The sequence below is a fragment of the Ambystoma mexicanum genome, chromosome 1p (genome assembly GCF_040938575.1).
Source record: "Ambystoma mexicanum isolate Mex_15411 chromosome 1p, UKY_AmexF1_1, whole genome shotgun sequence".
In the NCBI taxonomy this organism is placed as follows: Eukaryota; Metazoa; Chordata; class Amphibia; order Caudata; family Ambystomatidae; genus Ambystoma; species Ambystoma mexicanum.
This window is the reverse complement of record NC_090921.1, coordinates 47,868,718-47,940,806: the sequence shown is the minus strand read 5'-3', so window position 1 is coordinate 47,940,806 and position 72,089 is coordinate 47,868,718.

Genomic DNA, 72,089 nt, shown 5'->3' with positions numbered 1-72,089 from the left:
TACCAGCTTACAATGGAGTGCTGGAGGGGTTACATAGTATTCCCTGTGTCTAAACACTCCTGTAGCAGTCAAATGCTGCCCTTTTCCATTGAAATGGCTGGTGGTAGTGGTTTTAGAACAAACTACCATGATCTTTCCCGACCGCGAACACCGGTAGCTAAAAATCGGGGCAGCCATGTATTTCAATATGGCACCCAATACCCCTCTGTAAAAACAAACTCTGGTCATGTTTTTTCACCATTTCTTTGGAGAAAGGTCCTTCTAGTGTTTAACTCTGCACGCCAGATACAAGCAAGATGGCTCGGGTGATCGGGATGCTCCAGAGGGATGTCACAGCTATTTAAGAAAAGAATGAGGACTTAGAGACGAGGTCCCGGAGACCTGCGCTACGAAAATGCCAGAGTGTCGTGTTACCCAGATTTCACCCCATCAGTCCAGAAGGGTCACCTCTCTTTTCTGGTGGCAAAGTGAGCCCTTTGTGACCGTGGCTCGCAATACCCGATGCTGTACCCGTCCAAACTATGTGTGCTGCATGGAGGTCAGGCACACTTCTTCACAGACCCAGAGGCTGTGCAGGACATCCTGGAGGCATTGCCCAAGGAGTGAGAGGACTACTGTGTCAGGGAGAATTGCCTTTGGGAGGATCAACACTGTGATTCAATATTATTGTGTGTTGGGAATGTTAGACCATGGCTGGGGGCCCCTACCAATGCTAATAGGAACAGAAAGGGCTGTACATGAACTTTTCATTGGTGGAATCTAGACATGCTGAACCATGTAATGTTTCAGTCCAACTGCTGAATAGAGGCGCTTTAGTAAGGGCAACCTGTGCAGGCCAGATACGGTGAGCGGTCACTTGGGCAGCGGTGTCCGGCACCCCCGGGCTGTGGCTCTTGGCGATTTGCTTGTTGGGGAAGGGGGGAGAGTGGGCTATTCCACTTCTAGTTGGTGGAGGCAGTGTGGGCAGGGGCGGGTCTTCTGGATGTTAAGGGGTTGAGTGGGCGTTAGAGGTTTGGGGGTGAGGGAGGAATGTAGGGTGTTAATTCAAAATGATTCTCATCTCTGATGTTCTGGTTATAGCTGTGGTGTGGCACCAAGGTATGTATGGGTCGGTCTGGCCTGGCTAGTACGAATATGGGCTTAAGGTGAATTGTAATGTAATAAGTTGGAATGTGCACAGACTGAACAACCCGGGGAAGTCCCATAAGCTACTCCAATACTGTGAGAGGCACAGGGCCAAGGTGGTCCTTATACAGGAAACTCACTAAGTCGTTAAGCTGAATGAATGGATTGCAAATACTACACCTCTTACTCCACATACTCAGCGGGACTCAAGCCAGACACTCATAAGTCACTTAGGTTTTGCTCCACGCAGACAGTGATAGATCCGAAGGTTTAAGACCATCTCGGGCTGCTGGGGATCCAAGCCTGTGGCTTTCGTCAATGTATATGGCCCAAATGTGGATGACCCCATTTCCTTCGAGTCACTGTTATGTCATTAGTACCTACACGCCAACATTGTGTGGGCGGAGACCTCAATATCAGCCTGGACTCGGTGAGGGATAGATCAACCGGCACCTCTCGCCTGCGGTCCCATGCTCTGGAAGCAGTGAAGAGATGCATGGCAGAGCTAGAGCTGGGGGGTGTATGGAGGTTACTCCAACCGGAGTGTAGAGAGTACTCATTTCATTGGACAGTGCGCAACACTTCGCGCATAGATTATGTACTAGCGGGCCCGATTCTGGTTCATAGAGCTGCTGAATGCAACCTTATCCCTAGAACATTCTCAGACCACTCGCCGATTCTCGGGTCATTAGACTCGGGCTCCGAATGTGCCTCCCATCCCTTCCTGAGATTCAAAGCCGAAGCCATATCGGACATAGTGTACAGAAGCTAAGTGCTTAGCCTGGTCAAGTCTTACTTCCCATAGAGAACCTGGTCATGGTTTCTACAGCAAGCTCGTTATGGGAAGCATTCAAGGTGGTCCTATGTGGGGGGTGCTTGTCCCTGGAACTGTGTATGTTGAGGAAGATACATAGACAATTGAACAAGAGTTGGGGCGAGGAGAGGGAATCGGTTATAAGGCTGACTTGCGCAATGCGTTAGATCGCTTTAATAACGTGGCCGAGCAAGAGATTAAATACCTGGCGTGCCCGACACTAGCTCGTCGTTATTGGGAAGAGGGTAGGCTGGGTGAACAGTTAGTGGCAATGCTTAGACCATGGACAGATGCTGTGAGAACAGTGGATGGCGAAGTGGATGTAAAACCGGACACCATATTGGACACCTTACATCAATTTTATGAGTGGCTACATATGTCTAGGGGGTCAATATAAGCAGAAGACTTTATAGAATATGTGTTTGGAACATCCCAGCCAGTATTGCAGCAACAAGTGATGGCAGCACTAGCTAAGCCTTTTAGGCATAATGACGTTTTGCTGGCAATCCGAGCACTGCCTTCCTCCAAGGCGCCGGGCACAGATGGAATAAAGGTGGAATTCTATAAGGAAATGGGTCCAGAAGTTGTCCAACACCTGCTTTCAGTATTGGAGGAAGGGATGAAGGGGGATTGCTCGCCCCGGCTATGTGTGAGGCAGTGATCACATTGATCCTGAAGCCCCGGAAGGACCCCCTGGACTGCTCCTCTTATGGCCCTTTATCTCCTTGATAAATCTAAACACTAAGATTTTTGCTAACGTACTGGCAGAACCTCTGCACTCGTATGTTTCAAACATTGTTCATGTGGACCGGTTAGGCTTCATCCTAGGGAGGTCAACTTCACTGAACTTCCGCTGACTCTTCATAATTCTCGGCCTGATAGACCCCATGGTACAGGCACTGGCGGCTCTACTAGACATAGAGAAAGCTTTTGACTCCGTCGAGTAGAGCTTCCTGTTCGAGGTTTTGAATCAAGTGGAAAACTGTCTTATGGTGGTATGCCTGCTGTATGCTGGAGTTAATGCTCAAATAGGGCTCGGAGACAAGAGGTCCAAGACCTTTGACTTGGAACGTGGAACCAGGCAAGGTTGCCTGCTCTCGCCGTTGCTCTTCGCAATCGCGATTGAACCACTGGCAGCGAGACTGTGCAAATTCCGTCTGGCACTGGGTTGGGCAATGGGCGGGGCTAGGGTATTGGTGTCGCAATATGTGTATGATGCGATCCTACACTTCAAAGACCCTGCGTCCAACTTACGACCGCTGGGGCTGGTAATAGCCAAGTTTCGGGCGGGCCTCAGGGTAAATGGGTCTAAGTCAATACTATTCCCATTAAATGAATTCACGGTCGAACCCCTCAACACAGAGGGGTTCAGATGGGAGCAAACAACGGTCCTGTATCTATTGGTGCAGGTCAGCTTGGACGCCCGGATGTTGCTGGAAGACAATCATATAAGGTATTTTACATGTTCTAAAATCCAAGGTGGAGCGATTGTGTAGGTTTCCCCTCTCTTTGCTAGGTCGATAGCAATAGCTAAAATGGTGGTGGTCCCCAAACTGCTTTACGCTTTTCAAAATATCTCAGTGTGGCCGGGAGTTGATTAATTTGCTTAGCTGAAAGCCCAGCTAATCAAACTGGCGTGGCACCACCGTACTCCTCGGGTAAGCTGGGACACCCTACTTCTCCCCTGTGATGGGGGAGGGGGGTGTTGATGCAACATATGTGGAGTTATACTTCCTTGCAGCAAAGCTATACTTTGCATCCTACTGGATGCCAAACGCCCCCATATTATCCTCATGTATGCATTGAAAGATGCTCAGTTCGGCCGTTCACTCGGGGCAAGGGGCCCTAGTGTCGAGGAGGTTGTCGGGCAAATGTAGATTTGACCCAGTGGTGCACAGTGCACGCATGGGACAGGGTCCTGAAGCGACTGTGAGTCAATATCCCCTTTGAGCCTTGCCTTCAGCTTTGGAATATTGAGTGCCTACCACCGACATGTGGCAAAGCCATAGTCCGGGAGTTGGGAGGGGTGAGGATTGAACGTATGGAGGATCTGTACCCGGGGGAACATTTGTAACTCAGGAGTTGTTCACAGCAAAGATGGGAGCAGGGTTCCAACGCAGATTGCAATACTACATAATCTGTGCCGCTCTTAGGGAGTGATCCCCATCATTTCCTAACATGCCTCCTACACTACCACTGCCGACGTTCCTCTTGGGCTCCCCTTCTGCGTGAAATGTGGTCTCTACAATTTATGGGATAATTCAGTTAGACTCCCCGCAGGAGGCCCTGAAGTGTAGACGAGGAAGGGAGCAGGATGCTGGGGCTCCCTGAAAATAGAAGCAGTGGGCAATGCTCTGCTAATGCACGCATAGTGGGGCTTTCGATACGCGCTTACAACATATTCAATTGAAAACCCTACAGCGAGTGTACATGGACCCGGCTCACCTCCATCAGTTCTATCGCGATAGAGCGGGTAACTGTCCGAATTGGCTAACCTTACCCACATGCTGTGGGTATGCCCTAAGCTATGAGATTTGTGGGAGGGGGTCTTGAAGGTAGTCTCTAGCATGCTGGGGTGCTCTGCACCTTGCGAAATAATGTGTTGTGTGTTCGTTTGGCTCCCCACGATCTCAAAACAGAGCTGGACGTTGCTCTCAACGTGCATGATAGTTGCTAGAAGATGTATCTTGATGAGATGGTTTGGCTTGTCCCCTCAGGGAATACAGGCCTGGCTTAAGGATCTGGTGTGGCTCAGTGACACTGATAAAGAATACAGCCTGCTGTGTGGTGACAGAACCGGCCCCTGGTGTCCTACTTACTACCTCACTGGCCTGAGTCGGAGTCTGGGGAGCAAGAGCCTGCACTGTGGGTAACTCCAGACAATGCCCTAGCATTTAGCCTGCGCTCCCGCGTGTTCCATCATGCAAATCATGGCCCAGTGCAGAGGTGCTGCTGCGCGTGCCACATGCGGTTTTGTGCCTAGGCGGGTAGTGCATGGCGTATGACATGGAATGTGATTTTGAAGCTCTGTGTAACCCTGAGAATGTTCTTTTTCTTCTTGCTCTTGTGAATGTCTTGAGTTGTAAAGCAATGAATAGAAAAGAGCCCCTATTACTGCTGTAGCTCATGAATAGGTGCGTGTAACATTCCAACATGCATGTCTGACTGCCCAAGACAGGGGGATTGAGGATATGGACGACTGCATGCATTTCCTATAAGTATCAGCAGGTGGCAGTATTGCTCCAATTTACTATGCTCTTTGCACTGGAACTCGAACCAAGCCACAGACTGGACTCTGGCTAGAATCATGCAGGTTTAATGCTGCACTGGCTTGTGTGGGAGGTCACAAGGAGGAGGCAGACCAGGCTCTGGTATTTCAACAGTGATTTATTATATAAAGAGAAGGCCTCACTATCCCAAACTCTATGGGTCTCCCTGTCTAACAAAACGAACTGAGATGCTCCTCGTCAATAGTAAAGTCCAAGAGCAATCAGTCTGTCCTCCCTCCCAAAGCTCATCTACTCTGCAATATAGATGAACATATGTAAATGTGCATATGTGGGTGGGTGATGGAGGGCGGGCGAGTGATAGCTGGTATGTGACGGACCCCCATTTGAAAAGAAAAAGAATGGTCAAAATCATGACAACAAATTGTGCATGAAAAAAATGCAGAATTTTAAATAGTATTTCATGAAAACACATAGAACTGGAAGAGAGACCGGCCTTTGGCTTGATATCAGAATGCATAAGATGCACGCCTGGCACCAGGCTCTCCCAGCTCTGCATTACATTTTATTATTTATATAATGAGGGATATGGTTATCATCAAGGACCACTATCACTGCTGCAGCTTATGAATAGGTACCTGTAACATTCAAACATGCTTGCCTGGCTGTCCAAGACTAATTGAGGATGTGGGTAACTACATGCATTTCTTCTGAGTTTCGCTGGGTGGCAGTATTGCTCTAATTTACTCTGCTTTTTACAATGGAACGCAAGCTAAGCCACAGACAGGTAGGTGCCTGGCATCAGGGCTAATGTTGGACTGGCTTCCCACCCACACTCACTCACACATTGGTTGAGCGCAATAGCTGAGATGAGCACTTGAACTTCCGTTAAAATGCATGATCACCCTTTGGACTGAAGGGGAAACTTTGTTGGAGCTAATGGGAAAAAATATGTGCGAGGATTTTCTTGCTGACCATTTAGGCAATGGCATTCGTGACCTGGTGATGAAGGGTGTGATGCAGCACACCACCTGCCAGGACGCAGGAGGAATTTGAGCTGGGCCGATAACTGGTTGAGTGCAATAACTGCCACACATGTGCACCTCAACTTCTTGTCAAACTTACTATCACACTTTGAGCAAAGGGGGCATGCGGCTTGATCATCCCTGTGCTGACTTGGGAGAGCCTCACAGCTCAGCTACATGAGCAGTTTAGTTTCCTGTCAGATGTATAAGGGCACTTTGAATGGCGGAGATACATTTCTTAGAATACACTGATTTGCAACATCTTGCAGTAGAGGCAGGGTCAAGATCACACAGCGCGGCACACACTCAGGGCTGTCCGTGTGTGAGTTCTCTACAGCCCGTGTTAGAATTGCTAAATGTTTCTCTGTTTCTTCTGCAGCTGCTGCACTGCCTTTATCTCAGCACAGGGTCCTGCAGAACAGTCAGTAGGAGGACCATGTCCTATGAGATGCAGAAATGATCAGTAGCTGCAGGGAGGTTTAAGTGAGACTTCAAGATAAACTTAAACCATGCAGTGTGCGCTTCACTACATAAATTGAGGACAACGGTAACTCACCCTGCAGGCCATGAGTCACAGCTCACATCCATAATTAAGCCACTTACATTGGGGCAGACTGAGGAGCGCTGGAGAACGAATCAGAACAAAGCATTATCTCTAAAGAAAGTTGGTAAGTTGGGAAAGTTTATCTGAAAATACATATTTTCCGTTTTTTTCTAAACCTAAAGTGATGAAGTTCTTGGAACCGATCCAGTGTGAGAGTGTTTCATAAGATGCGTCCCGCAGACCACAGTGTTTTCCCAATTTCCTCAGATTGAAGCACACCACCTAAAGGTTGCTCTAAAGGAGGGAGTGCAGGAACATCCTGGGTGCACGAGGGGGGACTCTGTTGGGGAGGCGCATGGTCCACTGTCCTGAGTGAGCCTTTCTGATGAGGTAGGTGGTGTGTTCCACATAATGGAGCCCACAAACATTTAGGAGAACCACAGACATGCAGTCATGTTTCCTGAGGTCTACAACTGTACAGGCAGCCGTGTTATGGATTGCCCGTAACCAACCAATACATTTCTTGATTAGACCCTGTACAAAGCCCACACACAGCGTGTAGCATGGTAATCGGTAACAGCACATAATTATAAAGCCACAGCAAGCTGGTATGACACCTGTACCAGCTCTATGAGCAGCGCTCAACTATGACAGGAAAGAGACAGCACTGACTTGGTGTTATGGAGAATTCTCTCTTTAGGCTGAATTTCCTAACCTAGTGAGTCCCCCAGCAGCTTTGCTGGATTTCTGGAGTTTGTTTTTTTCCTCCTGCCAAGAGTGAGACTCTTTTCGTCCCACTTTTGGACATGATTTATGGTATTCCTTTGACTGGTAATGTGCTGTATGGGCTATGGGGTCCTTTACTCCATAGGGTCTCATGTGTTTTTACTATGTGTGTTACACAGCACCCTCCGTGCAGTAACACAGGCGTGTTATAGTGACCCCCCACCATAGACTCCATACCCTGGGACTGACTACTGTCTCCCAGGGCATGTAAAGTCACCATTGGCTTTACTAGTTCCAAATTAATAACAGAAACCAGTACAAACCATCATATTGTAGACATACTGGTCGGGGCAATTCGATTGCCCCGGGGTCTGTTAGTCGAGGGGGCACGTCTCCGCCCCCCCTGATCGAGTTTTGGCTGGTGGCAGTGGAAACTACTTTTTATATTCGACCGCGAATATTTTCCTATGGGATTTTCCCATTGTTCGAGGCTACCAACTTTTATTATTTAATTCTCATAGCCTCGAACATACCGCCGGTTTATTTAATTAATATTAATTCTCCGGTTGGTATTTTTTGCCAAGACTCGATTCTAAAATGGCGTTTGTGTTCTCTTCTGTGACTCCAACCCAAGTCGAGCCCTTTGTTCCACTTTTTGGTGGGCTTCTCCACAGAAGCCTCCAAAAGCGGTGCCACTCTGTCCGGGTACCACAAGGGGGTGTGGGAGGGGTTTTAGGCACCCTGGACTGAGTTACCGTGGTAACTCAAGTCGCACACTTGTGTGATTGGCCTAAGTGGTGAGCCGGCCGGCTCACCACTTAGCATGTTTGAGTGACAGCTAGGCTGAGTGAATGGGGGTTTTCTGAAGTCGCCACAGGACCTGAGATCCGACGAGGGAGAAGCTGAGCCGACCTACCACGATGACACCACCGGTGGAGTCCTGCGGAAGCGACTCACCATTTCCCGACGACAGAGAAGATCTCCCAGCTGGAAAGGCTTCTTCCCCTGACTGGTGGGCACAACCAGTTTACCTTTCTTTCTTCGCACCCCAGCCCGATTTTTGGTCGAACTGCCCGTGCCAAGCACCCCGGCGACCGGATAGCCACTCACCACAAAACCACGAATCAACGGACCGCTCCTTGTGCCTGAGAAACTCCGCGGCTGGTTTCTTCCCTGGCAGTGCAACGGGCCCCTGTCTTCCTCCACGACGAGAACCTCTCTTCCCCCGGATGAAGCACCGACTTGCACCCGCTGCCAGGAACAACTGCCCCCGCTGGAGCGTTCTCACCACTTTAAGGTACCATTTCCGCCAGGCCTCCCTTTCTAAAGATTGCAACAAGGTAATAATAACTCCTTAACCTTCTGGACTGGGCTGGCCGCCTTGACCCTCTAACTGGTCCCTTTTCTTTGATCCAACTTCTTTTTGAACCATTACAAGACTTTTGTGCACTGCAACCGTGTGACCTTGGACACATTTTGTTTGGATCCTCTTAAAGCGGATCCGGCTTACTGATTCTGAATTCACAGTTTTACTTTGCCTTCCTCTCTTGCTATGTTCTTGTAAAAGTGTTGGGATCTGTTTCAATTTGTTCTCTGCTTTTCTCTCCCTTTTTAAAAACAAACTATTAGAGTACCATCTACGTTAAGTGCTCACCGCTGTCTGAAAATAAGTGGGGCTTTACTTAAGACTTGTCTAATATTCTTTTAAGGGAGTATATATCTTTTAGTGACCATGTTTTTGAATTGCTTACTATTAGTTCCTGTGTGTTTTTCTAGATGTGGTTTTAAATAAATAATGATATCTCTTTTACACCAAGCCCTGGTCAGTGTTTACTTGCTCTATTCTGTGCTCTTGACCTATTGTGAATACTCTGTATACTGCCTATCTCTTCTTGAGGGAAGTCTGACTGCTCAGCCACAGCTACCAAGTGAATCTTTGTGGTACAGACTGCTACCAAGTGGGTTTACTGCCAAACACCTGTAGTCCTAAATATTTTGCAGTGGTCCCAGAGGGAACTGCACAGGTTTCTGCCTAACACTTGGCAAAGCCAGCTTCATAACATGGTGCTGATTACTGGAATGCTTCTGATGCCAACCAGCGGCCAGGGATAGGGTATCCAGAGAGTGCAGGTATTATTGGAGAAGGGTCTTTCCATCTTGCTTTCTGTTTGGACTGCCTTTCCTTCCCCTGTCCCATCCATGTCCCTTAGGCAAGGTTCTCTCTGTTTGATGTCATAAGGCAAGGAGCACTTGTTACAAGCATAGGGATTGGACCTGTTACGGCAGACTTTCCTTGGAACAATCCCATTTTACTTTAAAAGAAGAGGGGAATCCTGTCATTCTTATAGTCCTTCCTGAACCCTAACCAGAACAAAAGGAATACACTTTTGGTCCTCCGTTGCGAGGGCAGTCTATTCCAGCACCCTCTGCCAGGGAGCTGAGGACAGAAGGAACATAAGGCAGTGGACATCTCTGCTGCATAACCATTCCTGGGGGAATATTGGGGGTGAACTGCTGTTGGGTGAAGCAAGGCCTCCCTCTGGCTGCACTGGAACCATGACCCTGTCATGAAGGTGAAGGAACACCTGTAAGTTAGGGCCAAGCTCCCAGCAGTGGGAGTGCAGCAGAAGGACTCACCCATGGATTGGTCATCCTGTTTCACCATTTTGAGACATGTTCAAGCTACTTCAGACATCCTTGATGCCCTTCAAGCCAACACAGGACCTGCAGTGCTGCTTCAGGCATTCCACAAACGTCAAGCTTATTACTTGCATCCTTATGCCGTCTGGACCCACAACTGGACCAACATGACTCACCCTGTCTCGACATAGGCTCCACCACAGGACCTGCAGTGCTGGCACGCCACAAACTTCAAGCTTATTACTTGCATCCTTATGCCGCCTCGACACACAACTGGATCAACACGACTCACCCCGTCATGACACAGACGCCACCACAGGAAAGTGCATTGAAGCCTTGCTCAATGCTGTCATCCATTGAATATAAAGAAATAAGGTACCTTAAAGAGGCCTGTCCCCTGATTGGCTTTTGAGACCATAGTGACTTAAGCTCCCCTTCTCTGCTTTATTCTTAGAAGATATTTTCTTGGACACTGACATTGTGTCAATTGAGTTCCTGAATACCCCTCCTCATCTACCCAGAGTGTGTAGTGGGACAATTGTTGGCTAGAAAGCAGGTGCCCCCTGCCTTGCCCAGAAAACAGAATCTTAAAATCTAAAAGAACACATTTGAAACTGCACTTTAAATCTTCCTGGAAATGCAGCTGGCACAAAGAATAGTTAGGTTTGCTAAAGGGACAGAGGAGGCATTAGCTTGCACAATTAGTGTGTTTTTTAAATAGAATAGGTGAGGTGGCAGGAGCGCGCATACCAAGAGAGGGTCTCACTACATATGTAGGGGCAGCATGGCTATAATATGTAGGATTATGTTGCAGCACACCCATAGGGAGAAATGTCATGTGCCAGGCATACACCTTGTACTCGGTAGACAGCAAATAAATACTGAGCTAATGTGTGTTGCAGAAGAAACATAAAAGTGACAAAATGCCATTTTAAATATTACACCAACAGAGAATTCAATCTTGTAACTTTAAGAGAGTCCTAGTTGAACATGCTTCAATAAATCAGGAAAAATGCTGTAGCCAACTGGATGATGACCAGCCAAAGGCATGTCAAGGCCAAACTGCTGCATGAAGTTTTGGCGAAGTAAGATATTATTGTGTTGGGTCAAGCTGTCAGATTAATCACGTTGCAAAGATACAGCAAACTGCTTCAAATTTATACCATCCCAGGAAATCAGAAGGAGCTGACAGATTAATGCATTTTGCGCCCGGCTACGCGTGAAGGGAAGATGCGAGGAACATCTAAAGAAAAACAATTAAAATGCAGCGATGAAATCTTAGCAGGGTGACTCATAGAATAATTATTTAGAAATCTGTCAAGAATAGGATGGTGATACAAAGGTTTTAAGCCTTGGCACTCATGGCATGGCAAGTAACATGGGCTACATGATTTCATAAAAAACAGCGATGCACTTGTCTCTCCCACTCTTGTAAGGAAGGAAGGGGCAGTTGAGCCCCCGCATACATTCTACGCAAAAAGGACCACTTGCTCTTGTGCTAGTGGGTGACAACCCCATTGCCCTTCTGCAGCCACGGGGAATAGGGCCCTGGCAGAAGCAGAGGTTTGGCTATTGCAAGACAGACTTGGACCCCCTTTTGTTAACCCTCGATTCCATCTTTGGACTAGGACGCATTCTGGCATTACAAAGTCTCCTTTCTCCTCAACAAGGCCGCGCACAGCGAACACCAACAGCCACCACCTTTTTCCTCGTTTGCCTTCGTCTCCCAAGTCCCTTTCTCACGGATGTTCTGAGGCAAACTGTTACAGTTAAACAATGTAGTCTTCTCACTCTTCCTCTGAGATCACTTTCCTGTGTGTGACTGGGCTGAACCATGACTTGTAGTTCATCCATCTCAACAAAACTGTTCTTGCACCCCTCTCCCCTTCGATGGAAAATTACTGCTTAGTCAACCCTGTGCCCCTCCAAAGCTATCCTTTTGATGTACCAGAAGTATGACACGTCCTGAGTGACCACCCTAAAGATCCCTCAATAAAACCTGACTCCTGTCTCAGGATATTCTGTCCTAACCTAACATATGTCATGCCACCCACTTCCAACTCTGATGTGCCAGACCCGACAGCCATCAATCCCAGCCCCCAGGTTACCGCAGGGGCAGGACCCTTACACCCTTCACCTCACAAATAACTCAAAGTGGGACAATGTAAACACACGTGTACACCTCACAAGTGACTCAAAGTGGGACAATGTAAACACACGTGTATAATTTATAGGCTTCTAAGATTTACTCAAAGGTAAATTGATGCTTATTATTTATTATATGTCTAGAAACAGTGTGTAGATTATCCTAGTAAGGACCAGCCGCCTCTCCGACCTGACCTAACATTCACCTCACATGGACCAGCCCAGCAGAACGACGTGATGTTCGACCTCCCTCCAAGTCATCATCCAATCCCGTGGAGCTGGCCCCTAGAGAAATATATGTGCACCTCCTTTGTAACCAATGAAACTGTAACTTGTGTAGCCTGTATAGAAATAATCACTGATGACGTGGTAACCCGTTAAACCATATTGTATTTGTATTGTTTGGCAGAGCACTCTCGAGGCAGCAGAGTTCTCTGGATGCTTAATCTTGTATAAAACTTTGACAACTCGTAATCCAATCTCTTGGTCTCATTCCCTACTAGGATGTGTTCTTTATTCTGAGTTCTTGTTGGTGAAATAGGGATTGAGCGCCTTCAGTTGGTGACCCCCAGGACGTGATTGGAGGGTGCACTGAGAGACATGTGTTGTGTGGCGAGATCCGGGATGCCCCCAGCAAAACCATCGCCTCCTGCGGCTGACCAGTGCGTGCACTAAGAGGCTCCCAGCCATTGCAAAAACCTGACTGTTCGCCAGGGCGGGTCAGGGCTTGTTGGGGTGCGGTCCCCATTGTGGATAGATCATAAATGGAGGCTCTTGGATCACCCCAGACACGTGAGTATTGGTTTCGAGAATCTCAAAGAAGTGGAATTTAAAAAGGTAATGGGTTTGAGGGTAGCGCTGAGAAACTAGTGAGGAGTCAAATTTAGGGCCTAGGGTTTGTGTGAGTGTAACTGGTAGGCTTTTTCTTCTCTTTTCTTTATTTGGCCATTAGGTTGTGAATATAGAAGTAACGGAATACGGGAAGAGTACGGGAACCTAGCTCCGAAAGGGGGTGGAAGTCGGCACTACATAGCATTGTCTCGACCAGCGAAGGAAATAAGTGGAGATAAAATAGAAAAAAACGTAGGAGTCTTGTGTAGTGAATGGACTCGGGAGATATTAGCAATTTTTTTTTCTTGTGAACATAGCTCTTTTAGAGGTCAACCCAAAGGGGCTCAAAGAAGGGGGGAAGGGAGAGTGAGTGGGAGATGAATATGATAGCGTGAACTAGGATAGGGTGGGAGTATAGTTAAGAAACAAAGCAATTCTATCTTTTATGTTAATTGTCGTTAAAGTCAATTGTGCTGGTATGTTCAAAAAGGTTTATGTGTTACTGTCATATGTTAAAATAGTGTAAAGTTTGTTTTTGTTAATGTGGAGCTGAAAGGGTGTAAGTAAAAAGGTTTTTGTTTTAAAATTGTCGTATTGTATGGTATTTGTTGAAATATTATAAGATAAATAGAAGTGTTTCTCAATTAGAGTTCTTGACACGCAACACATATTCGAGTGAACCCAAAAGTGAAGGGTGGAAACATGGGAGCAGATACATCATTAGCACATATTTGCCAGCACCTCCCCCTGCCCGGTGAGAAAATACAAAAATATCATGATCAATGGCTCACTGAAATAAAAGAGGAGGGATCACCCCAAATATGGCCGGAAGGAGGGTCATTTGATGAACGAATATTAGACCTTGTGACCACCCACTTGTTAGCAAAATACTGTGGGAAGCAACTTCAGAATAGACGCGCAGTATTAGATCTATGGAGGATGTTTGAAGACACATCCTCAAATAACTGCACTTATGAGGAAATGTCGCCTGAGACGGCACCAGCCCCACCAGGGGAGGGGGGAAAAGACAGAAGAAGGGAAAGCGGTGAAAACAGGGAACGAGGAGCTCACTAGGCTTTACCCACTGCTAACTAGGCCTGCTACGGGATACAGTGATCCCTCTTATCTGCCTGCACCAAGTGCTCCTTTCACTCCTGCAGTGGCATCCCCGCCTTCCTATGACCCAAGGGGGTTGTATGGGCCCACGAGCGCCCCTCCAGTAAATATCACACGTCTAACTGTGATTTAGAAAGGCAACTTGCCTCCAGTGATGGAGTTGACACGATTGAGAGCACTATGTGACAGAAGCCAAATGTTGCCTGGGGGAGGGGAAGTGCCATCACTCTCAGCAGGCGGGACAATACCATCTCCACTCCCGTCAGGGAACGCATCTAGTAAGCCGGAAGATGAGTGGAAATCTGGGGAATTTTTCTTCCACCTTAATAATACCCCTATGAGGATAGTACGAGGCGAACAAGAAGTTAGCCAAGGAGGAGAGGAACAAGGCAGTGGAGAATCAGACAGGGAAATAGAGGAGGTGTGGAGCGATCTAGATGAGTATGAGAAAGGAGCAGCAGCGGCAGGAATTCCCCTGCCACTACGTGAAGAGCCAGAGGACGGGGTAGTATGACAAAGATGGCAGGGGAGGTTAAGAAGCAGGTTGGGAAACAGTTCACTGAGTAAAGTGAAAGGTGTAAAAGTAGGTAAGGAAGGAAGTAAAGCAAAGCTGCAAATGCCTCTCATCCACAGGGAGCAGGGAGACCCCATTACATACCATGGGCACAGATGGACAAAGATAACCTGTTGAAAGGATTGCCCCCACTCTTGGGAGGGGTGGGCAAATGGATACATGCATTTGAAAGGCCAAGCATGGGATGCACTGCGGAGAACCTTCCCTGATACACCAGATTTACACTTGGCAATGCAATGTACTATGGGGGAGGAGATAGGGGCTGGGCAATACATTCTCCCGGTGCAGGAGCTGTTGAGATCGGAGACGGACACGGCTTGAGACCAATCAACGTCCCTTTTCTACTTTACTATCAAAAGAGGCTCCCAAAGGAGGTACAGAGGGCCTTGGATAAAATTACTGGCATAGAAGCCAAAGGGTGGCCTGAAATCCAGAACATTATGGTACACTACTGAAGGAGGATCAAAGAAAGAGAAAGAGAAAAAGAAATTGCCCACAGGGGGTTGGCAGACGAAGCCAAGCTTGTACAGAATAAATTGGTGAAGGTTGCTGCGATTAGCGCAGTCCTACCCACTGAGAGACAGGGAGATGGGGATGAGGGGTCAGGAGGCTCACTGGCAAGGATGGCAACAACCTGGTCTGCAAACGGACGGGAGCAATGGGCGGGGCGAGGAGCAATATGAGGGCCCCCAATGGCAGGGAAGGCCTACAAGAGGATGAGGTGGGTACAGTGGGCAGCGAGGGGGGTTCGGTGGTCAGGGAGGTAGAGGTTTTGGGGATCAAGGGGCTCGGGGAATAGGCCAAGGGTCATGCTGGAATTGTGGGAGATGGGACATTGTTCACAAGAATGCCGCGGACCCATGGGATACAACCAAGGGCCCCCACCCCCTGGAAATGAACAATGTTTTGGTCACCCTTATCCGGGCAGCCCCTACAGATTACCAATGGGTGGTCACAGGCAACAAGAGCAATATTATAATAATCACCAACACGTGACACAACAAATTCAACAGAGACAACAAGAACCACAGCAGGGTATGCAGCCCCTGGTAGCAGGCCAAAACACTATGGGAAACGCCAACCCAAATATCTTCGCTACATCCGCCAATGGCACGCCTGCGCTATTTCGCAGAACGGCAGTAATAGTAGAGAGCTTTTTTTCTGTTCTAGGAACAAACACATACCCAGAGTAGGACAGCCCACAGAAAGTACTTGCGTGTCCAGTACTAGCAACTACCCTGCATCCAGAAGAGGAACCACTGGTGGGGGCAGAGATAGGAAACAAGCAGTTAATTTTCATGGTGGACTCAGGAGAGGAAAAATCATGTCTTATGGAAGAACGGTTTCCTCTCCCTGGCCGAAATTTGGAAACGCAGGGATTCTCTGGGGCAATTTTGAAGGTTCCTTACACAAAATATTTGGATATATTAGTGGGAGGAAAAACAGTGCAAACACCCCTGTTATACCATGAAGACTTTCCAATAAATTTGCTGGGGAGGGACCTCCTTAGCAAGTTTAACATGGCCATCTCCTTTACAGAAAGAGGAGTAGTGTGCTCCACCCCAGGGGTGTGTCCAATAAGAGCAATATTAGTGATCAGTACCATGACAAATGAAGTAGCAGTGAGAGGGGGTTCCCATGGAGGTTGACATGTTGATCTTTGGGATACAGGTTCTAGCTAGAGTAGTGCCTGAAATAATGTGGAAAAAATGGAGGGTGCCATCTGATTTTTTGCCCGGCACTATCCTGTCAATTGACCTACAGAAGGTGCAGGTATCGGCCAAACATATTCTGGTGATTGGACTGGACACGCATGGGTGTGATTGGAGAAAAGTGTTGTGTATTGACCCAAACATAGCCTTGAGAAACATTACTGACGAAGAGCTATTCACTGACAGTGACACTAATGGGGAGATAATAATGGAAATATGCATGCCATCTGAAATAATGATTCAACACTGGGAGGTAAAAAAAAAAAACCTCATGGCCAGTGTCAGTGCACTGCCTTTGATTTTTGATGATGATATGAAAAAAGTACCACCAAAGTTATGGACAACAGGGCTCCATGATGTAGGAATCTTACAAGGGGTAACGCCCATAATAATTTTACTAAAATCAGGTGCAGTACTACCTAGAGTAAAACAGTGCCTGCTATCCCAAGAGGCAGAAGAAGGAATGAAGGAAACAATAAATGCGTTACTACAACAGGGTATAATCGTCCCATCAAATTCACCATGCAACACTGCGATTTATCCTATAAAAAAAAGCAAAGGGTCGGGGCTTGGAGGATGGTCCAGGACCTCCGCCCTCTTAATGAAGTCATACAAAAAGAGTTCCCCTTAGTGCCAAATCCTGCATGCATTTTATGCTGCATACCATTAGTATTTTCTGCTTATTTGTTTTGCATTGCATTTTTTTCTACATTGTCTTTTATTGTCTTCAATTTTTTGATACATTATGAGATTTTATAACTCTTATGGTATATTTTAATGAATTAATAAATCTTTTTTCTAATGTGCTATGGATGTGAATTGAATCCTTTCACCTCCTGTCGAGTGATGTGTTCACTTGGTTATGTTGAGAATAGGCTGTGTTAAACACTTTCTAGTCTAGCCTTCCACCTAAACAAGGTCCATATCCCGGCCTCTTAGTTGCTTTATATATGCGTGTTCCTTCCAGGAACTGTCGTGGATACATTCTGCTTGGAGTCCCCATTCGTGTGTTTTTACGTTTTTGTCACAGCTAATGGTCGTGGGACATTATATTCAGCACCAAATGTTCAATTGTAAGAGAGTGAATTATTTTTGAATTATTCCTACTATATGGTGCTATACACCAGTTCCAGCCTACAGCCCACTTCCCCTCTAGCACCATTCGAATATGGCGGCAGACAAAACACACAGCTATGATGATAAATATGTCACCAATTTACTGGCTAGATCTTCCTTGTTTTCCAATGAGGGTTAGAGTTCCCCCCTAACAAACATAAGCAACTGGGATGAGTTATTCCAAATGAAGAATCTATTGATACGCACAGAACTCCACGGTACTATTATGTTAGAATACCTTAGGAATGGAGTATTACCACAAGGACTCATTGTGAACAACAAGCCCAGACTGTTCTTAGACAACAAGGAGTTCATTGTTAGATGGAGTTACATTGCTAACAAATGTGGGCGTGATTGGCTGATTTTAATAATAGATACAGCGAAAGATACACACTTTGGAATTGGCTCAATCGGAATATGAAATCGAAAAACTAGTTCTGTTAGAAGCCTTTTCTAAAAGACTTGACCAAATCATCAAAGAGATGAATGATTTTAAAGAATCCACAGTGAGGGACAGGATTAGAAGGCTAAAAAAGGATATAGCTGATTACAAACATGAAAAGGCTTTCCGTTACACACAAGACGGTTATGTCCCGACTCAACAATCTGATGGAGCCCAAAGAACAATTAAGAAGAATGTCCGATTTGTGAATACATCTTATAGTTCACATAGCTCAGATGAAGATGGTTTTCAACAGGACCCGAATTACAGATTCCAAAGACAATGTCCAGGCTTAGGCAGGAGCAACGGTAACAATAGATGTAGCGCTCAGAACTTTCGTCCAACACAACGAGGACTCTGTCCCTCTGCTGGTTTTTTAGACCAGGACATGTCAAAATGGGACTACGAACCCACGGTGACCAGGAGCAACACAGCCTATTAATAAATCTCTCCTCTTATACACCCACTGAGGTTGAGATATTGGTGCTCGAAAAGGGATTTGGGTTTGTACCCACTTCTAGCTACGACCGGATTAACTCACGCCTTGAAGTAGAGAGTCTGTTCAGGAAAATACACCTGAAGCAGTACTTCAAGGATAATCCGTCTGATATGGACCAGGTTAACAGTGGCCTTCATAACTCTTCTACTTTTTGCCCCCCTGTTTCTGGCCATATTCCCGAGTCTCTGGTCTTTGAATGGAGAGTAATGTCTGAACTGGATCGCTTACACGCAACAGCACTGACACGTACTTTCCAGAATTGTTCTCATTTACAATGCCAAGCCATCAACGTACTCAAAAACAACGAATCAGTTGTAATTCGTAGTGCCGATAAAGGGGGTGCCATCGTCATGCTTGATTGTGTTGGCTATATTTCTGAATGTAATAGACAGCTGGTAGACACTAGCTTTTATAAGCCATTGAATAATGACCCTACAGCTCGATTAAAAACTTTGATTACTATGACGGTAGAGAAGGCAAGGGACAGGAAATGGATTACACATATAGAAACCACATTCCTGGTCTAAAGTGATCCAAGAGTCCCCGAATTCTATATTTTACCTAAGGTCCACCTAAGGACCCTGGTCAATCCACCTTTAAGACCAATTGTATCAGGTACTAATTCTCTACTAGAACCTTTAGCTAAATTTGCCGATTCTTTTCTGAAGGGTTATGTGAAAGAGATGCATTTGCTTATACAAGACTCAACCAGCATCATCAACCTCATTGAACATTATACCTTTAACAGCAGCAAAGACATATTGGTCACCTTAGACATCATTTCACTATATACTAAGATTCCACAATCATCCACTTTGGATATGATTGAAGATTTGTTGTAGGCTAAACGTACAGCAGCAATTACTCCCAATTCTTTATACTTTGGTGTACCTCACTAGCCCTTATGGAATATTACTTTAAATTCAACAATCATTATTTTCAACAGATCCATGGCAAGGTGGGGGCTACAGCTGAACCCATGGCATGGCCATGGGTTCAGCTGTAGCCCCCACCTTGGCGAATCTCTGTGTTAATTCAGTTGAACAACAAAGTATCTACAGTGAGGATAATACCTTTCGCTATCATCAGATTTTATGGAAAAGGTACATCGATGATGTGCTGAAGATCTGGCATGGAGAAGAACAACAACTACTGTCATTTTTTGATTGGCTTAATGGTATTAATCCATTCTTACAGTTCACTATCCACTACGATAGACACAAAATTGACTTTCTTGACCTCACGATTGTAGTTAGTAACATAGATAACACTCTACAAGTCAAACCTTTTCATAAACCCACTGACCGGAATTCATTATTAAGATATTACAGTTTCCATCCTAAAACACTCCACGACAACCTCCTCTTTGGTCAATTTTTGAGGTTGAAGAGAAACAGGGAAGAAGCCGTCACTCTGAGTGAGAATCTCATTCAAAGAGGGTACCCCCGGAGAATTGTAAAAAGTTATCTTAAAAGGGCCTCCAATAACCATTGACAAGCTCTATTAGTGTACAAGAAAAAATCATCCACGCCTGTTCCGCAGGGACTAGTTTTTTGTGAGCACTTATCAGGAAGAACTGGCATCTTTTATCCAAAGGCAACAATCCTATTCCGGCTCCCAGATGTGCGTTTAAACGCGGACGTAACCTCAAAGAACTAATAACTAGGAATGATATCAGTGACCAGTCTACTGCTCAAAAAACCATCACTGAGTACTGGGGTCTAGATAGACCGAGGGGACATGCCCCGTGTGACATGTGCAAGTGTTGTCCTCCACCATACGCAGCACGTTTGTGGACATAGGCCTTACAAAACACTGGCAACAGAATGCATTCACCAACTGTAACACCAGTGGTGCACCTGTCCAAAATTATACATTGGACAAACTGAACACAAAGTTAAGACCCGAATAACTGAACGTAAGAGCTGTATCAGGAACAAAAATGTTACAGCTCCCATGGTCGGACATTTCTTGACAAACAAGATTTAAAATTGACAGTTCTTAAGAAAATATGTACTGCTAATGGCTGTAACACAAGCAGAAGCATTCTGGTTAAAGAAGAAATTAGGCTAATATTTCTAACCAAAAGCCACCAGATCGGTCTTAATGAACAGTTCGATCTTGTTTTATAATTTGTGGTTGGAGTCTTGACACAACAGGTAACCATTTTCTTTATCATTACTCCCTGTCCTACTGTCTACTATTGATGAGTATTTGCATTTTATTTTATTTTACTTCATCATGATCCATCGTTTATATCGGATCTGTTTGTTTAGTCCATTCGATCTTTAAGTTCACTGGACATTCGGTAGATCACTTCTGCCATTTCAATATGAGCGCTCGCACAAGCTTTGAGCTTGCTACATCATCTGACGAATTCCATGATGCTTTACGATATATATGGAGCCGCCGCATACACTACTGTTAGTCCTTCCACTATCTCTTATAGGACGCTTTCGTCTTGACAACAGACACCAGATTGGCGCCCGTTCCCGGCGAGTAGGATGCACCGTACATGTTTTCAGTAGAATGTATGGGCTATTTAAGTGCTTATCGATTTCACAGGTTTCTACGGATACGATTGTCATATCACTGCGTGACCGTAGCTTGTGTGCATGACTGTTACTCACACTCAGTTATGCTTTTTGGGTTTTGCACTTTTCATGGGCTCACGAGACGGGCCACTTTTATGGTGGTTCGAGCATTTATTTCCACCGTTTATTTTCATCTTTTATCATATGATTCTTCTTTAGCATCTCAAGGATACATTATATTCTGGATATGATGTGAATTCTGTTGATGCCTACATTTCCGTTTTCTTTGATTGATAGCATTTGTGCTTATTGGTTTATTTGATAGGCACTATTGAAAGCTGACTTTGGGGAACAACCGCGGCGTCTGTCACCGTACAAGTGATCTCCCTTTTCTTGCTTGATGAAGCGCGGAATTGTTTAATTACAAACAACGGTTCCGTTCACGTCGTTTTGACAAGTATGTGCTTCCTCCCCATTCCAATTGCTATTTACCTCCGGGTTTGAATGTTATGTTCTTCAGGATATGGCAATCTGTATCAGCCACTGAATTTATTCGAGTCTGATCGACCATATACCTAATATACACTATTTTATTTCTTCACTGTAAGGTTATATTTCCATGAACAACACATGGTTATGTATGTTCGGTCCAGCATTTCGTGACTTAGTACACGTCTGCTTATTTGGGAGTCTGTCCACAGCAGAGTAAGTGGGACCTTGTTTTAAATTATGCTCTTAGAGTGACTATAGCCACCAGTTTAGGCATTTTTCCACACTGCCTATGCTAGCCTAACTCGAGGCTTAACTTTAATGTCAACTGTTTACCTTTACCAATTTTGATTGAAGGTGGCGGTGGCGCATTTTTGCTAGTCTATTGCCAGTTGTCCTTGTTCTTTCCAAACATAACAGTATCTGTTTACATATATCAGAAGGTGAGTGCCAAGACCTTTTCCACCATAGGTATTCTGCTATTACTATACCTTGAATGATTTCTTATGATCGGCGCAACAAGATACTACACCGAATGACACCCTATCCCCATTATAGGGGTATTTCTCCCTACTCACTTTTAAGGTACATTTGGCCAGAATTTTTATTTATTTAACTCCCAAGCCCCGTTGGTCCATTCATTTGTGTTTGTGACTACATTTAGGTGAACTTCTTCGCTTTAGGTCATTTGACCTTGAAATCATACCCATTGATAGAGTGTTATAGATATATACTGATCTCATTTAATTTATTTGGTATGAGATCTATAACTTTTGTTTTCTTGTTTAGGTGGCATGTCAAGACAGCCATACAGTGTTTTGAGACATTCTTGTATCATTCAATCCTGAAGACTTCAGGCCTTCATTTTCCCTGATGAATTTCCGCACAATTTACTTAATAATGAAGATGGAAAGAAACATGTTGGTTCTTTCATTGGTCTCTTGATTCATGTTTTGATTTAATTGTCAATTAATCTGACAAATATTTCTAACTTTGAGGAACTTTATTTCTAGCAGTACAGTGCTATAACATTTTGTGTAATAATTCTTTTTGTTCATGTTTATGTACATTGTGTATAATTTTGTGATCACCATTGTATTTTAGGTATGCATTTTAGGTATGTATGAGTGTAGTACATGAGTGGTGATATGAGTGAGTCTGGTTTTGTTGCACACTGTATATGGTGAACGCTATTTAGCAATCATTATATCCAGACAAATTATTAGTATTTTCTGCTTATTTTTTTTGCATTGCATTTTTTTCTACATTGTCTTTTATTGTCTTCAATTTTTTGATACATTATGAGATTTTATAACTCTTATGGTGTATTTTAATGAATTAATACATCTTTTTTCTTATGTGCCATGGATGTGAATTGAATCCTTTCACCTCCTGTCGAGTGATGTGTTCACTTGATTATGTTGAGAAAAGGCTGTGTTAAACACTTTTTAGTCTAGCCTTCCACCTAAACAAGGTCCATATTCCGGCCTCTTAGTTGCTTTATATATACATGTTCCTACCAGGCACGGTCGTGGATACATTCTGCTTGAGTCCACATTTGTGTGTTTTTGCATCCCAAAAGAAGCCACCTGTTTCACATTTGTGGAGCTGAAGAATGCCTTCTTCTCATTGCCACTTGAACCCAGTTGGCAATATTTAACAGCATTTACCCCGGGGAGAAAAGATATGAGCATTGCAATACTACACGAAGAAATTGGCAATATTGACATAAAAAGCAAAATAATTCAATATGTAGACAATCTGTTGATATGCAGAGGCAGTGAAAAACAATGTAGAGCAGATTCAATGACATTGTTGAACTTACGAGCAACAAAAGGGTACAAGGTGGAAAAGGGGAAACTGCAAGACTGCTTAGCAGAAGTATTGTATCAAGTGCAGCTAATTTCAAAAGATGGTAAAAGGATTGTAGCAGATAGAGCAGCAGCAATAGGTCACACGCTTATGCCCAAAACTGTGAAAGACATGCAAAAGTTCCTTGGCACATGCAATTACTGCCATGCCTGAATACTAGACTATGCTGCATACACATGGCCCCTTCTCCAAGAACTAAAAGAAGCCCAAATGAACACTGCCCCATAAAATGGATACAAGAGAGGATCACACAATTCCTTAAACTACAAGATCACATCACAACAGCACCCGTCCTAGCGACCCCAGACTATGATCAGGAGTTTTGTTTATTCTCACATTGCAATGGAACACTAATGGCAGCAGCATTGACACAAAAAAACATCATTAGGCCACAAGCCATTGGCCTATTACAGCGGCACATTGGACTCAGTGATGCAAGGGCAGTTCGCGTGAGAAGAAGCCCTCACTTTTGCAGCCTTTGTGATAGAGAAAAGTGCCACCATACTGATGGGCTGCTCTGTAACACTGTTTGTTGAACACTCTCTGTGTGCCATACTAGAGAGCTCAAAGGCCACACTCACCAGCCCCAACATACATGTTGTACGTTGTAAAAGTGTAAACCCAGCCACATTCATCACAGAACCTTGTACAGTGGAACACATGCAAGTGCACAATTGCACAACATATGAGAGGGAAGGTGATGATATCCCTAAAGCCAGTGAAGATGCCCTAGACAAAGGTGAGGTATACTTTGTAGACGGTTCAGCATCCATTGATGGAAGAATAGAGGGGGAAGAATATAAAGTTATATTAAAAAAACGCCTCCCCTCACACTTTTCAGCACGAGCGGAATAACTTATAATGTTAATAGAAGCCTTACATAATGCTAAAGGATGTACAGTTACAATGTATTCTGACTCGGCATATGTGACAATGACATTGCATTCTGGTTTGTCACGATGGCGATGGAGAGGATTCAGGAGAGCGGATGGCTCTCCCGTACAACACGAACAATTCTTGAGTGACCTTATTGAAGCATTATCAGAAACATCAGTAGTGACATTAGTGAAGTGCCATGCCTATACAAATAACACAGATGGAATCTCTCTCCGAAATGCAGCGGCTGACGCCACTGCGAAAGAAGCAGCATACTTTAAGATGCCACAACCAGTAGAGTGTGTGGTGAAGATACCCACACAGGACAACAACGAAGAAGGGTACAGTGCTACGCCAATAATCCAGTTAATAGAATTACAGAAACGCGCCCCGGCAGATGAGCAGGAAATATGGACAAAAAGAGTGTGCAAGCAATTACCCACAGACCTCCTCTGCCATCAGGAAATGACAGGGAAATTGTAATGCCAATAGAGTTATTGCACATTGCATTTCAACAACTTCACTTCCCGGCACACGTAACAAAACAACACAGCAGCAGATATACAAGAAGACTGGTGTGTCCCCAATCTACAGGAACATTTAACTAAATTAATAATAGACATACAGTTCAGGTATGACCCTCAGAACACTGCGAGGAACACTGCCACACCCGTAAGGACCATTTCGAGAATTACACATTGACTATGCAGATATGGGAGAGCGATGCAACGGGGCACAATACCTCATAGTTGTGGTGTGCCCCTTCTCACATTGGGTGGAAGCAGGAACCTGTGCCCACCCAGATGCCAAAGGCGCAGCAATGTTCCTGGTGAGGGAGGTACTCCAAAGGTGGGGAATATGCGATGTGATCCGTTCAGACATCACCACTCATTTTGTAAATGACCTCTTTAACAAAGTAACCACATTGCTGGGCATTAAACACAACATTTGCTCGATGTATCACCTGCAAGCGAATGGGTTTGTGGAGAAGATAAATATTTTCCTTAAGAGTAGATTATCTAAACAGTGCCACATCCTAACAAAAAATTGGGTATTTTGCTTGACTCTAGCACTGTACCAGCTCAGAACACAGCCAAGCAAAGACCGCCATTTGTACCCACACGAAAACGTGACGTGAACGTGCATTCAAACACCACTATCATCAGTAAGATGAGCAGCAGATGCTCAGAGAGCTGCCACAGTGCTGGGGGATGAGGTTTATGTATACCTCACACAACTGACATGAGCTGTACGGAGCATAACCAAACAAATAGCGCCCCCATTCACACGAGAGAATGAAACAGATACAAACACTCCAGCAGCAGACATCCCAGCTGTACAATTGATGCCCGGGGTAAATTGGAATGCATGCAGTTTTGTGCGGAGATGGAACACTCCACGATTCCATGGTCCCTACGAAATAATTTACTGTACACCCTCAGCTGTAAAGGTTAAGAGGTTGAAGTATTGGGTCCATCTCAAGTATGTAAGAAAGGCACACAATAGCACAACACTCCACAGGTAACACTCACAAGAGCAGGAGAATGCAGTACCATAAATAAAGAAAGAAGGGGATGCCACCGCTATGTTGGTTGAAAGGGAATGACAAACAGAAATTTGAGTGCAAAATTGGTACAACATCATTGCTTAGTAATAAGAGTATGTAAAGGTTGTAAGGGTTTCTCTCTCTTTCTCTCTCTCTCTCTCTCTCTCTCTCTCTCTCTCTCCCTCTCTCTCTCTCTCTCTCTCTGTGATTTATCTCCCCACTTTTTCCCTTTTCTACTGTCCTCTCACTGTTAAGTTTTGTAATGTAAGTATAAGATAAAATATAATGGTTTGTTGTGAAGATAAAAATAATATTTGATTTGTCTGTGTGTACATAATTCATTTGTATTGCCCCTACAGGTGGAAATATGACGGAAGGAGTGCTCTCACTAACGACACTACAAACGTAGATAGTGATAGGGAGAAATTAGTGCTACTAGAGCATATAGTTATGATGGTGGCCTCTATTTTGTGGCCATTGTTTTTTCAGTAATATTATTTTGCCTACGCATGTATTGGAGTTTGACCTTTATATTGGGTGATATAAAGGAGGGGGGATGTGATACATTTAATACAAGAAGGGTCAAGCCTTATTTGGAGTAGGATCAAAGTAATATGGGCCCATAATGCCTCTTTAAATGCCAACCTGACCACTTTGCACAAAAGTTCGAACTGTCAAAACCCCCATTTTTACATACGCTGCTATGAGTTATGATGTTGATAGCGTATCCAATGAGTGCAATGTTTATTCTCCTATGTTCGGTATTCTTGGATCGCCATATGTAAATATGCACAAGACTGAATAACCTACCTCAAATGGTGATAATATGCACTTTAAGCCCTATGTCAAAACCACACAGTGCACCAATCACACATTATTGGCAGAATGGCAACAAACAGAATGATGAGACGTGGATAGATATTTTTCCTGTAGGATATCAAAAAGTGGAAACAATGCACATTGGTCTAGGGGGAACAAGAGACATCAATAGGGGGTGGAAAGAAGGGGTTATGATGCACACCATGGCCTGGGATTAGATGAAGTAGAAGACACCCGCCACCCTGACCAATCAAATAAGTGGCATTCAGTAATGAGTGCCACAGCTAAGCAGGCAACAACTGAAAATTGTTATGTTTGCTCTCTCATACCCCATGCCTCTGGCACAGCAAAAGTGCTCATACCCCAAGAAACACTTTTGTCGGATGCTCAGTGTCTTGTTCATCTAACATTACGTAGGATTCAGAGTACCTTCCAGCCCCCACACGGTAACAATAGACATGCTGCAAAACGAGAACACATACACAAGCTGACCTCAAGGCGTAATAAGCGCGAAAGAACAATTCTTTGTAATAAAAGGGACAATGTTCACAGAAAACAAGTGGCATGAAGAAAGAATTACATGTAAAGCTGAAGCACTGTGAGGATTAACAGAAGAAAGCTTCCAATGGGTCAAACGAACATGCACTCCGGCGTGGTCTGAACACATCGCCAAACTTACGTGTGTAACAGCCCTTGAAAAACCGATCAAAATACAAAAAGAAATCCAGCACAAACTCTGTTTTCACAGTGAAGGGAAAATACCAATGGGCCATTGCCACAAGACAATCATCCTTCCGGACATGAAGAAAGGCACAGAAGCGTTAATGGACACGTACTGGGTATGTGGCAGACAAGCGTAACTCCACCTCCCACCATCATGGAGAGGTACCTGTGCCATGGCCACGTTGCCTTTGGCTCTGATGGTAATTCCGGAAATCCGTGTGCAATGGGGAGGGGTGCCAACTAAAATGTCACTGGCACCCCAGCGAGCAACCGAAGAACTCTCCACATACGACACCCTGTCTGAAGATGAATTACAGGAGTGTCCTGCAAATGTAGGTCATCCAACTATATTTCCAACAAATCCTCACACCTCCTGGCAGAAATTCCTTATCAATACAAACTTTTCAGTTCTTCTGAAATTTTCTTCGCCTTTTTCTAATACCAGGCATCCAGGCACAAAACAATTCCAAATGGCTGCAAATCATGTGCTGGGAACTGATCCAGTTGGCCAACGACACTGGAGAAGGGTTCAACGTAATCCAAGTGGAACTTCGAGCCCCGCGGTTGATGACCATGCAAAACTGGTACGTCCTAGACATACACACAACAATGGACAGCGGTGTTTGCCGAAAAATCGGGAGTGCATGCTGCACATTCGTACCTTCTGCTGATGCCGACAATGGGACCCTATCACATGTGATATCCACAGTACAAAACCTGGGTGAAAGAATGAAGAAAGAAGGGGGGATCAAACCTAACAATTAATTCAACATTTTCCACTGGATACCTTCCTGGTTCAGCATAATATTGAAAGTTTTTGTCCCACTTATCGTTTTTCTTTTATTGATTTTTTGAGTGTGCCAGGTAGGAGTTCGATGTTGTGCAAAATCAATGCATAGTTCTGCAATGATGATGGTGACGATGGGCCAACCGACAAGGGTACACACTATGAAGGATGCACAAATACAGTCTGGCCCCTCCAAATACTGCATGACTACAGTGTATCGTTATCCAGAGGACAGGGTGCGTAATTTTTATTACACCACAATTAAGGAGCCTCAGGAATTACAATGGTATAAGGAAGTGTTGGTGGACCTGGATGGGGAAGGGGGAATATACATGACATGCACCCCTGACGAGTATGATAGAAGGGTTTAGAGTATATGGGGTGTATGCAGAGCATTGATGCCAATAAAAGGGACACCTGCTTGGGACGAGGCGGTGTTGGAAGCAGAGTATTACCAGAATGCAAAAAACACTAAAGATTAGTTTGTTACTTTAGATGTAACAAAAGGGGAGAATGTAAGGAAGGAAGGGGCTGGTTGAGCCCCCCATACATTGTATGCAAATAGGACCACTTGCACTTGTGGGGACACCGCCATCGCCCTTCTGCAGTCATGGGGAATAGGACCCTGGCAGAAGCAGATGTGGGGCTATTGCAAGACACACTTGGGCTCCATTGTGTATGCCCTCGATTCCATCTTTGGACTAGGCCGCATTCTGGCATTGCGAAGTCTATTCTCCCCTCAGCAGCTCCGCGCACAGTGAACACCAACAGTCCCCACCTTTCTCCTCCTTTGCCGTTCCCTCCCAAGTCCCTTCCTCACGGATGCTCTGAGGCAAACTGTTACAATTAAACAATGTATTCTTCTCACTCGTACTCTGAGATCACTGTCCTGTGTATGACCGGGCTGAGCCATGACTTGTAGTTTATCCATCTCAACAAACCTGTTCTCGCACCCCTCACACCCATCGATGGAAAATTACTGCTTGATCAACCCCGTGCCCCTCCAAAGCTATCATTTTGATATACCAGAAGTATGTCCCGTCCTGTGTGACCACCCTAAACCTCAATAAAACCAGACTCTTGTCTCAGTATATTCTGCCCTAAAATAACATGTCGAGTGCCACCCACTTCCCACTCTGATGTGCCAGACCCAAAAGCCATCAATCCCAGCCCCCAGGTTACCACAGGGGCAGTACCCTTACACCCTTCACCTCACGAATGACTAAAAGTGGGACAATGTAAACACACATGTACAATGTATAGGCTTCTAAGATTTACTCAAAGGTATATTGATGCTTAATGTTTATTATATGTCTAGACTAAGTGTGTAGATAAGCCTAGTAAGGACCAGCCGCCTCTCCGACCTGACCTAACCTTCACCTCACACGGACCGGCTCTGCAGAACCACGTAATGTTCAACCTTCCGCCAAGTCGCCAGCCAATCCCGTGGAGCTGGCCCTTACAGAAATATATGTGCACCTCCTTTGTAACCAATGAAACTGTAACCTGTAACCTGTATAGAAATCATCACTGATGTTGCTGTAAACCTTTAGAACATATTGTATTTGTATTGTTTGCCAGAGCGCTCTCGAGGCAGCAGAGTTCTCTGGATGCTGAATCTTATTTAAAATTTTGACAACTCGCAATCCAATCTCTTGGTCTCATTCTCTACTGGGATGTGTCCTTTATTCTGAGTTCTTATTGATGAAGTGTGGAGTGAGCACCTTCAAAAGCCAGCATTATCCATTGGAAAAGACTCTCACTGTTGAGACAATGTCATTTGTCTCCAATGAAGCGTCTCTACAGTCTGTTGGGGAAACAAGATACTGGAGCTTTTATTGAAGAACTACAATGTCAAGGCACCGCAATCCTATGCAACCTGAGTCCATCCATGCAAACTCTGATAGATAATCCAAGGAAAATAAAACATTGTATCATAGGTAATGATTGGCCCACAGTGCTCTGGGGTTCAAATTATATTCTCAGTCAGCGTCCCCAAACAAATGTCTCCCTGATATGGAACAATACCTGAAGAAGTATTCAAATAGAGGTGTACGTAACAACATAATGTGCCTTCGCTTCAATGTACTCAGTTACTCAGGACATTCTAGCCAGTAGGCAAATACTGGTAAACAGGAATGTACATTGTAGATTTTGTCAGAATCTGGAGGTAGTAGAATCATGATTCACTTGCTACTTGTATGCCCTGCTCTGGTATCGGTCAGATTGCAATACATCACTATGTTTGTGTGTGATACACAACAGGGGCTTCAGAGATCAGCTATGGCTGTCCATGTTGCATGGTGATTCCTTGGTGCTAAAGATGAGAGTTCTCTCGTTAATCACAAATGAATGTAAACTTGTCTATGGGCCAGAAAGGTGAGTTCAGAACGACTACGTTACCTGATTTCATCATGTTAACTTTACTTTAGATTTGTTGTCTTACCCCAGTTCCATTGTTTATGACTGTACGCCAATAGCGTACCCCCTTGCAGTTGTAATGTTTGTTTTATCGGTTAAGCAATCCCCAGGACCTGGTTGGAACGCAAGGGAAGAGGTGGTGGGGGGAGGGGTGGGAAGTGGAACTGCTAGGTTGGGGCTAGTAGTGGGGGTGGGGGAGGGCAGTAAATGTTCTGGCAATTCCAGGTGGCGGCCTGGTGGCAATAAGGGTGCCCTTGGCACGGCCGTTGAAAGTTCGAGGGAGAAAATTCTAAAACAGTTTGCGACGAGGTACTCAAGGGAGAGGGCCTCACTAACCAAACCATGCAGGGCTAATACATCTCATTTGGCACACGTTGAAATGACACAGAATATGGTACAGCAACTAAAGATACAGCGCTGTAATGTCTGGGGGCTTGGTAATTTTGTCAAGACCCGCAAGATCATATCATATGCTCTGCGGCATAAAGCAAATGTGTTGCTCCTACAGGAAACTCACGTCAAGGAAGGGTTTTGCCGCAGTCTGGCCCCTGGTTGGGGCCCAAATAGATATTTCACCTCCTACTCTTCCCAGTCTCGGGGCGTTATAACCCTGGTGCATAAAATCCTAAGATTTGTTGAGGAAAAGTCACGTTTAGATATGATATGATATGGCAATTATAACGTGCCTATACACAAGTGTTTTAAGGTGCAAATAAGAAAGGGAGAGGAAACAGAAGGGAAGACAGACAACGATCCTACTAGGCCAGGTGACATTGAGATTGTGCAAGTGCCGGGGAGGGGGAAGGGGAAAAATGTGCAGGGGGAAGGGGAGGGGCAGTGCAGAACCTAGGATAACAGTGAAATAAATAGAGACCATAAATACAAGTGCAGACAGCTGGTGGCAAGTGCAAGGGTAAGTGTAGACATCCGAGGTCAAGTGCTAGTAGGAACTACAGGGATACAGAAACCGTTGCAGAGTGCAAGGGTTTCCAGGGGGGCAGTGCAGGTGTGCAACTGGTGGGGAGGAGACCTGGGTCTGAGATCAGGGTGTAGCCAGGTAACCAGTGCAGTTTCAGAATCAGCCATGAGATCAGCAGGGGAGAGGATGAGAGAAAGCAGAAGCAAAGAGGAAGGTCTTGAGGTGCTTCTGGAACCAGAGATGGTTCTGCTCAAGTTTCAGAGAAGCAGGGTGGCTGTTCTTGAGGGAGGAGCCAGCAGAAGAAAGAGATATACCACCAACTTGCTGCTTGGAGAAGCAACTGACCCTGAGGGAGTTGGAGGCGGATGAGCGAAGAGCTCGAGAAGGAAGATGTTTAGGAAGAGAGAGTTGAAGGTAATAAGGCCCCAGGCCACAGAAGGCCTGTGGACAATGCAGAGGGTATTGAACTTAATCCTCGCCGCCACTGGGAGCCAGTGCAGAGATTTCAGTCCTGAGAGATATGATCCCTGGGCTTGAGGCCAAAGACAAGTCTTGCAGTCCTGTTTTGGATGAGTTGCAGAGGGCGGGGAGTAGAGTCAGGCTGATTTAGAAAGAAACTGTTGCAGTAGTGAAAAATAGATTCCGAAGGGAGATACGTGGAGATCCATTGTATACTAGAAGGCATGGAAATGATCCTAGTCAACACGTACTGCCCAAATGTGGAGTTCGAGCTGCTGAAGTGGCTAATATCTGCATATGTTGGTGTGCCTGTGATGTGGGGTGAGACATGAATCTGATATTGAACCGCGCACATGATAGAACGAACCCCAATCCATTCAAGAGCTGCCTGCCAGCTGCACCCTGTCATGCAATTACTAGACCTTTGCGACCCCTGGCACATTGTGCACCTACGCATGAGAGACTATACCTTCTACTCCTCTGTACACAATATTGAAGAGGAATAAGCCAAGCACCATCCACACTCCAGCCACCCCCTTTGTAGTACCAGGTACGTTCACGCCAAAATATGTGACGTATGAAGAACAGATAAACCAGCAGAGAGCCGCAGTCGAGCTCTGCCCAGTGCCAATCAGAGTAACAGAACCTATTGAAGTACCGACACCTAAGAAAACCTGGACAGTAAGGTACCCATTAAGAAAACCATATCTACAGGCAAAACAAAATGACATTTGTCAGAATGGAATACCGGAAGAAGCCAAGAAGATAATAAAGGAAGACAAATGGTGACATCATAAGAAATCGTACTGACACACATATAGAAGATATAAGCACCTAAGACCTAAGAATACTGACAAAGAGACAAAATACCATGGGTAAGTGACATCTTGAGCCTAAGGTGAAGCAATTGATGTCAAGATGCAGAAACCTATACCATATGCACGATGAAGATATTCAGTTAGTTTAAACATGTACAGATGCAAGAAACCGCAAGAAGCAAAGAAATCGTTAAGCTTGCTTCTGCTTAGTAGTAAATAGATTGCTGCAAGCGCCAAAATATACAAATATATACCTCAAACGCATTTTATAGATGAGTGTAAGTCCACGACGCACATAAGCAGAAATAAACAAAGGTTACTAATGGTCTAAAGAGGAGAGTGTTGCAGCAAACAAATTGAGAATTAAGACGGAAAGTAAACCAGCTGAAGGTAACCATGCCAAGAAGCCACGGTCGTATCAGGCTAGAAAAGGCCAACAATGGATACGATTGAGGAGAAAAGAACAGAGTATCCTGTTCAGAAAGGTCAAGATAAGCCACAGATGGTAGAAGACTGGCAGAATTAAATCAAATACACGAATATACATGAAGAAGAGGCCAATTTCATGGTGTCCAAATCACGTGACAAGGCAGGCAGGAAGGGATGAGACTTTCACACCTACGCATGGATCCCTGCCATACCCATACTCCTTAAACTTTCTCAGACCAAGAAGCAGACTCTGGGCCAATTTACAAAGCAGTAATTGACACATGACCACTGAGGTGATGATTGATTGTAACATAATTGGAGGGGAGCTTGGGTGTAGACAAACTCCCTGCACCTGGCTGGTTGTTCTGCATGCTGCTAGACGTAGGTGGAAAAGTATGATTGGGGTTGATGCCAACCCAATCATAGTGGACCGTGTAATCTAGGGTCCTATAGTGAGTAGAACCAATGGGATGACATACTTCTAGTGACGTTTGTAGTGGCCATTTTGAAGGAAGGGCGTTGTTGCCCCACCTGACATTGATTATCCAATCCCCTCACCCTGTTACCACATACAGTTATAGTACCTATGTTAAAGTTACCTTCCTATAACCAATCACGTTGCATGTTAGGTTTTTAAGATTGTCCGTCAGTGATTGCCAGTTTTTGATATTAATACTGTGTTTTTTCAGAAATTAAGTGGAGTTGAAGCGAGAAGGAAGATCGTGCGGTTGCTGATGTTCATTGTACTCCCTGTTTTTTGTACTTGTCATTAAACTGTAGACTCCCTTTGCGAAACTATTGAGTTTTCATAGTTATTAGATGCAAGAGTACAAATCTGCAACCCCATCTATCTTGAGGGTGCTGCTACTCATCTTAAAGGGCAGTTTGGAGATCCTCAGTCAAATGGGCCAGTTGGGGTCCATCCAGTTCACTTGGTAGCAGAGATTAGATGGTTCGCTTAGATAAGATACCCATTGGCCGTCGACATACGTAACCTCGGGTCCTCTGCAATATCACGAGTCCTTTGCCATCTGGCTGAAAGAACGAGAAGCTCCTCGTTAATAGTGGTTAGTTTTCATTAAAACCCTGCAGGTTAGTTATGAAGGGACATTTGCTTTCCGCCAAGAACCCCCTCCCACTTGTATGAGCAGCTGATTGAATGAGCGGCATTGAAAGGCGGTAACGAAGGCGTTGATCCCGAATATCCGGAGAGGAAAAACATGCAAACGGGAAGGTAACTGTAAAGGGAAGGTAACTGAGGGAGGTGGGACACAAATAACATCAGAGTAAGAGTATAATGTATATATAAGGGTTAAACATTGACTCGAGGGTGGCGAACAACATAAAGAGATTCCAGGAGTGGCTGAGATAAGAGTATACGCCCAGTACCTAGGTTCTAGAAGAAGCCTTCATTTAAGGTCCTGAATTGATAGGATGACATAGAAGACCCGATCGATTAAAGACGATCTGAAAGAAATGGGCTTAAATTCCATGTTGGAATGCAAATTAGGGGCTGGATGCATCGAAGCAGATGGCATGACATTTGTGTGGCCGGCCAGAGTCTGTCTGTCTCTTTTATGTGTTTTGGTAGTTCTATGATGTCATAAGGTAAACACTTTTGGGTAATAGCATGAAAATTGCCAGATTATAAAAATAAAGTAAAATTATTGTTGAAAAAACGGGATTGGAGCTTGCGATGATTGGTGCTCACTCATATTGTTGATCTTGTTTGTGAAAGGTAAAGCATAACAAAGTGTTATATAAGGAGAGGATAAACAGGTAAAGCATGGAAGACATTACCCCATTGATACACTTTTGAAAACAGCTGCTGAAGCATGTACCCAAGCTTAAACAGTACAGTGCAGAATGGGTTAAAGGGACCGCAGACAAAATGCTTATGCCATGGCACAAGGTGGATCGCTATCTAAAATGGCCCTGCAGCACATGACGACATATTTGCATGCCATGTATACTGGCAAAAAGTTAGACAAACGCCTAGCTAGTTTAGAGCTTTGGAAAATGTACCAAGAGGAAAAGGAGGAGGAGCCATCGTTAGATTGGACACTGAATATATGCACAGAGGGGGATGAAGAGCCTTCAACGCCACCCGATCCATCTGAAACCAAAAATGAAGCTGGTAAAGACGAAGGATTATACCCACTGAGGGAACTTAAAGCAGCCGTGGGAAATAGCAACCCGTCATATGAGTCGCCTACGCAAAGTAGTGACAAAAGACCAGAAAAGGACAGAGAAAGAGTTATTGTCTCCAAAGTCCCGAAAGACAAGGAGAGACGTGGAAGGGAAAAAGGAGACCAAGCACAAGCAAGTACATCTCTAGATACAGGAAGAGAGGGAAAGAGATCGAAAGAAGATGATGATAGGACTGATGAGATGGCATTCACACAGAACAAATGGGTGGGAGGTCAGATTTTATTGAAACTCGATGGTAAAGGCATTGAGGATATGAGACAAGCAGAAAACAAGATGAATTATTAATGAAAGAGAAAGAAAAGGAAAAACAATTAAGAGACGAAGGGGCTAAGAAAAATGACAGGCAGAAACAAGAGCAGTTATATTGGGATGAGCAGGTCAGAAAACTTGAAAAGGCTGTTAGGCAGAAACCTGTGCAGTTCCCTCTGGGACCACTGCAAAAGATTTAGGACTACAGGTGTTTGGCAGTAAACCCACTTGGTAGCAGTCTGTACCACACAGATTCACTTGGTAGCTGTGGCTGAGCAGTCGGACTTCCCTCAAGAAGAGTTAGGCCGTATTTGGAGTATACAGGATAGGGCAATTTACACAGTAGAACAAGCAGACACTGATCAGAGCTGGGGTGTAAAGATATATAATTATTTATTTAAAAACACATCTATGGAAAACACACTGGCACTAATATGGCAAACAACTTCAATCACAGTCTCTATAAGTATATATCAATCCCATAACAATATTTCGACAAGTCTAGGTTCAACGGCACCACTTATTTGCAGACAGAGGTGAATGCTTTAACCTAGATGGCACTCTATTATTCGTTAGAAAGGGAGAGAAAAAGGCAGGGTATGAAACCAACTCAGTACCAACACTTTTACGAAACAAATGCAAGGCGAGCAAGGCAGGGTCTACTGTAAATCACAAAGTTCAGAGGCCAGGCCCACTCGGAGAGAGGCAAGGCTGTATATCCCAAAAGTATCACAGTGGAAATGCACTTCAAGTCTTTGTAGCAAAATGTCACAGAAAGGTTGGACCAGTTTAGAACAAACGTTTAAGAAGGTCTGGAGGCGACCCAATGGAAAGGTAAGGATTTAAGACACCTCACGCTAACCTTTTCAAGGGAAGCCAGGCAGACACAGTACCTTGCAAGTGAAGAGACAGCTCCGGCGGGGGCAGTTGTTCCTGGTGGTGGATGCAAGTCGGGGCTTTGACGGAAGATGAGAGGATCTCGTCGTCGAGGAAAAGTTGAAGATGGTTGCACCACCAGCGAAGAGACCAGCCGTGGAGTGCTCAATCACAAGGCACCACCTTTTGGTCGCGGTACAGTGGCCAGTGGCTATCCGGTTGCCGGGGTGCTCAGCACAGGCAATTTGACCACTAGACATCCTGGAAGCGAAGAAAAAGCAAGGGACTGGTTGTTCCCACCAGTCAGGTGATGAACACTCTGCTGCAGGTAGATCTCCTCTGTCGTCGGGAAGTGGTGAGTCGGTTCAGCAGGGCTCCACCGGAGGTGTCGTCGTTGCAGGTGGGCTCAGCTTTACCCTCGTCGGATTCTTAGGTCTTGTGGCGACTTCTGAAGTTCCAGTCCCAAAAGCCCTGTTTTTATTCAGAAAACCCCCATTCATTCAGCCTAGCTGTCAATCAAACATGCTAAGTGGTGAGCGGGGCAGCTCACCACTCGGGCCAATCACACAAGAGTGCGACCTGAGTTGGTAAGGCAACTCAGTCCAGGGTGCCTAAACTCCCTCCCACACCCCCTGTGCTAACCAGACAGAATGGCACCACTCTGGAGGGCTTCTGTGCAGAAGCCGGCCAAAAGTGGAACAAAGGGCTCAACCTTTGGTTCGGAGTTACAGAGGCAAACACATACGCCATTTTAAAAACCAAGTTCTGGCAGAAAATACCAACCGGTGGATTTATTTAAGACAAAGAAACCGGCGGTATGTTAGAGACTAATGTGAAAAAGTATTAGCCTCCAACAATGGGAAGAATCCCATAGGAATATATTTGCGGTCGAATATAAAAAGTAGTATCCACTGCCACCAGCCAAAACTCGACGAGGGGGATGGGACAGTGCCCCCTCGAACAACAGACCCAGGGGTAATCAAATTACCCCTACTAGTATGTCCACAATGGGATGGTTTGTACTAGTTCTGTTAGTAAATTTATGTCTAGTAAAGCCAATGGTGACTTTACATGCCCTGGGAGACAGTAGTCAGTCCCAGGGTATAGAGTCTATGGTGGGGATCCTCTAGGACACCCCAGTGTTACGGCACGGAGGGTGTGGTGCAACACACATAGCAAAACACATGAGGCCCTATGGAGTAAAAGACCCCATAGCCCATAGAACAGATTGACATTCAAAGAAATCAACCACATTCATGTCCAAGAGTGGGAGGAAAAGAGTCTCACTCTTGGCAGGATGAAAAAAACAAACTCCAGAAATCCAGCAAAGCTGCTGGGGGACTCACTAGGTTAGGAAATTCAGCCTAAACAGAGAATTATCCCTAACAAAGGGGGAGGACCAAAGAAAACGCTATCATAAGCAACAAACAGCTGATGATCTGGATAGAATAGAATAAAGAAGCATAGAAGAAGAAGATCAAAAAGAGAATAAAAATACAAAGAGATGAGGAAATGCGAAGGGCAAATGAATGAAGAGATGCGAGGAAGCAAAAAGAAGATAGGGTCAGAGAGGAAGCGAGGAAGCATCGATAGTTTGATGATGACATGGAATGCAAGCAAAGACAGAGAGCACAGGATCTTGAATATCTGGAAAGAGAGGTTAAAAAACCTGATCCAGTAGTACCCTGGAAGATATCGAAGAATTATTTCCTGAGTACGATTCAGTACCAGGCACGTCTAGGGCAAATATATAAAATGACTTCGACACCAGAAGCAGCAAAGAGACGATCGATATAATATATATGATGAAATGGGGCTAGAATTGGAACCCCAAGGGAAAGGAGAGGACAAGCGTCTTCAGAGCACTCAGTTGTATGACACTGAGGATGATAGGCTAACTCTGAATAGAAATGAGGAAGATGAGAAAAGTTGCACGAGTTGGGCACAGACAATATCAGACGCAGAAAGAGAAGAAGAGAGAAGTCGTGAAAGATGCTTCTCTAGGGAAAGGGAATAAGATGGTCAGGTTCTTGTGGGTCTGCACCTAAGGCATTGGAGTTAGCCATACAATCAGACCGGTATGGATGAGTATCGTACAGTCAGAGGGGAGTGTCTCCACCACCCTATGTGAGCAGATTAAGGACATTGCCAGGTAGACAGTGATGCAGGAAAATTACCCCTATGGGAGAGAGAGAAATGATGAGAGAGCAAAAGAAGTGTCATGTGTCACAGTTCCCTTTACTAGAAAAAGGAGGAATGAGGCCACAATATATACCTTTTCCACAGATGATAGAGAAAACCTGAAAAATAAGCTCCCAAAGTTGGCATCTGGAGCCGGAAAATGGATACATGAGTTAGAAAAAATGATAGGAGGGAACACTTTAGCTATTGGCGATATTAAGGGTCTTTTAATCTCTATACTTGGTAATAGAGCTGACGATGTATGGACATGTGACTACAGTTAATACTAATTATGATGGAGCGCCGTTTAACAATTGCAGAACCACGGTATGGAAAGCTATACCCAGACACGTCTGATATGGGAGCAATAATGGCAAGCAAGATGAAGGAGGGAGATGATCCGTTGATTTATATTCAGAATTTCCAAGACGCGTGGGTACTGGAAAGGGAATCTTGGGGGAAATCTATACCCGTGTTTTACCATATATTATGCCAAGGGCTTCCAGAACAGGTAAAGAATTAGCGCAAGAAATTGGTAGGGATTGAGGCTAAGCCATGGTCTGAAATACACTTGACCATTACGCACACACAGATGGATCAAATACAGATCAGATCAATAATCAAAGGCAGTTTGATCAAACCAATAACAGGTTTTACCCAAGTGGAAGAGGCTTTTGAGGAAGAGGATGTCAGAGTAATCAGGGAGGTTCTCAAAATAATTAAGGAGGTTCTCAAAATATGCAAAGCGGAAACCAGGATATGCAAAATGGGCAAGTAATCAGACCACCGCCAAAATGTTGGACGTGTGGTGGGATAACAGGGCATCTAGCACACATGTGCAAAAGTCAGGGAATGGTGCAAAACAACCAATTCACAAGAGGAGGGATGGTGAATTCATCTGTGTTCTTGCAGCAGGGTGGAAATGAATTTGTTCAGAATCACATGGTGCAGCAGCAAGCACCAAGAGTATGCATCAGTCTTAGTGACTGCATTTAGAGCTCTATAGTCCTCACAGAATCTTAACTCCTTGGATCCTGCTTTGGTACTAGAACAACTGGACTAGACCATGGACTTGTAGAGGGCTCTATAGCCCTCAGATCAAGCATCGTGTTGACCTCTCATTTGTTGTGGGATCTCACATGTTCTGACATTCTGTGACCTCTGCTTTTCACAGGTAGACAGTCACCAGTGAGAATATCATGCTGGCCTCAAGGGGTCAAGCCTGGTGATAGTGAAAACAGGGAGGCAAACTGATTTAACAGAAATGTGCACTCCTCATGCTGTTCAGAAGTCAGTTGAGAGGAGAGATTGACTCCTTCTATTTTCTCATCCAAAGATTGGCCTCTGAGGAGGTCAGGTAGAGGTTCACTCTCCTCCTCCTCTTGAGCTGAAGCTAGAAGCAAAATCCTCTTTCTGGTCTCGAGACATATTCCTTCAAAAGGTTGGTGTGAAAGACTCTGGGAGTCTCCTTAGGTCTGCCGAGGGCCACCAATAAAGTTCACCTCTCCAAGTTTGCCCACAACCTTGAAGGGTCCTATACATTTGTCCTGCAAGGCCCTCTGCCTTGTTGGCACCATAAATAAAACACGATGCTCTTGAGTAAACTCAACAATGCTGGCCTTCTGGTCATGACAATGTTTGACCAGAGCCTGACCTCCTTTGAAGTTATCACTAGCTTCTGCCATCATGTGTGACAAATGAACCTCTGACTGGATGGCCATAAAGAAGTTCAAAGACTCTGTAACCAACTCCCTCCTGTGTGACTTCTATATAAGCAAAGAGAAGGCATGGCAGTAGAAGGTCCCACTTTCTTTTAAGGGGTTCCTCTAAAGCACATATCATGCTCTTCAGCGTACAATTAAAACTCTCTACCAGTCCATTTGTCAGTGGATGGTAGGCTGTAGAGCACTTGTAAGTGACACCACAGTTTTTCCACATAGCTTGCATGTAGTGGGACATACAATTGGATGCCCTGTTGGATATCACTTCCTTAGGAAACCCTTCTCTGGTAAAAATACCAAGTAGATCCTTAGCCACAGCCTGAGCCATAATAGTTCTCATAGGTATGGCTTCTGGGTATCTTGTAGCATGGTCTGCTACAACCAGGATAAACCTGTTCCCTGAAGATGTGGGAGGGTCAAGGGGACCAACAATGCTGATGGCCACCCTCTCAAAAGGAATTCCCACCACTGGGAGAGGCACCAAGGGTGCCACATTCTTGGCTCCACTCTTGCCAGAGGTTTGGCAATTGTGACAGCTCCTACAGAACTTGTCTATTTCTGAAACCATCTTAGGCCAGTAGACGTATAAGGAGAGCATTTCCTTGGTCTTTTTGAAAATAAAATGACCAGCCAAAGGTATCTCATGTGCCAAATGTAGGAAATGGAGTCTGTTGGCAAGGGGCACTAACATTCTTTTGCAGTCCCCAGGGATAGACTCAGTCGGTGCACTGTAGAAAAGGCCATCTTCCCAGCTTAACCCATGCTTCCCAACTTCTTGCCCATCAAGTTGGTTAGCAGCTGTTGTCGAAGACCTTTGAGAGTAGGGCACTCTCTTTGTCCTCTGCTGAAGACTGCCCTGTTGGGTCCACCTTCTGCCAGTAAAGACTGCAGCTCAAGATGGTCAACAGGGTCAAGATCTCCAACCAAAACAGTGTCTACTTCCAGATCTGATTCTTCAGAAACTGGCTCAACCACACAAGGTTGCACCTCACATTCTGCCTCAGTAGGTGGAGGGATCACAGGTGTGATCTTGGACAGTCTTGGGGATGTCCTTGTTGGTAGCACAGGGGTGCTGACTGTCTTCATCCTCGAGGTATTGGATTTCCCCTTTGCGTCATTCTTTCTAGAAATAGCAGTGAGCAACTCCTGTGGAGTGGGAGTGATAGTATCCTCTATCAACTCCTCTGGAGAGCCTCTCAAGGTCCTCTCCCTTGAGGTCTAGTGAGCTCCTGTCTCCTCTTACTCAGAGGCATTGGGGTGCTGGACACAGCTCCAAGAGTTTTCAGGTCATTACCCAACAGGACTCTCCCAGGCACTTCACTCTGTGCACTAACAGGTATTTTGACAGTAATATTATTACACTGGATGAGAGCTGGTAACCGGGGAAGCATTTGCACAGGGCCACCAGCTAACTTGGTGAGGTGTTTGGCTGCCTTAGCAACGTCCTCCACCTTGAAAAATGATTCATCCACCGCAGTTATGCTGGCTCCAGTATCTATGATGGCAGAGGTCTCCTTGCCATTCACAAGAACACTATCTTTATAATACTCTTTAGTATTATCTGGGATGGAATTATAGGCATTTAAATTCTGTTGTTCCCACTAGCCCAGGGACACTAAAGAAACACTAGCTGAGACTGTCATGGCTTCATTAGCCTGTAGGTGAAAGTTTACACTTGCCAAAGGTACTTCCTCCTCTGGGGAGAAGGCTAAAGAGACAGTGTGGACCCCTGAAGGTTTACCCTTACATCTGGGATCCCCTTACAAATGGTCAGTTGAACCACAAACTTAACATGTCACAAATGTATTGATGAATGGGGGTTTGTTCTGACCTCCATCTGGTTTGGGTCCAGATGGTGCACTAGCCTGATTTGGTTTCCCGTTTACCCTTCTGTTGCTATTTGTGGCCCTCTTTTGTATTGGAGATATTAGAATTCTCCTTGTTATCTTTCTTTGGCTGCTTTCCCTCATCCTTCTTCTGAGTTGCCCCATAATCCTTGTGAGTAGCCCAGTCAGCAGCCTTAGCTAACTTCTTTGGATCTATTTCCTTAGAATCAGCCAAGTGCAGTCTGAGCTCAGGAGAGCAGGCATCATAAATCGACTCCAATATAACAAGATTTCTCATACCTTCATAAGTGTTTACTCTCTAACCCTTAACCCAACTGTAAAGACTGGTAGGGGGTGGTCTGTACTTCTGCTCTCTATATGGTAGAGGGGAGGCACAGAGGACCCCAGCCTAGATTCTCTATTCGGTAGCTATGGTCGAGCAATCAAGGCCTAGCTTCTCAGGAGGTGATGCAGGCTGGTTCTTAAGTACAGTGTAGTCCCCAAGCCCCCACAAAGGAATGTCCACACACTGTATTGGTTAGAACACAGTCTTTATATAATCAATGTTCAAGGTTATGTACACTTATCATAATAACTCACTTTGTACTTAGGAAAATCAACAATGGCACATATATATACAATTCTAAAGTGGTAACCCCCTTTGTATTAGATCTCATTAAAGTGCATCAACAATACTGTAACAATGTCAAACAGATCAATAGAGTGAAACCAGCAATAGAGAGAGGAGAGAAAATAAGATGATTGAGCAATAGGCAGAATACTGGCCCCTACCACTAGACACAGTTCTGTGTGGAGATCCTCCCACCTGGGCAACCTGTAAAATAAAGATGTAGCACAAGCCCAGTCCATATATTGTTCTGCAAGTCTTATTCCCTCCTATAATGTTTTTACCCCCCAATGTACCTGGTGGAGTCGAGTTCTTCGAAGAGGCGTCGACAGATCCTTCTTGAGCGACCCCCTTTCAAGCGGGAGTCACGGATCGTCGAGATTCGTCGAGAAGAGTCGAGGAACTCGGCGTTCAGTGGCGGGGAATCGACGGCACTTCTTGAATGCCTTCCCTTTCAAGCGGGAGACACGGGGCGTCGAACGTCCGTTGAGGAACTCGGCGTTCGGTGTCGGGGAATCGACGGCCCTTCTTGAATGCCTTCCCTTTCAAGCGGGAGACACGGGGCGTCGAACGTCCGACAACAAACAGGGTAGAACGGCGTCGATGAGGCGGCAGCTTCGATCCAAGCGGTGCTCATCGAAGACGGAGCGTTGGCGTCCTGCAAGGCAGAGGCGTGCAGGGCACCTCGATGACAATTGTTCTGGACTGCAAAGATTGTGAAGACGGGGGCCCAGCAAGGGCGTCGAGTCGTTCGAGTCTTTGTGGTCTTCGGGTGGTGGGAAACCCACCGGCAGGTTTCTCGTCGGCACGTTGGTCGTCCTCGACTTTCTCCGGCAGGATAAAGCGATCGACGGTGCGGACGAGGGAGTCCTTCGATTCAAATGTTCTTAGGCAAGGAGCGGACGGCTCCGGTCGTCGGCGGCACGGCGTCAAGTGGTTCCCACGGCTGGGCAACACAACTTCGACGGGCCTCCAGCGGTTACACAGACCTGCGAACCCTGGTTGACGGCAATGGACTTCGACGGCAGCGATGTCCGGGTGCTTCACTTCGATCTCCTCGGCGGTCCCGTATCGGGTCGTCAGTCTTTCGAGGGTCTGACTTCCAGGGCGCTTCGGCGAAGATGTAGCGGTGCTCGATGATCCCTCGGAGCACGGCAAGAGGGCGCCTTACCAGGTCCTCTGTCGGGTCAGTCCTCGACGAATTTGGCAGCTTTCAGATCGGTCGAAGCGCAACAGCAAGTCTGCTTCTTCCAGCTGGGCGTCGAGGATCAGCAGTTTCAGTTACTCTTAGAGTGGAGACTCAGCTTCTGAACGCTTCTGAACAATTACCAGTGATGAGAGGTCCCCAGATATACTATTCTGTCTCTCATCCACACTGCTGGCACACAATCAACAGCCAATCATAGAGAAGGGCATTCATGCAGTCAGTCAGCCAATCAGGCACACAGTGCATTCAGGCCACACTCCTCCCTTTCAGACACTCACAACAAGGAATGTGGATTGGGACAAGTACCCAGCCATTCAACACTACACACTGCATTCAGGCCAGTTTCGGGCAGGGCTGTCTCAGTCTTTGTCTCTCATGCCAGAAACCAGACCACCACAACAAGGAGTGTATATTGGTCACACACTCCATTCACCCAGGTCCCACCCACAGGAGGTACCCACAACATACAGTCACTGGGAAGGCTCCAGTCAGTCTAGCTGGGCCTTCACAACAACACCATATATGGAACTTCCACCCAACAGCCAGTCAGGGGGAAGGGACAGAGTCAGGGCTTCCCAGTAATTTGGGAAAACAAGGTAACAGGCAATAGAAAGCAAGAGGCCACAGGGGCCATCTTGTTTCCTATCAGGAATCAACTGATCCCAATGGCAAGGCCTGGGTATCCCAAAATGGAGGACACCCAGAGCACCTGTCAAATTCAGCATGGAGCTGCCACCAGCCCATACCCTGCTCTGTGGGCCACCCACAGGTGCCCAAAAACATACACTAGGGGCACAGGGTTGTACCCCTACCCATGGGTGCCATAAGGGTATCCCATGGGTCTGTTCACCAAACCAAAAGAGAGAGCTGCACTGCCAGGAGTCCCACATGGACTCCTGGGCAGAATACACGACAGAACACACGATAAAAAGCAGTAAAGGACAAGGATTCAGAGGCCCTAGCCCTCTGATGCATTTCCAGCATCACACCAACCATCTAAGTTTTTCAAACATTCACATACCCAGGTAGCCCAAGGGATACCATCATGCTTTTTGAGGGTCCTAAACCTCTTAAGGTACTGGGAAGGGGTTTCCCAAATCTAGCAATTAAAGCTAGCTTCACACACTCGTAATCTATCCTATCCACTCCCTCAACTCCCTTACAACATCAGATGCAACAGTGGGTAGCCTAGAGAAGAGGCAGCGAAGCAACTGATTTCCTGTAAGACCTTGCATCCCTTGGTTATATTCAAACATTGCCAACCAATCCAAAATATCAAGCTTAACCTCATACATACCCAAAATTTATTTAGGCATACAGGGTCTCTTCGGACTGGAAGACCTAGAAGACTCTGGGAGAGAAACATTTTCAAGAGATAACCGTTTCATTTCTAGTTCATGATTCAACTCCATTTCTCTGAGCGTAAGGTCTTGTTATTTTTGTTCAGTTTGAGCATTTAAATGTTTGAATTCCAGTTCAAGTCTCATCTTTTCTAGAGCAATGAATTCAGGCCCGGTGTAAGACCTTCAGGTTGCTGAGCAGACAAGGGAGCAGTGAGGCCTACATTTGGAGACACATCTACTTCCTCTAAATCACCAATAATAGACACATTATCATCTTCATTATTTTCCACATTTGCTGGAGAGTCAGGTATTTCATACCCACTCCCCAGACTTTCTTTCTTTAACAACTTTTCAATCAATTCAGACTTTTTGCCTTTGGCAGAGAGATTCCTTTCTACACACAGATTTTTTAAATACTTCACAGTGTAACTAAGGAGGGTCTCCTGACTGTAGCTTTTCATAACAGACATGATTAATATTGCTTTTTAGTGATGTTAGCCTTGTGGTTAGTTGATACAAGGTAATAGCAGCACTCTAAGTGTAATTACTATACTTGATCCTCACTGTTGCACACCAGTGTTAGGAAGAATTATATGCAGTACCATTTGCAAACATCACACACAATTAAGACTACAAGTGAGTGTACAAATTCATCTTTGGTTCAAGCCTGTACTACACAGTAGTAGCAATGGCTGAGCAGCCAGACTTATCTCAAGAGCAAGTGACCAGTATCAATAGTTAAACAAAGGACAGCAATTACTATGATTTAAACAAACACGACTCAAGGTTTCTTAGTATACATTTATTTACACATCAGTTGTATAACAATTCACCAAAGTAAAGCAGTTCAAAAATCACACTCTTAATACACCACACAACTCCCAATAATCCCCAGACAAGTTAAGCTCACAAAATGAAGTGGGAGCAAAATGGCACACTAGTAATTAAAAAAGGGAGGGAAAGACAAAGTTAGGCCGAAATTGAGCAGCACCAACAGGTAAGTAAGCAGGGAAATCTAGAAAGTGTAACTACAGTGATGGAATCAAATTAAATAGGACAAAAGTCTTTTACTCAAGATCACACAGTTCAAATTAGTTCACGGTTAAGTCTTTGCCAAGAGTTCCGGACGAAGTTGGTCAGCAGAAAAGTTAGTTTAAAGAGTAGAGAAAGTCAAGCCCCCGGATTGGCAAAAGGTTTCACACACCTTCACTGCGGCTGGATGAAATGAACAACCAGATTAGTGTAGCTGAGGCAGACGTTCCTGGTAGTTCCTGCAGGCTCACGGTTCCTGAAGCGAGTGTCGGACTGACATGAAGTAGGAAGACTGGAGTGTCCTGCTTTGACCAGGGAAGAAACCAGCAGTAGAGCAAGAGCAAAGCAACAAATAAAAGGTGCGCTCCTTAAAACCCAAACAGGGTCCGACTTTCCTGGCTATCCGGCCCAGTGTAGCTCTGTACAGCGAATTCAACCAGAGGAGGGATTCCTGGCTTGTAGTTTGGATGAACTAGTTGGTCCCACCAGCTCAGGGGAAGAAGATTCCTGGAGGATCTTCTCTGTCGTTGGAGTTCGAGGATTCGGACCAGCGGCAGGGCTTCACCGGGCGGTTGAGTCGTGGTAGGGGTCTTCTTCCATCAGCTCCTCATTGGTTCTTTCATTATAGTGGCGACCCTGCCTTTCCAGACCCAGATACCTGTTTTTTATGCAGTTTTCCCCCATTTACACAGCCTGGCTGTCAATCACACAGCAGAGCGGCTGTGCAGGCCAGACAGTCACCTAGCCAATCAAACAGGAGTGTGACTTGGGTTACCAAGGGATCCCATGGCATGGGTCCTAAAACCCCTCCCTCACATCCTGCCTACCCAGACTTCCAGGCGTCTAAGGAGGGCTTCTGTGTAGAAACCTGCAAAGAGATTATGAACAAAGGAACCATACCTGGATTGGCGCACAGAACAAAATAAGAGAAATACATTTTGAAAAAGAAATGGCGAATAAACTCTACCGGAATCGTATAAAAACATATGGTCCAGCAGGTTTATGTTTGAGGCTATCAAGATAACCTAAAACAATACCAACGTTATGTAAGATAACCGCAGTAGGAAAAATAGAGTAGTTACCACTGCCACCAGCCAAGTCATGATGAAAAGGGAGCAAAACAATACTTCAAGAGAAACAGACAAAAAGTATTAACCCTTTCCAGTACTCCATGCAAGATGGTTTGTACTGGGTCTGTGGATTTAAAAATACTAATAAAGTCAATGGCAACTTTACATGTTCAGGAAGACAGTTGTCAGTCCCAGAAAATGGAGTCTGATTTGGGAAGTCTAAAAGACAAACCTGTGTCACTGCACTGAAGGTGTTGTGTAACACACATTAAACAGACAATGACTGTGGAGTAGGTGAGGCTCCAAAGTCTATGAACACAAAAATGTTAAACACACAGCAAAACACATATAAGAGTGGGAACAAATAGGCTCACACCCTTACCAGGTGAAAAAAATAAATCCTAGAAATCCAGAAAAGCTGCTGAGGGACTCATTAGGTAAGGCAAATCAGCCATTCCTGAGAATTCTCCCTAACACCCTGTCTGACCCTCCACTCCAGCAAGATAACATTTGGTTAAACTGTCCTGCTAACAAGAAAGCTAGCCCTCTTCCTGAACATACATGAGCTTCTGGAAAAGAGACCCATGCCTGACCCTCCACTCCAGCAAGACCTCCACAGGCTGCCCTACTACTCATGCAGGTGTTTCACTTTGCTACCTGCCTCCTCTTCAATATCTGGCTGCAGCAGTTTGCCTGCAGTGTCTTCCTGGGCGTGGCTGATAGTTCTATCTGAGGGAATTCTTTGCAGCAGTAGCATCATGCTGCCTATTGGGTGGGCTGTGCATGTATGACGTAGATCATGCCTAGGATCCTGCTTGTATGATAGATGACACTTTCATGAATGAACCTGTTGTAATGATACTTTCTCTGTTCCTGGCACATGTTTACCAAAACATGCCTATTGCATTGGTCTGTCATGCTAACAGTAAAGTATAACAGTGCAAAATAAAATACTGCCAAATCAAATATATATGCTTTAATTAAAGACACCATATGCAATAATAGCTAAGCAGAAGTCACCCCAAAGTCCACCCCTATGGAAAGAAAACAAATATGCACAATAGCAAGATGCAGAATTCTGGGTAATGAGATGGGGTAGAAAAGGCAATAACAACACAATGTTAAAAAATGGTGTGTTCTTGAATTGCCGAAAGGGTGAGTTGGCCAGTTTCTAGGGCACAAAATGGGCCAGGATGCAAATATTAGGAAATAACTTGAGCAGTGTCTTTGTAGTTCAGCAACAGCTGTCCAGGCTTCTTGTTCAAGAGTTCAACCTAATTCAAGAAGCAGAAGTCATGGCCGTTTAGCAGCAAGCAGATGTCAAGGTGGGCAGTAAATCTTGAAAACGGCTGTGGTTCGAAGTGACTCAATTGATGCGGAACATGAATGTCACCAGGGGTATCTTGACGGTCGAGGTTCGAAGGTTGACAGGATAAAGACGGGATGCACTGGCGAGACAATCTTATGCGAGCTCAAAGGAGGTGTTTCAGTAAGAAATCCAACAACAGTTCATTCGTCGACTAGATCAATGATGAAGAGCCATACAGATCAAACAGTTGTTTTGAGCAGTACAATTACAGCAGCACTTTGTTGTTCACACCAAGGAAACAACGCGCTTCAGATAGCGCAGTGCGGTGGAGAACTGGTTTGAATGGGTGGAACTATGGTTAAAAAACGTGATGAATGCCAGAGGTCACTCTGGAGGGTGCTGTTGCTCCAACCTGGATCAAACACAATCACACCAGTGTTTGTCGCTGTTCGATGACACAATTGCAGGAATCCTGGTTGTGTCGGTTCACAGGATGCTGTGAGTTCCGCTCCAGTTCCTAAGGGGCAAGAGACACCTTCTTGGGTCCTTCAGCACGGTGATGTCCTGGGCAGCAGTGCAGCTGGCAGAGATGCAGGTCTTATCTGAGCAACAATTCAGCCCCAATGGTCATGGGAATCGTTAGGGGACGGGCTTGCTTCTGCCTTAGAACTCCTGTCTTCAGCTCTTTTTTTTTACTTATTAATTTTAAGCTTATTACAAGCACACGTGTCGTAAACATAAAATCACTAGAATAATCAGTTAAAAATAACAATTCAGTCAATTACTAGACAGAAAGGCAAAATATATGTATATAATGGAATTCTAAGTTCCATTATAACAGTGACCCCATACGCCTATATAAAATAAATAAATAAACAGTAGATCTCATTTCCCCTAAGTGCTAGTGGCCCTGTTCCATAGTCCATCGGCATCTGAGTTCATTACCGCAGACTGGGCAGCCATCAGTGGAGACCAGAATTGGTCTTCTCAAGTACTTTCCATTGCACTTGCAAAGTGACCATTCCCTTTCCTGTACATCTCAACCATGGCTGCACATGATGTTAGAATGTCAGCAGTCTCGCTCTCTAACTTACAACATCTACAAATATCATTCAGAGGGACAGAAACTTTCCAGTGACTAACGTAAAGCATTTAGTTAAGTAGCTGCACTGCACCTTTCCTAGAAAACTCTGATATGAATGTTCTTTATATTGACATGTTGGTGCAATTTATCGATATTAGCAATCAAGTCCCATTGACAAGATTTCTGCTTAATAGCTTTTTCACAATAAGTTGAGTTTACAAGTGTCTTACTATCAAGACTCAAAATTCGGAAATGAGCCATACAGAATCTCTGCAGTTCTGCGATAAAAGTACGTAAAGCAGCTGGTGGGAGCCTACACCAAGCCATTGTGGTAAGGCATTTCAGCTACGATCTTGTTTTCTCAATTTGGCGTATAGTAATATGGTATGATATGCCATTCATAACGCGCCTGTACACAAGTATTTCAAAGCACGATGAGGCAAGGGAGGCGGAACAGAGGGAAGACAGAGACAACGATATTACTAGGCCAGGTGACATTGAGATTGTGCAAGTGCAGGGGAGGCGGGAAAAGGGAATGTGCAGGGGGCGATGGGGAGGGGTCAGTGCAACACATAGGATCAACAGTAGAAAATAATTCAGAACAGTCAGTAAATTTGCAGCCAGCTATTGGCAAGTGCAGCCGTAAGTGTGGACATCAAGTCTCAAGAGATGGTGGGGTCTGTAGGGATACAGAAGTAGCCCCCAACTGCAGGGATATCCCAGGAGGCTGCGCAGGAGAGCAGCTGGCGGGGAAGAGGACCGGGGCCCGAGATCAGAGGGTAGCCAGCTGAACAGTGCAGTTTCAGTCAGGAGTTCAGGAGGGGAGAGGAAGAGAGAAAACAGAAGCAAAGAGGAAGGTCTTTAGGTGCATCCGGAACGGAGGATGGTTCTCCTCAAGTTTGAGGGAGGCTGTTCCAGAGGGAGGCCCCAGCCGAAGAAAGAGATCCACCACCAACTCGTTGCTTGAAGACCCTGAGGGAGTTGGAGGCGGATGAGTGAAGAGCTCGAGAAGGAAGATATTTAGGAAGAGAAAGTTGGAGGTAATGAGACCACAATCCCTAGAAGGCCTTGTGGACAATGGAGAGGGTTTTGAACTTAATCCTCGCAGCCACTGGGAGAAAGTGCAGAGATTTCAGGGCTGGAGAGATACGGTCCCTGGGCTTTAGGCCATGGACAAGTCTTGCAGTCCTGTTCTGGATGAGTTGCAGAGGACGGAGAGTAGAGGAGGCAGATTTAGAAAGAGGCTGTTGCAGTAGACCAGCCTAGAATACTCTCCTAGTACTCCACAATGAATACAAGGACGACAGCCCATATTCCAGTCGCAAAGCCTAAACAGGAACAGCTTGAGGAAGATTTATAATAGGGTGCAATATTTTTGCTTCAAACTTCCTCAACCACCGTACATGTAGGGCTGGAAAATCTTCCAGGACATATAATATGGCAGGAATTATACTCATCCTATAAATCTCTACAAAGCCACTGATGTTCCCTCCCTCGTTATGTTCTATGAACTTCTTTGTAACCAGCCATCTATTCCATACTTTCCTGTATTTGCTTAAAAATGGAGAGAAGATATATGATATGATATGATAGTCTATTTATATATCCCCTACCTACAATGTGTTTCAAAGTGCTTCAAGGCAAAGGAGGGAACAAGGGGAAAATACAATTACATTTTTACAGGCCATGAACAGTAGGGATGTGAAATTAACTATCATACTGACCTGATGACATTTCAGATAGTGCAAGAGCTAAGACATAGATAAGGAAGGGAGTGGGAGAGTGGGAAGGAAATGGAAACAGAAAGGCGACTACCGTACTAAGCCTGATGAGTAGAACCGATGAAAAACATAAGGAAAGGGAGAGGGGTGCAGAAAGGGAGGGGAGGAACAATACAAGCGACTATTGTACTAGGCCTGATGACATTTCAGATAGTGCTAGGGGAGCACAAGTAAGGGGAGGGGGAGGAGACAGACGAGGTTGCCATCATACTAGTTCCAGGGACAATTCTGATAGAGTAAGTGCATAGAAGGAAGTAAGGGAAGGATGGGAGGATAGAGGAAAAGGGAGAAATGGAGAGGAGGAGAGAACAGAGCAAGCTGTCAAAAGAGTGGAGAAGCAAGAGGTGAGAGTGAATACAATTGCAGAAGTCAGTAGTAACACATAATGTTGCAAGCCAGGATACAAGATGAAGATGGAACAGCATGATTCAGGGCCACCATGAGTACAAGATGCAAAGGAAGTCCAGCATGAGAGTTGAGAAAGGGTGACACACCGTGAATCAATGATGTCCATGAAAGTAAAATCCATCATTGGCCACAAGACGGTGATGGTGAAACCAGAATGTATCAGGACAGACTCCTGCAGAAGTAGGCTGGAGGGGGGGTGGAGCAGGGTAGAAGTGTGAGAAGAGTAGGGGGCACAAGGGAACAAGGGAACATCACTGGGGATCAGAGGGGGTGGGGTTGGCCTGTGGGGACAGAGGGAGTAAACACATGTTGGTGCATGCTTACCTGCTGTCTGAGCAGGGGGTCGGGCCCTGGGTCCTCCTGGTCCCAACAGGTCCAAACAGAAATTGCCCTTTTCTTCATCAGCCCTTCACTTCGGTCGCCCGTGAGGGAGATGCCCTTGATATAAGAGTTAAGAGCAGGAAGGAAGAGAGCGAGCTAAGAAGATGGGTGGTGCTTAAACCATGTGACCTAGATCCTCTTGCACCTGCTCCCCATCTACAAAAGAAAAGAGGCTGGAGGTGTCCTTAAGTACGGAAAAAGAGCAGCAACAAGGAAGGCACCAGGTGGGCAGGGATTGCTAAGTGGGGAACAAGAGCAGCAACCTGGAAAGCTTCAGGTGGGTGGGGCTTAGGCCAGGTGACCTAGAACCACTTGCACCTGCTGCCCATCTGCAAAGGAAAAGAGGTTGGAGGGCTCCTTAAGTAGGGAAAAGAGCAGCAACCAGGAAGGCAGAAGGTGGGTGGGGCTTTCTAAGTGGGGAAAAGAGCAGCAACCTGGAAGGCACCAGATAGGTGGGGCTTGGGCCAGGTGACCTAGATCCACTTGCACCTGCTCCCCACCTGTAAAGGTAAAGAGGCTGCAGGGCTTCTTAAGTAGAGAAAACATGTGGCAACCAGGAAGACACCAGGTGGACAGGGCTTGCTAAGTGGGGAAAAGAGTGGCAAACTTAAAGGTGCCAGGTGGGCAGGTCTTGCTAAGTGGGGAAAAAAGAGCAGCAACCAGGAAGGCACCAGGTGGGCGGGGCTTTCTAAGTGAGGAAAAAGAGCAGCAACCAGGGAGGCACCAGGAAGGTGATCTATTTAAAAATGGACTTGAGGCCGTATGGGCAATTTTCTCAAGAATAACCCAAGTATTTCTGTCTTTTAATGCTCCAGGATGTATAACCGAAATTGGAGACTGTGGCGCTGCATCAAATTGATCTCATTTGTGTACTGACTTTATTTATCACATCTCCAATATCAACTCTACTACTTCCCAACAAGTTTTCATCTTCCTGTTCGTTCTTCCGCACTTTGTTATATGGTGGAGGGTCAGATGGATCCTTTGGATATTGTTTGCCCCCACTAGTCTTTTGGGGGCCTTGTAAATGGACCTGTCTTATGATGCCACCTGTGTCATATTTGTTAGCCAAGAAAGTCTTTGGACTAAAAGCTCCTTGGATGCTAGAAATAAAAGTATGTTTCACCTTTTCTAAGTTTTTTTTCTCCTGTAGTCAGATCAATAAAGGGCTGAGGTTCTATTTGAGAGCGTTTATTTTTCATTACACTTCTCAACTCCATTGAGGGAGAAATGTTAACTTCTTCGAAATCCCACCCAAGTGATTTAACTTTCCTAATTGGCTTCAGAGGCGACAGTGTATCAGTTTCTTTACTTGGCTGTTTTTAGTCGTTTTTTTTTCAAACGTTTACAATGAGCTCTTCCGTTTGCTTTAACCATTCCAGGAAGGTTCTTCAAAGTACTTTGGCCCTGAATGGTTTCTGACACTTTTTTTGCTAACACAGTGAAGAGGTCAATCATTTGGAGCATTGTTGCTTTGCATGTTCATTGGCCTTCAAGGAGAGTTGCAAGAGTATTCGATTGAGCAGCTAACATTGTATTCAACTTACTAAAGTTATTCTGGCACTCCATTGATCCTGCGCCCATCGTTTCATCCAGTCGAGACCCAGCTCAGATACTAATTGAATCGTCTGCAGAGTCTGAATCAGAGTGGGAAACAAATGCGGCCATGTTAGGAGAGGCAGATACATTGCCTGTAGTTAAGCCGTCTGGCGATCGCCCCTCTTTCAAGCATTGTTCGCCCCCTAGTGAGGCTCATTTCAAATTAACTACTCATTTTAGTAACAAATTGTTGTTATCAATGGCCTTGGGTAATGAATGAACTGATTCCTCATTTAGAGACACAGAGGAGTGGCGTGTGGGTTTGGGGGTGGGGGAGTTTGAGTCAAATAAAGCAGCAATGGCCGCTTGCATTGGTGGAAAGTGTAGATGCGCGTGAGCAGGTCTTTGCTTAACAGCTCCCTTCCTCTCAATTCGTTTGTTGTTTGGGGTCCACACTACGTAAAGTGGATTTGTGAGGCATTATAAGCTGTATTAAAAGGTCAAAAAGTAAAGAGTGGTCTGTTTCTTACCTTCGAAAGTACGTTAACAATGGTGAGTCAGAGACTAGTTTGCACCGCACCATACACCTGTACACAAGACCAAAAGACCACTTACACCACTTGGGCCGCACGCCTCACTGTCTTCACCTCACTGTAAGACGTCTATGGAAAGGACGTCTCTCCAAGCAGGGTGCAATGAAATTGGCTCAGAGGTTGGAAGTCCAGAGAAGATTCAAAGAAGTGGTGGTAGACCCTGGAATTTAAAGGCAAAATGACAAAAACACAGAGGTACAGAGAAAGAAGATGGTAGATCCTTCCTCCAGCTTAATGGAGCTTGCACTGTCTATGAAACATGGTCAACCACTAAACAGAATACAAGGTCCAGGTGGAAGGCAACATCAGGCATGCCACCCCTTCATAGTGCCACCTGAAGCCAGCACCTTGCTTGCCTACTTGTTGCATCAGTATTGAGAGTGATAAGAAGAGTGATGAGCAGTGGTGGAAAGCAGTACAAGATGATGTGAGAATCACATTTCGAGTATAGACTGCCGGGCGTTAGCACCCCACACACCCCAGGGTGAGAAAGGGTCATGAAATGGTGTGGGATAATGAATTTTGTTTTCACCCTGCCACACTTAAAAAGGCCATTTATTAGTCATTACATGCTTTAAATATTAAATATTGAATCCTCACATATATCAGATTTTGACAATATTTCAAACACCATCAAAATTTCTATTTCATATTTTACTTACAGCACTTAGGAAAGATAAAATATTACCAAAAAGAGTCAACCTCTTTTGAAATGCCAAAAATGTACACATTTAATCTGTTTTTATGAATGAACTCAATGATACAATGATTATTATTTCAGTAACAAAGCAAATAGGTAGGATGGCGCTGTTGCGTAGAAAAAACAATACAGCTGCTTGAAAGAGCTCCGAAGAAGACTCAACATCCTGTGTACATATCCTGCCTTCTCCACATCCTGTCTATATATCCTGCCTTCTCAACATCCTGTCTATATATCCTGCCTTCTTAACATCCTGTCTATATATCCTGCCTACTCAGCATCCTGTGTATATAACCTGACTTCTCAAGATCTTGTGTATATAACCTGCCTTCTCAACATCCTGTGTATATATCATGCCTTCTCAACATACTGTGTATATATCCTGCCTTCTCAACATCCTGCCTATATATCCTGCCTTCACAACATCCTGTGTATATATCATGCCTTCTCAACATACTGTGTATATATCCTGCCTTCTCAACACCCTGTCTATATATCCTGCCTTCTCAACATCCTGTCTATATATCCTGCCTTCTCAACATCCTGTGTATATATCCTGCCTTCTCAACACCCTGTCTATATATCCTGCCTTCTCAACATCCTGTCTATATATCCTGCCTCCTTAACATCCTGTCTATATATCCTGCCTACTCAGCATCCTGTGTATATGTCCTGCCTTCTCAACATCCTGTGTATATATCCTGCCTTCTCAACATTGTGTCTATATATCCTGCCTTCTCAACATCGTGTCTATATATCCTGCCTTCTCAACATCCTGTGTATATATCCTGCCTTCTCAACATTGTGTCTATATATGCTGCCTTCACAACATTGTGTCTATATATCCTGCCTTCTCAACATCCTGTGTATATGTCCTGCCTTCTCAACATACTATGTATATATCTGCCTTCTCAATATCCTGTGTATATATATCCTGCCTTCTCAACATCCTGTCTATATGTCCTGCCTTCTCAACATCCTGTGTATATATCCTGCCTTCTCAACATCCTGTGTATATATCCTGCCTTCTAAACATACTGTGTATATATCTGCCTTCTCAACATCCTGTGTATATATCCTGCCTTCTCAACATCCTGTCTATATGTCCTGCCTTCTCAACATCCTGTGTATATATCCTGCCTTCTCAACACCCTGTCTATATATCCTGCCTTCTCAACATCCTGTCTATATATCCTGCCTCCTTAACATCCTGTCTATATATCCTGCCTACTCAGCATCCTGTGTATATAACCTGACTTCTCAAGATCTTGTGTATATAACCTGCCTTCTCAACATCCTGTGTATATATCATGCCTTCTCAACATACTGTGTATATATCCTGCCTTCTCAACATCCTGTCTATATATCCTGCCTTCACAACATCCTGTGTATATATCATGCCTTCTCAACATACTGTGTATATATCCTGCCTTCTCAACACCCTGTCTATATATCCTGCCTTCTCAACATCCTGTCTATATATCCTGCCTTCTCAACACCGTGTCTATATATCCTGCCTTCTCAACATCCTGTGTATAGTCCTGCCTTCACAACATCGTGTCTATATATCCTGCCTTCTCAACATCCTGTGTATATGTCCTGCCTTCTCAACATACTATGTATATATCTGCCTTCTCAACATCCTGTGTATATATATCCTGCCTTCTCAACATCCTGTCTATATGTCCTGCCTTCTCAACATCCTGTGTATATATCCTGCCTTCTCAACATCCTGTGTATATATCCTGCCTTCTCAACATACTGTGTATATATCTGCCTTCTCAACATCCTGTGTATATATCCTGCCTTCTCAACATCCTGTGTATATATCCTGCCTTCTCAACACCCTGTCTATATATCCTGCCTTCTCAACATCCTGTCTATATATCCTGCCTCCTTAACATCCTGTCTATATATCCTGCCTACTCAGCATCCTGTGTATATAACCTGACTTCTCAAGATCTTGTGTATATAACCTGCCTTCTCAACATCCTGTGTATATATCATGCCTTCTCAACATACTGTGTATATATCCTGCCTTCTCAACATCCTGTCTATATATCCTGCCTTCACAACATCCTGTGTATATATCATGCCTTCTCAACATACTGTGTATATATCCTGCCTTCTCAACACCCTGTCTATATATCCTGCCTTCTCAACATCCTGTCTATATATCCTGCCTTCTCAACACCGTGTCTATATATCCTGCCTTCTCAACATCCTGTGTATAGTCCTGCCTTCTCAACATACAGTGTATATATCCTGCCTTCTCAACATCCTGTGTATACATCCTGCCTTCTCAACATCCTGTCTATATGTCCTGCCTTCTCAACATCCTGTGTATATATCCTGCCTCCTCAACATTGTGTCTATATATCCTGCCTTCTCAACATCGTGTCTATATATCCTGCCTTCTCAACATCCTGTGTATATATCCTGCCTTCTCAACATTGTGTCTATATATCCTGCCTTCACAACATCGTGTCTATATATCCTGCCTTCTCAACATCCTGTGTATATGTCCTGCCTTCTCAAAATACTATGTATATATCTGCCTTCTCAACATCCTGTGTATATATCCTGCCTTCTCAACATCCTGTCTATATGTCCTGCCTTCTCAACATCCTGTGTATATATCCTGCCTTCTCAACATCCTGTGTATATATCCTGCCTTCTCAACATTGTGTCTATATATCCTGCCTTCTCAACATCCTGTGTATATATCCTGCCTTCTCAACATCCTGTCTATATGTCCTGCATTCTCAACATCCTGTGTATATATCCTGCCTTCTCAACATCCTGTGTATATATCCTGCCTTCTCAACATCCTGTCTATATGTCCTGCCTTCTCAACATCCTGCCTTCTCAACATCCTGCCTTCTCAACATCCTGTCTATATGTCCTGCCATCTCAACATCCTGTGTATATATCCTGCCTTCTCAACATCCTGTGTATACATCCTGATTTCTCAACATCCTGTCTATATATCCGGCCTTCTCAACATCCTTTGTATATATCCTGCCTTTTCAACATCCTGTGTACATATCCTGCCTTCTCCACATCCTGTGTATACATCCTGCCTTCTCAACATCCTGCGTTTATATCCTGCCTTCTCAACATCCTGTCTATATGTTCTGCCTACTCAACATCTTGTGTATATATCCTGCTTTCTTAACATCCTGTGTATATATCCTGCCTACTCGACATCCTGTCTATATATGTTGCCTTCTCAACAATCCTGTGTATATATCCTGCGCTCTCAACATCCTGTGTATATATCATGTCTTCTCTACCTTCTGTGTATATATCCTGTCTTCTCAACCTCCTGTGTATACATCCTGCCTTCTCAACATCCTGTGTATATATCCTGCCTTCTCAACATCCTGTGTATATATCCTGCCTTCTCAACATCCTGTCTATATGTCCTGCCTTCTGAACATCCTGTTTATATATCCTGCCTTCTCAACATCGTGTCTATATATCCTGCCTTCTCAACATCCTGTGTATATGTCCTGCCTTCTCAACATACTGTGTATATATCCTGCCTTCTCAACATCTTGTGTACACATCCTGCCTTCTCAACATCCTGTCTATATGTCCTGCCTTCTCAACATCCTGTGTATATATCCTGCCTTCTCAACATCGTGTCTATATATCCTGCCTTCTCAACATCGTGTCTATATATCCTGCCTTCTCAACACCCTGTGTATACGTCCTGCCTTCTCAACATACTGTGTATATATCCTGCCTTCTCAACATCCTGTGTATAGGTCCTGCCTTCTCAACATACTGTGTATATATCCTGCCTTCTCAACATCCTGTGTATACATCTGCCTTCTCAACATCCTGTCTATATGCCCTGCCTTCTCAACATCCTGTGTATATATCCTGCCTTCTCAACATCCTGTCTATATGTCCTCCCATCTCAACATCCTGTGTATATATCCTGCCTTCACAACATCCTGTGTATACATCCTGCCTTCTCAACATCCTGTGTATAAATCCTGCCTTCTCAACATCCTGTCTATATGTTCTGCCTACTCAAATCTTGTGTAAATATCCTGCCTTCTTAACATCCTGTCTATATAGTCTGCCTTCTCAACAATCCTGTGTATATATCCTGCACTCTCAACATGATGTGTATATATCATGGGCCTCATTACACGGACGGCGGTAAGGGTTAACGGTCACCGTTAATGGCAACGGTGACCGTTAACCCTTACCGCCGTACTACGAGGTCCCTTTGCGGGTTGGAGGATTTAACACCTGCTTCTTGCAGGCGTTAAAATCCAACCCGCTAAGGGACCTCAGAGCTAATTACGGCACCGCAAAATTGCGGTGGCGTAATTAGCGCCTTCCCCATTTCCATAGAGCCCTATGGGGCAGAAATGGGGAAGGGCAATGGCGGAAAGGGGATTTACCGCCCCTCCAACCTTGGAATGGGGCGGTAAATCCCCTTTCCGCCAAGGCGGTGCCGGTATTTTACCGGCATGAGCCATGGCGCTAATAGCTAGTGCTGACAGATTAAAGCATGCCTCACACCACTATCTTGGACATATGTCCATGGGAGATTTTTTGATGCATGGTTTTATGTTTCGATTACATGTTACATTTTCAAATGTTGCTCTTAAGTACAACACAATCATCAGCCCCTCTGCAGGGCACAGCCTTCAGGGTTGGGGCTTCTTATAGAGGGATCATTAAGGTACTTAGCTGGAAAGGCAGATTACGGTCACACTCTCACCGTGGGAACCTAAGAGAGACTCTAGACAACAGAGGTGGCATCTCCAGCAAGCAATTATGCACATGATATAGGAACTGCGTCCCACACTTGGCCCTGGCCATCCAACGGTTGATGTCACAGACTGTCGATAACACCAAACCTGGCATCAATCAACACATTAAGGGGCATTCAGGAAAGCAGAGTGACGATGGATGAGGGATAGGTAGGTATTAAGAACAGCAATAGCTCCTTTTCACTAGATAGCCCCTTCCAAGCGCTATGCAGTAGATTATCATCTGCCCTCTGCTGTACTTGCTAAACAGCTATTCTAATGGAAACTTTACATGTCATTCCCTGCAAATATTTAGCACAATGCTTCTACGCTCTATATCTATTCAGCCGAGGCAATAGAAAATGTCAGCTTATCTAATACCCAACTGCATGTAATCTACATATCTAACACATTGCTATATGCAATGTAACTAAAGTGCCTTCTTGTAACAGTGCCAAGATGTGCTTTATACATTTGGAAAAATGTATAAGAAATAAATAATTAAAGAAACTGTTTTCATTCTGTCTATGGGACATATTTACCCTGGCAAAGTACCAATGGGCACATCCTGGAGAGGAAACCGGATGTTTTCCTGGCACTCTATATGGGAACACTCTGCATAATATTTGAAAACTGCAAAAGAACACACCGCTATATTAAATGCCAGGTTGCTGTGGGCAAGGACATTACATTAAACTATTTTTGTATTTTACTAAATATTTGGCATTTCTTAATCCACAGCAGAGCAATTTGTGGTCATTTTGAAGGCACGTGTTGTATGTGTGTGTGTGTGTCAGTGTGTTTGCATTTGCATGTAGTACAACTTATTTAGGACCGTGATAGTGAATAAATCCCAGTAGTAGGGTCCAGTACTGAATATTGGGTATTGTAACATATCTACCATTATTCTCAGTTCCCCACATTTGTTCACAGGCATTTGGCCCACTTCAGAGAGAATCACACAGGTAAATAAACAGCAGGGGTTCTCCTTTTATTTACTTGCATGTTTTGAAGGGTACCTGCACATTTCCTGGGCCACTGCCCTTGTATGCATTAATGGAGGGTTCAAATTCCTACCGTTAGTGCAAGATAGCCTGCAGTCACCCGCGTGGGTGTTGTAGTCATGGTGCCCAGCAGTAATGCATGCTATGGAGCATGCTCTGCGTGTAGTACACAGATGCATCACCAGTGCCTGGCCAGGCACCTTCCCATATGAGCTGATTAACTATGTGTAGAGCAAAGTGGCAACTAAAGTACATGTTCACAGAGGAAGCAGGCTGTGTTTGATATATACAGGATCAAACGTTGCGTGCCACAGTAATGCTGCATTCACGCAGTGGTCGAAGTGGTTGGGAGCGAAACTCCTCTACTTTTAAAACGTTTTACTGTACCTGTACTTTTACTTTAAAAGAAACCACACTGCACTGAACATTCCTGTAAACAGCAGGTGTGTTTGTTTGTGGGGGTGGATTACACAAGTGAAGAGGCGTGGTGATGAGATTTGTGGGGCTGGGGTCAGGCAGCAGGGAACATAGTTCTGCTACTTCTTTTCGTACACTTCCACCACTGCATACATGTATAGCTGCTGGTTCAGTACCAAGACTCAGTGTTAGGGAAAGCAGGTCCCTGCTTCAGCAGCCTTTCAGCTGGGTGTGGAGTGTGCAGGATCACACTTCACGTGCCCAAGGGAGGCTTCATACACGTATAGGTGATGGTTCAGTATCAAGACTCAGTGTTAAGGAAAGCAGGTCCTTGCTGGTTGTGGAGTGTGTCTCTATTGTGGGAGTAACAGCACTAAATTATAAAGTGCTTCATGGTCCTGTTGGGCCTAATGGTTAGAATGCACATGTACTTCACACTAAGCTACACAGGGTAGATATTATTGGTTGACAGGTATGGAAAGTGTCGCTGTTTGGCGGTTACAGGCAGTACTCTATGTATTTTCTTGATGTATTCATTAAATAGGCATAATTTCATTCAGGGATGCCATTCTGATGAGCTCTTTAGGGTCTGGACCACAGCAGACACCCGAGGAGGACTGGGACCCTTTCACATTTGGCTAATCTGTCCTGCTAACAAGAAATCTAGCCCTCTTCCTGAACATTCATGAGCTTCTGGAAAAGATACCCATGCCTGACCCTCCACTCCAGCAAGACCTGCAAAGGCTGCCCTACTCCTCAAGCAGGTGTTTCACTTTGCTACCTGCCTCCTCTTCCATATCTGGCTGCAGCAGTTTGCCTGCAGTGTCTTCCTGGGAGTGGCTGATAGTTCTATCTGAGGGAATCCTTTGCAGCAGTAGCATCATGCTGCCTATTTGGTGGGCTGTGCATGTATGATGTAGATCATGCCTAGGATCCTGCTTGTAGTATAGATGACACTTTCATGAATGAACCTGTTGTAATGATACTTTCTCTGTTCCTGGCACATGTTTACCAAAACATGCCTATTGCATTCGTCTGTCATGCTGACAGTAAAGTATAACAGTGCAAAATAAAATACTGCCAAATCAAATATATATGCTTTAATTAAAGACACCATATGCAATAATAGCTAAGCAGAAGTCACCCCAAAGTCCACCCCTATGGAAAGAAAACAAATATGCACGACACTCAAGGTCCATTTACAATATGGCATCCGTTCATATGCATAACCCAGCCCAAGTTGGGCAACCAGCTGCCTGCGTGGCCCCTGTTTGTATGTGCGGCGGGCAGGCATATGTGCGTTCTGTGCAGTCTAGCCCAGGAAGCATTCCTATTCTAATAGGAGGGCAGTATCGGCAAGTCCGGGTTTCCTCCCTCCATTTGTTGAGGCCTGCTCGGCCTTTATCATCTTATTCGGTTGCTGATTCATGAAACCGCTCCTACCCCCTTTGGTATGTTGCTGGGCTAGCGCTTGCACTTATGTCCAGTGGCGGCGTCTGCCTACAATCACAACTCTCTTTGGTCCATGCCCCTGTTGATATCCACAGCTTAATTAGTGTGGCAAGTGCTAATGTTAACCCAACTTTATACAGGTAGTATTTGTCGAGCGGGTGAAGGTTGTTTGCTGGGAGTTGGCTAAGGACGCTGGATTCTGTCCTTATGTGTGTCGCCTCTCTTGTTGTAGTAAGAGTTTCTTTATTCAGTTCTAGATGTTGTTTTTGTTGTCCTAGATTAGTTGGCTACGAGTTGTCTAGGCACGCTGGATTCTACCTATATGGGTTTCGCCTCTCTTGTTGTAGTAAGAGTTTCTTTATTCAGTTCTAGATGTTGTTTTTGTTGTCCTAGATTAGTTAGCTGCGAGTTGTCTAGGGACGCTGGATTCTGTCCTTATGGGTGTCGCCTCTCTTGTTGTAGTAAGAGTTTCTTTATTCAGTTCTAGATGTTGTCATTGTCGTCCTAGATTTGTTAGCTGCGAGTTGTCTAGGGATGCTGGATTCTGTCCTTAGGATGTCACCTCTCTTGTTGTAGTAAGAGTTTCTTTATTCCATTCTAGATGTTGTCATTGTCGTCCTAGATTTGTTAGCTGCGAGTTGTCTGGGGACGCTGGATTCTGTCATTATGGGTGTTGCCTCGCTTGTTGTAGTAAGAGTTTCTTTATTCAGTTCTAGATGTTGCCATTGTCGTCCTAGATTTGTTAGCTGCGAGTTGTCTAGGGATGCTGGATTCTGTCCTTATGGGTGTCGCCTCTCTTGTTGTAGTAAGAATTTCTTTATTCAGTTCTAGATGTTGTCATTGTCGTCCTAGATTAGTTAGCTGCGAGTTGTCCAGGGATTCTGGATTCTGTCCTTATGTGTGTCGCCTCTCTTGTTGTAGTAAGAGTTTCTTTATTTGGTTCTAGATGTTGTCATTGTCATCTAGATTTATTAGCTGCGAGTTGTCTAGGGACGCTGGATTCTGTCCTTATGGGTGTTCCTCTTTTGTTGTAGTAAGAGTTTCTTAATTCCATTCTAGATGTTGTCATTGTCGTCCTAGATTAGTTAGCTGCGAGTTGTCTAGGGATGCTGGATTCTGTCCTTATGTGTGTCGCCTCTCTTGTTGTAGTAAGAGTTTCTTTATTCGGTTCTAGATGTTGTCATTGTCATCCTAGATTTGTTAGCTGCAAGTTGTCTAGGGACACTGGATTCTGTCCTTATGGGTGTTGCCTCTCTTGTTGTAGTAAGAGTTTATTTATTCGGTTCTAGATGTTGTCATTGTCATCCTAGATTTGTTAGCTGCAAGTTGTCTAGGGACGCTGGATTCTGTCCTTATGGATGTTGCCTATCTTTTTTGTAGTAAGAGTTTCTTTATTCAGTTCTAGATGTTGTCATTGTCACCCTACTGCACAAGTCATAATGAGGCTCCATGTATCCTGCAAAGCAATGATGTCATAAAGGTGCAAGTTACTTTCAGCATTGTTGATCAGATGGCCGTGACCACGTGTATTCCAACTAACCAACTTCAATTCTCCTATCGATTTTATTGTTGCTGGTTATGATTCTGGGCCATATCATGCAGTGATTTGAGATATTTTAGAAGAGGTGGATTTGAAACCTGAAGACTCGTGAGTACTTTGATAGAAATTTAGTTTTGTTTTTTTATTTAACGGTTTCATCTGAAACGTTTCGTAAGAAATCGTGAATCCTAAATCAAAGATGTCACGTCTAGCCTACCATATCAAGTTTAGAATGACCCCTGATTTGATCCACAATTTTGCACATGTAAGTTTTGTTCGTCTAGAAATTCAACTTGATCTGTGTCAGTTGAGGAGAGATCTTAGTAGTGCAGGAATATCAAGATATTCAGGTTAGATGTGCGGTTTAAATCGTATACTTCATAAGGGCCAGGTCTACATTGAATGATGAGATTGTGGAAGGATGGGCCCATTTGTGAGGGACCTCCCTTAATTGCAAGTAGTGGTTTATGTTGGATATTTACATTGGCAGGTGGATGGGGATCAAATGCACTCTTGTCTAGGTCTGTTTGTATTTGGGTATACCTAGGGTTGGAGTTCTGAACCTTCATTATTTTTTCAAGCTGTGAGATTCTTTCATGTCTGATGAAACATTTGTGGTTAAGTGTTTCTTTTCTTAGTGGGTGCCTCAAGAGCTGTGAATTCTGAATATGTGATGTTACGTGGGTGCAATACCCAATCAGTCAACTGATTGGGTATTGCATTTAAAGATTGAAATTGGGAAAGATCGGAGGGTGGTAGGCTCGGTACAGGTTCTGGATTTTGAGTTTCCATATTAGGTAGCGACCTGGAAGTAGTAGCATGCAATGAGTTCTCGAGTTGGAGAAGTTGTTGTTCAATTATAGATAATGGATCATCCTTTGGTTGTACTTTTAAAGGAAGGTGATCGGCGTGGGAATTGGGCTGTAGCTGTATCGTTTGGGCATCAATGGCATCTACAAGCTCGTCTAGAGGTTGGTAAACTGGTGCATTTCGGGCTCCTTGAGTCACTAGACGGGCTTGTATTACCTGTTTAGACAGATTTGCATATTTTTTTGTAATTGCATCAGAAGTTATTTTTAGACCTTTTGTTGGTTTGGTCAGTTTTTTCACGAACAACTTAGTTGCAGCCTGTTTATTTGATTTAGACATTTTTTGATTCTTAGATTTTATTTGTTCGAGTACAGGTGCAAAAGATTATTTTTTTTGATTTGCCATTGGCTTACATAATTTTGCTATATCTTGAACCCCCTTAGACTTTTCTGATTTCGAGTTACTTTTGGAGACGAGATCAGAACTTTTCCCAGCACTAGCCTTGGTAGTAAGGTCAATTACAACTGGTCGCATGCACAACGAAACCGCTGGCGAAACACGAAGTGGGACATCGTTTGGGGGTGGCTCGGTCATAGACGGCCGATCGACAGCCATAGGTAATTGTGACGATGAGTGTATTCTTTCTTGATCAGCAAGCTTTAGAAGTGTCTGGGTGTAAGCATGTGCACAGTAAGATCACGCTCAGACATCAACCGGATTTTGTTTTGTAATAAGGATGTTAGTGAGGCAGCTGTCAATTCTTGTTGATGGAGTACTTTTTCTATAAGAGAGTTTAACCAGGTTACTCACCAGAGTGACCACCTTACTCCTAGTCCATAGTCCCCTTTCCTCCATACTTATTGGACATCTCTCCATCCTGTGGGACGGGACCGGAGCACTTTGAAAAAGCATCAAAATTTTGCAAACATTTTAGTCCTTCCTCTCTTTCTTCGCGGGGCACAGCACGCGTCTGTAACCCCGCCCACCTTGTCTCCGACCCGCGCATCACCCATCAGTCCTTTTCTATCGCCAGGTCAGAGACCTTTAAGCAATAACATAGGAACCTTATTAGAGGGGACGGCGGGTGGGCATATGGAGGAAAGGGGACTATGGACTAGGAGTAAGGTGGTCACTACGGTGAGTAACCTGGTTATACTCCTACATCCCGCCCCCTTTCCTATATACTTATGGGAGATTCCCAAGCACTCTCCACAGGAACTACGGGTGGATGGAAAACCCCTTACTGAAAAAGGTTCTTCAGCACGGCCTCGCCAAACTGACCATCAGATCTGGAGCTCAGGTCTAGGCAATGATGCTTACTAAAAGCCAATGGGGAAGCCCAAGTAGCTGCCTTTGCGATAGTCTCCGAGGGACATATTTCTGAAAGTCAACTGAGGCTCCTTTGCCCCGCACCAGGTATGCATGAATACCTTTAGGAGGCTGCAGCCCTTGTACAGTGTAAGACTCCGTAATACAGGCAGTGATCCACATGGAGATAGTCGCCTTGGAGGCCTGCTTACCTTGTGGATTACCAAAGGTCACCAACAGTTCAGAAGAGCTCCTAAATTTGGAAGTTCTGTCTAGATGGAACTTAAGAGCCCTTCTGACATTCAAGCAGTGCACAACCCTTTCCGCTTTGGAAGCAGGGTTCGGGAAGAAGACCGGCAGGGAGATTGATTGATTCAGATGGAAATCAGAGACCACCTTCGGCAGGAAAGAAGTGTTTGTCCATAAGCCTGGAGCTCACGCACACGCCTCGCTGAGATAACGGCAACCAAAAAGGACACCTTCCACGACAGGTGCTTGAGGTTTACCGTGGCCATTGGTTCAAAAGGTTTATGGTACAATGCCGTAAGGCCCACGTTCATATCCCACGACGGGGGCAGATTAAGAACCGGGGTATAAAGGCACGTCAAACCTGCAAAATGTCTGTTAACCACTGGATTAGACAGAGAGTAAGAGCATTGGTCCGTAGATAGGTAGGCGGATACCGCTGAAAGATAAGTTCTGCATGACAGAACGTAAACTCCCGACTTTCCTAGGTGGGATACAAAGGACAGTACAATGTCAATTGTAGACGCCCTTGGGTCCAGTTGTTTGTGTAAACACCAATGACAGAACCTGAGCCATTTGCTCCTGTACTGAGACCTTGTTGAGGGTTTCCTGGCTGCCTGAATAATGCGCATGTTATCTGCAGACAGGTTGAGATGTTCTAAAGACTTGAACTCAGGCACCATGCCTCCAAGTTGAACGATTGTGGGAAGGGGTGCCACAGCTATTGATCACCCTGGTGAAGAAGATCGGGACTCAACAGTAGCCTGATCGGTGGACACACCGACAGGTGTTGAAGTTCTGAGAACCAAAACCTGGCCGGCCACCACGGGGCTATGAGCAGGAGAGAAGTGGTTTTTTTAAACTTATTTTTATTAACTTTTCAACAAACAATACAAATCAAACTTACAGTGCAAGTAATAAAAATAATCAAATATACAGTGCTGCATCCAGGTCCACTGCTTCTTCCGTTCCCACCCCAAGCCTACTGCCCCATCTATTGGGGGTCCTGCCCCGCCTTTTGTGATGGCCCTCTCCCCCCACCCCAAATGGCTGGGGGGGCACCTCATGCAGACCTCCCTGACCTCCTAGGAAGGGCTGCATGATGTGACCCCCCCTCTGTTCGGTGTGGGTGAGGAAAGGGCCACCACAAATGGTGGGAGAGGCCCCCATATAGATGGGGCAGTAGGGTATGGGCACCCTGGGGGCAGATTGGGTAAACAAAGAAAATAATACAAAAGTGTAGGCTGCTTTTTAGGGGGGGCTGCGGGGCACCCTAAATTGCCGGCAAGTATTCTACTGTAACAGGGGGTGGACCTCTCCCCCTAACCCAAATGGAGGGCCCCACCTCATGCATCCCTCCCTGGCGTCAGAGAGGGGGGCCCCACCTTATGCATTCTTCCCTGGGGTCAGACGCCCCTTCCTAGGAGCAGATGTCTGACCCCAGGGAGGGTTGCATGAGGTGGGGCCCTCCATTTGGGGTGGGTGGATGAGTGCTACCCCCGTTGCAGTATAACATTTGCTGCCAATTTAGGGTGGCCCTCAGCCCCCCCTAAAAAGCAGCCTACGATTTTGTATTATTTTCTTTGTTTTACCAACTTCGCTTGGCACAGATGGGCACATTAGTGCGCCAATATGCTCCCAGGGTGCCCAAACCCTACTGCCCCATGCATTGAGGGGCATGCCCCACCATTTTTGGGGGTCCTCTCTCCCCCACCCCAAATGGAGGGGGGGTGTACCTCACGCAGCAGTTTGTAGGAGGCCCAGGGCGGCCTGCATGCGGTGCCCCTGCAACCCATTTGGGGTGAAGGGGGAGAGGGCCCCCAAAAATGGTGGGACAGGCCCCCCGTGGGTGGGGCAGTAAGGTTTGGGCACCCTGGGGCCAGATGGCACACCAATGTGCCCCTCTGCACCAAGGCAAGTTCTGTAAACAAAGAAAAACAATGGAAAATGGTGGAATACTTTTTAGGGGGGCTGTGGGGCACCCCAAAGGGTCTGGGAAGTTTCTAATGGGATGGGGCATTGACCCCCTGCCCCCCAGCCACAATGGAGTGCGTGCCATGTCATGCAGCCCTTCCTGGGACCAGATATCTGCTCCTAGGAATGGACGCCTGAGCCCAGTGAGGAGTGCAGGACAGCCCCCCCCCATTATCTGCCCCTGGGGAGGGCTACATGAGATGGCTCGCCCATTAATTTGGCTATGTGTGGGTTCCCACGGGTGTCCTCTTTTGGAAAATACATGGGGTTCCCTGTTTTCCTTGCTGACTTCGACACCCTCGGCCCAAATCTGTAGGTTGTCCACATGAACAAAATGGGCAGTGGCGAAAGGCTTGGTTTACCAGTGGGTTACCCTTTTCCTTTTGCGCCCCCGGTAGGTGCACCCACACATGTGAGGTACCGTTTTCATCGGGGCACCTGTGGGAATGCGGGACGGTACGCCATGTGTAGTTGGGGGCGTGTTTCGATGGGTGAGCCGAGCGAAATGTGCGGAAAATGCGTTTTTTCCCCACATTTCGGACTTTGCGGGGGTGTCCGGGTAATACATTCTGGGGCAATTTTGGCAAATCATGCCTCTGCGGATTCCCAGGGGTGTCCTATTTTCGGAAATACATGGGGTTCTCTGTTTTCCTTGGTGGCTTGGACACCCGAGGCCCATATCTGTATGTTGTGCCGGTCGACAGAGCGTCTGAAATTCCGGTCTGAAAACAGGCTTGGGGTTACTTGTGTTTTAGGCTTTCCCCTTGGCGGCCAGGTAGCTGCACCCTCACATGTGAGGTACCGTTTTCATCGGGACACCGGTGGGAAAGCGGGACGGTAGGCCATGTGTTGTTGGTGGCGTGTTTCGATGGGTGAGCCGAGCGAAATGAGCAGAAAATGTTTTTTTTCCCCACATTTCGGATTTGCGGGGGTGTCTGGGTAATAAATTCGGGGGCGATTTGGGCAAATCATACCTCTGCAGATTCCCACAGGTGTCCTCTTTTCAGAAATGCCTGGGTTTCCCTGTTTTCCTTGGTGGCTTGGACACCCGAGGCCCATATCTGTATGTTGTGCCGGTCGGCAGAGCGTCTCAAATTCAGGTCAGAAAACAGACTTGGGGTTACTCGTGTTTTAGGCTTTCCCCTTGGCGGCTAGGTAGGTGCACCCACACATGCGAGGTACCATTTTCATCGGCACACCTGTGGGAATGCGGGATGGTAGTCCATGTGTTGTTGGGGGCGTGTTTCGATGGGTGAGCCGAGCGAAATGTGCGGAAAATGCATTTTTTCCCCACATTTCGGATTTTTGTGGGGGTGTCTGGGTAATACATTCTGAGGCGATTTTGGCAAATCATGCCTCTGCAGATTCCCAGCGGTGTCCTCTTTTTGGAAATGCATGGGGTTCCCTGTTTTCCCCGGTGGCTTGGACACCCGAGGCCCATATCTCTATGTTGTGCCGGTCGGCAGAGGGTCTCAAATTCCGGTCTGAAAACTGACTTGGGGCACGTGTGTTTTAGGCCTTCCCCTTGGCGCCCAGGTAGGTGCAGCCACACATGTGAGATACCATTTTCATCGGGACACCTGTGGGAACGCGGGACTGTAGTCCATGTGTTGTTGGGGCTGTGTTTTGATGGGTGAGCCGAGCGAAATGTGCGTAAAATGCATTTTTTTCCTAACATTTCGGACTTTGAGGGGGTGTCTGGGTAATACATTCTGGGGCGATTTGGGCAAATCATACCTCTGCGGATTCCCACGGGTGTCCTCTTTTTGGAAATGCATGGGGTTACCTGTTTTCCTTGGTGGCTTTGACACCCGAGGCCCATATCTGTACGTTGTGCCGGTCGGCAGAGCGTCTCAAATTCCGGTCTGAAAACAGACTTGGGGTTACTTGTGTTTTAGGCTTTCCCCTTGGCGGCCAGGTAGGTGCATCCACACATGTGAGGTACCGTTTTCATCGGGACACCTGTGGGAATGTGGGACGGTAGGCCATGTGTTGTTGGGGGCGTGTTTCGATGGGTGTGCTGAGTGAAATGTGCGGAAAATGCGTTTTTTTCCCGCATTTCAGACTTTGCGGGGCAGTCTGGGTAATAAAGTCTTTGGCTATTTGGGCAAATCATACCTCTGTGGATTCCCACTGGTGTCCTCTTTTCGGAAATGCATGGGGTTACCTGTTTTCCTTGGTGGCTTGGACACCCCAGGCCCATATTTGTATGTTGTGCCAGTCGGCAGAGCGTCTTAAATTCCGGTCTGAAAACAGACTTCGGTTACTTGTGTTTTAGGCTTTCCCCTTGGCGGCCAAGTAGGTGCACCCCCACATGTGAGGTACTGTTTTTATCAGGACACCTGTGGGAACGCGGGACGGTAGGCCATGTGTTGTTGGGGCCGTGTTTGGATGGGTGAGCCGAGCGAAATGTGCGGAAAATGCGTTTTTTTCCCCACATTTCGGAGTTTGCGGGGGTGTCTGGGAAATAAATTCTGGGGCGATTTGGGCAAATCATACCTCTGCGGATTCCCACGGATGTCCTCTTTTCGGAAATGCATGGGGTTACCTGTTTTCCTTGGTGGCTTGGACACCCAAAGCCCATATCTGTATGTTCTGCTGGTAGGCAGAGCGTCTCAAATTCCAGTCTGAAAACAGACTTGGGGTTACTTGTGTTTTAGGCTTTCCCCTTGGCGGCCAGGTAGGTGCACCCACACATGTGAGGCTCTGTTTTCATCGGAACACCTGTGGGAATGGTAGACGGTAGGCCATGTGTTGTTGGGGGCGTGTTTCGATGGTTGAGCCGAGCGAAATGTGCGTAAAATCCTTTTTTTCCCACACATTTCGGACTTTGCGGGGGTGTCTGGGTAATACATTCGGTGGCGATTTGGGCAAATCATACCTCTTCAGATTCCCACCGGTGTCCTCTTTTTGGAAATGCATGGGATTCCCTGTTTTCCTTGGTGGCTTGGACACCCGAGGCCCATATCTGTATGTTGTGCCGGTCGGCAGAGCGTCTCACATTCCCGTCTGAAAACAGACTTGGGGTTACTTGTGTTTTAGGCTTTCCCCTTGGTCGGCCAGGTAGGTGCACCCACACATGTGAGGTACCGTTTTCATCGGGACACCTGTGCGAATGCGGGACAGTTGGCCATGTGTTGTTGGGGGCATGTTTTGATGGGTGAGCCGAGCGAAATGTGCGGAAAATGCATTT